This window comes from Pituophis catenifer, unplaced genomic scaffold (genome assembly GCF_029215685.1).
Source record: "Pituophis catenifer annectens isolate HBS135680 unplaced genomic scaffold, rPitCat1.0.hap2 SCAF_3, whole genome shotgun sequence".
NCBI classification, from domain to species: Eukaryota; Metazoa; Chordata; class Lepidosauria; order Squamata; family Colubridae; genus Pituophis; species Pituophis catenifer.
The window spans coordinates 36315036-36387124 of NW_027256883.1; the positions used below are offsets into that span (position 1 = coordinate 36315036).

The 72089-nt window shown below is 36.1% G+C and overlaps 1 protein-coding gene across 1 annotated transcript; it reads left to right on the top strand.

Moving 5' to 3' along the window:
* Window positions 1-19185: 19185 nt before the first annotated feature.
* Window positions 19186-25301, top strand: MSC (musculin). Its single transcript, XM_070942215.1, has 2 exons — window positions 19186-19743; window positions 25215-25301. Exons 1-2 carry the CDS (start codon window positions 19186-19188, stop codon window positions 25299-25301), a joined length of 645 nt encoding a protein of 214 aa, XP_070798316.1.
* Window positions 25302-72089: the final 46788 nt, after the last annotated feature.

Genomic DNA, 72089 nt, shown 5'->3' on the forward strand with positions numbered 1-72089 from the left:
GGATTCTTACAGTCTTCATATTTTCAATCCCCCTGTTTTCATTTCTATGTGAAGCTGTTAAAACACATTAATTGAAATAGTAAGGTTGAATCTGATCACTATGCTGATAAGAACAATTATTTTCTTTTTTAAATACTCTGGAATTGCAGAATTGGATACAATAATAAAGCAGATGTTGGCTAACGAAGTAATGCATATCCAGACCAAAAAAGGTAAAAAGGCTGTTGTTGAACAGACAACTCAGTATAAAATGCAGCTATAGCTTATTGTCGACTACTAGAATTGCAAATTTAGATGTAAAGTATATATTTGTTGGTATAATTTATAGTGGTATCATGAAATAAAGTTTTTGATTATTAAAATTTGAGCCAATTTCAGCATTTCTATAATCATGAAAATAAGTTAATCTAACCAATGAACATAAAACATTAAGAAATCAGGGCCATTTCCAGACCAATAATGCTAAGAGCTATCAATCTATAGGCACTGTGAAGCTATAACATTTCCCCCTTCTTAATGGAAGATAGGGAGGAAGCAAGAAGAAGGCAAAGCAAATAACCTCATTAATTTATTCCTATTGCTGTCAGTAATTATTCATAAAACAGAAGAATGTAAATTATTGTAGCCCTAATGGAAGAATCAGTCATAATCTAAATAGGCTACATTGTTCAATAAAGTTGTTTGGCACTGTGAATTTAAAAGGGAATCCAAGAATATTTCATCTGTGAGATATGGAAACATTTATGATTCAATTCTTCTGAGATTCAGTTAATGTATTTCCATCTATATAAGTGTCTACAAATAACTATTCTGTTGGATCATTTCTCTTTGTAAATAACACACCATATTGGGAAATATTCATCACAGCTGGGTTAACCAAAGTGTGTGCTCTCACCTAATTACTTTTATCAAACGATTCCATAAGAATATCAATGTGGAAAAGTTATATTTTATATGACTATTTGCATCATTCTAGGGAAGGGTCCTTGAATCCAGTGTTCATGTGCTAATCCAGATACTATGATCCAAGCATAAATAGTTATGATCAGAAGATAGAAATGTAAGTAAAACTCAGACTATCAAAAATCCCATTTTGTCTAGCATTCTGTATCAGACAAACAGCCATTTAGGAAACTTGTAAACATGGACACAAAAGCAATGGTCTTCTTTCATGATTGTTCCCTAATAATGCTGCCTGTAATAATAAATGTGTATGCTACATATAATAATAAATAACCATCACTGTTAATAATGCCAGAGAGACTCAAATTCTATACCAGTTGTATAGGGAAATAATTATGATACTTTTTCAATAATGGTTAACATTTTCCTCTCTGTGTTACAACTCAGTATTGCATCTCAGACCAAACTGATGGGTTTGTTTTAACAAATATCCTCTAATGAAGGATTTTCAAACAAGAAGTCCATGTCTTGTATATACTCTTGGGCTGGTAAATAATTTTTGAATCACATCGCAGAGGTTATCAATAATAGGCTTAACTGAGGATCTTTTTATTCTGGAATTCTTTGATCCTACAATCAGTTAGAGATAGAATTACAATTGGAATTCCATTGGAAATGATGTTACATAGTGCCATTATAATTCTCAAAAACAGTCTTGAAGTGTGTCTAGAGAGGGCTATGATTAGTCATCATATGGGCCTGGGGCTTCATGCAGCCCTCAGTCTTTTCAGTCCTTACTTTTCATAAACAATAATTTTAAGTTTTTGGCAACAGCTATACATTGTATTTCTTCTACAGTAATTTGTAGAGGTGTTAGCAAAAAGAAATGTCAGAAATAAAAGGAAGCAGAGAAAGAGAGATATCCGCAAAATAAAATGGAATTTGAAAAGAGAAAAAAGTGTTCCAATATCTAAGTGGCTGACATAAAGAAGAGGGACTCAACTATTTTTCAAAGCACCTGAAGGCAGGACAAGAAGCAATGGATGAAACTAATCAAGGAGAGAACCAACCTAGAACTAAGGAGAAATTTCCTGACAGTGAGGACAATTAATCAGTGGAACGACTTGTCTTCAGAAGTTGTGGGTGCTCCAACACTGGAGGTTCTTAAAAAGAAATGAACAACCATTTCTCTGAAATGGTATAGGGCTGTGATGGCGAACCTATGGCATGCGTTTTCGCCCTCCCCAGGCTCCTTGAAAGGCTCTGGAGCCTGGGGAGAGCAAAAAACTGGCCTTCCGGTCCCACCAGAAGTTGCAAATGGGCCGTTTCCGGCCTCTGGGGATTCTCCAGAGGGGTTGGGAACGCCGCTTTCGCCATCCCCAGGCTCCTAGAAAGCCTCTAGAGCCTGGGGAGAGAAAAAAACAGGCCTACCGAGCCCACTGTGCCATCATATGTCAGGAGTAGGGGAAGCGCAGGGGGTCGTGTGTGCATGTGCGGGAGCAGGGCCCATAGAATTATGGGTGTGGGCGTGCACGTGACCCCCCCGCTCCCTCCACTTTTGGCATGCAATGGCAAAAAGGTTAGCCATCATTGATATAGGGTCTCCTGTTGAGCAGGGGATTAGATAAGAAAACCTCCAAGGTCCCTTCCAACTCTATTATTCTGATTGTGGCTTCACCTACTTAAGGTTTTGTTCAGCTTACTAACTGCCCTATAATTTTCAACAGAACAAATGCAGTCAATAATAGAAAAAAAGATAGTCCATTTTTGATGTTGATTGTTATGTGCAGAATAAGTCCACTTAGAGTATGCACCAGTCTTCAGTTAGTAACAAACTGTCCACTTAGTATAGTTTATGCAATTCCTGAATCTCTGAACCCATAACAATACCAAAATTGATCTTAAAATTAGTCCTGAACTACTTCTTTCCAAGCCATTAACTTTATTAAAGTTAATCCTTTAATTGTTCTCTCTTTATATCCAAAATAGCTATTTATTACTGCTATTGTTGTTGTTTCTTCTTGCAGCATTAACCGTATTTATGCTGATCTAATGAGATTATTTTTCTTTCTAGATATTCTTCGGAAAAGAAGAACTTGACCATTTACTTAACATTAGAGAAGCAAAGACTTTATATTGATAATTTGTTAGGGAACTGGGACCTAAGAGTAAGCTCTTAGATATAATAACTTTCATTCAAATTAAGAAAATATGGCAAAATGCCCCATTCTTAAGATCCTGTAATTGAATCAAATCTTGGAATTCAACAGATGACAAGTTCAAGAATGACCCTGTTTTACTAAAGCTGATTTGGAATGCATAAAGCCATTTGATTTTCAGTTTTCATGTGAACCATTTTAGGGCAGCAGGATTAATGAATGTATGAGAATGTGTCCTTGGATTACAATGCATTCCTACAGAATGAGAGTAAGAAATATGAGATATATTAAGAAAAAAAAACAAATGCAGCATTGTTAATTTCTTGCTATGTGGCTAAAATACTTGTAACCAAGTGTCCATAACATGATTTCAGTACTGGTTTATTTTCTCACATTTCTCCCATGTTTCCAGGTGCATTCATTGGAAATAGTTGTAAACAGTACATGATCTGCTGAGAAGCAAAAAGAAATATGAACTATCATAAAACTGTACTTAGTTTCCTATAAATGCTTCAAAAGCCTCTATTCTGGAACTAACAAGATAATGAATTTAAATTAACTCATATTATTAACATCAACAGAACTGATCTCTTTCTCTGAGGAACAATAGAAGCACTATACTATAATCTGTATTGGCACTACATTAATCTTAATTAATCTTATTAATTTATAGTCTTGTTTTTGTTTTGTTTTGTTTGTTTAAAGACAATCAAATTATGGAATTTTGTGATAAATTTAAGAAACTTCCTACTATTTTATTAGGCAGTTTATATAATACACATCTAATCATGTAATCAGACGATACGTTATGCAATTGTAAAATCTAAACACTAAAAGAAACTTGCACTTCTTCCAAACAGCTACTATCAGTATGTTTATATCTGTACTTTACATACATAAAAATTCCATGCACCCCCCAAAAAGCACCCACCCACAAAGAAAAAGAATCACTGAAGTTTTCTTCAAAGCAGTTGAATGCAAAACAATGCAGTTTGGGGAAGGAAGAACTGAAAATGAAATTCTGTGGGAAATCTGGATTAACTCTCCCTGAATCTACTGAGTAATTGAATTTAATTAACTAATTCAATGAATTCTTGGTAAGACTACCCTGGAGTGAATGATATCTGCTACCTTAAGCAACTCAACCACAAGTTGGTATTGAGTGGTGGGTGCATATGTGTATGTTTTGATTAATTATGTACTATCAAGTCAGTGCAAATTCTTAGCAACCACACATATATTTTTCCTCCAATCTGGTCTTTTAGAATGCACTCATTGTTGCTGTAACTGAGAGTATCCACCTTGCTGCTGGTCGTCCTCTTTCCTTCTGCCTTTTTCAGCATTAGAGCCTTTTCCAGTGCGTTATACCTTCACATAATGTGTCTGAACTAGATTAATTTGAGCCCAGGCCTTTGTGTGTGAACTTGAAATGCAGAACTCTTTGAATAAACAATAATTTGTTTGATGAGTTTGTTTTCTTGGCTGTCCACAATATTCTCAAAAGTCTTCTCCAACATCAAAAACATCAGTACTGTTTCTATTCTATTCATATTTCACAGAGTGTCACAGGGAATATCATTGCTTGCATGATTCTGATCTTCATGGCATCTGACTATATTTCCCAAGGCCTTTTTTGGTTGCTCTACTAACCATTAGCTGATGGCAGTGGTGGGATTCAAGTAATTTAACAACCGGTTCTCTGCCCTAATGATTTCTTCCAACAACCAGTTTTCCAAACTGCTCAGAAAGTTAACAACCGGTTCTCCCGAAGTGGTGCGAACTGGCTGAATCCCACCACTGGCTGGTGGTATATTTTCTGACTGCTCGTTCCTTTACTGTTGATAATTGATCCTAAAACATAGAAGTTATCCGCTACTTCAAAATCTTCACAGTCAGTTTTAAGGGTGATTGTTTTATCTGCTTTTATTAATTTGGTCTTTTTTATATTTAACTTTAGTACCATATTGTCACTGTGCTCCTTAATACTTATTACTAAAGCTTGCAGTTCTTTTACGTTTTCAATGATCAGAGTAGTGTTACCAACAGAACACAGTTTATTAATGTTTCTTCCACCAATTCTAAAACCATGCACACCTTAAGCATGTATGTAAAATAAATAAAGAAGAATATACCTCCTTATCTGACTCCTTTGCCAAATTTGTGCCTGTCTATTTCAACATTTTCTGTCTATACTGTGGCTTCTTCATCTGTACATAGGTTTCACAGGACAATGAGGACAATCTGATGTTCTAGATTTTCCATTTTTCTAAGCACATTCCACAGCTTAATGTGACCAACACAATTAAAGCATATACTGATTTTTTTTTGTTGGTATTCTTGGCTTTCTTGATTATCCAGCATGAATCAGCACTAATATGTACCTGTGTGTCAGTCATATTTGTGTTATGTTTTTAAATGAAATAATGCCCAATTCCCAACCTGCGTAGTGCAATCTTGTGCAAGTTTATTGAGAATCATATATTTATTTAATGTCATGGTCAAATACAAAAACAAAAACAAATGTACTGAAAATAAGAAAACCCATGTAGAAACCAGAATCAAACAACACAGAAGTCCAAAATATTAACTGATAATTATTAAGAATGCATGTTCCCCTGCCCCTTTTTTGGGAAACCCCTTCCTCAATGCTTGCAATATTCATTAGGGAATCATCAATTTTCAGTGCACAATTTTTGTGGTCAATATATATGTTATATCTGCATATAGGTCTTGGTTTGTGAGAAGTCACAGTAAGTTAGTTTATGGACTCAGAATGTTAGAACTTCTTCTGGGTTTTGTTCTCCAAGCAGTCCAAGAATAATGGTAGCAATAATACTCTGCATGTCCAAGACTAGAAAAATTTGCAATATTCCTTACCTATACTTCTAGACAATAGGTCAAGATCCACAGTTTAAGAACATCTGATATAGAGAAAAAAAATATTTCCAAAGAATTTGGTCAAATAGAACAATGAATGGTTACGACAAAAAAAATACAGAGCCATTTTGATGGGAATAAAACATTATATTAGAAGTGGATAAATGACTAACTGAGGAACATCCAACAGAGTGAATGGAAATTCATGTTTTGACTGCTGCTATCAGCTGGTGACATGGATTTTTCCAAATTTAATTGGGTAGCCCTCATGTATGGAGAAATAAAAGACCAAAAAAAGTAGATAGATTTTGCATTAAAAATCCCTTCAAACTTTATCAATCCTTTTCCTCCCCAAAAACAGGCTATAAATTCACACCCAGATCTTTCAATGATGCTATTCTCTAATTCCCAAGCTCTCTGAGAATTCAAACTTTTGAACTTAAAAAGTGTTATTTTAAAAAAATTTCTTTTTATAATTAATTGGATATCATATTGATTACTAATAAACTCATTCTTAATTTGGACTGAGCTATATAATTTTCTGTAACTTTGAAATATAAATTTAATTATACATTATTATAGTTCTAATAAAACACAACAAATAAATTAATACACCTCCCTATGATAAGCTTGCCTTATCTATACATACATTTGCAATTTCACTATATTTCTGGGTTGTCTGGAAATGCTAAATGGAGAAAGTGAATTTAAAATGCCAAGTTGGAATTAAAAAATTGAAAAATAGGGCAAGACATGAAAAAGCTCTCTACAATCCAAACGGGCAACTGCTCATGCTCTGAAATTCAGCTGGGTGGCATCCTTAGTTATCTTTTTAATGGCATGTGGGTGCAACTGACAACATGCCATTTTCAATACATATTTCACAGCACTTTTCACTTGGGTCATAAATCAAGTTTAAATTTTCCTTCTCCAACCACTGGATTTGTGAACAAAGATTTAATAATAAATACATATGTTAAGGGACATGGTGGCTCAGTGGCTAAGACGCTGAGCTTGTCGATCGAAAGGTCAGCAGTTCAGCAGTTCGAATCCCTAGTGCCACGTAATGGGTGAGCTCCCATTACTTGTCCCAGCTTCTGCCAACCTAGCAATTTGAAAGCAAATAGCAATAAAAAATGCAAATAGAAATAATAATAATAATAATAATAATAATAATAATTTTATTTCTATACCGCCCTTCTCCCGAAGGACTCAGGGCGGTGTACAGCCTATTTAAAAACACAAACAGAACAATGATATAAAATTTAAAATAATTAAATAAATGGCTCAAATTTAAAACCCCAATAGATTTAAATACCCCAATTTAAAACTATTGTATTGATAGTCCGGCCTGGCGGAACAACAGAAAAATAGGGATCACCTTTGGTGGGAAGGTAACAGCGTTCCATGCGTCTTTGACATTTAGTCATGCCGGCCACATGACATGGAGACATCTTTAGTCAGCGCTGGCTCTTTGGCTTTGAAACAGAGATGAGCACAGCCCCCTAGAGTTGGGAATGACTAGCACATATGTGCGAGGAGAACCTTTACTGTTACCTTTTTACATATGTTAAAATAATAAAGTAGAATAAAAATTGGATTATGAAGTTTACTGTTGCTTTTACAACATTAGAAACCAAGGGGGAGGGTGTTTGCCATGCCCATTCCTGCTGCTGGCTAGGCTGTCTCTTATCCAATCATTTCCCTGGCTTTGGCTATTTTCCCTGTCTTCCAAGGTCATTCCCACCCGCCATTGCAGCAGGCTTTAGTTGAGATCAAACAAAGTCCAACCTCTTTAAGCAGGAAAAGTGACACAAATGATCCTTCAGAAGCTATGGTTCTATGTTCTCTGCAGCTGTGAAACCCAATATAATTTTCTTTCAAGAAGCAAACACAGGTTATAAGCAAATTGCCCCACCTCCCCAATTTATTGGAGTTCTCTGCAAAAATCAAGATCTAGATAGTTGCAATGACCCTTTTTGCTACCATTTAAGGATATTCTGAGTTTTGCAGATCTGATAGCGTCCGTAGTATAAGGTCACAAACCAATAAGTAACAATGGCATAGAATCAATTGATAGTAGGGCTGCAACAAAGCCAGAGATGACTTACCACTTATTTGTATTTAACAGTTTATTTCATTTGGAATAAGGGAAGGTCATAGCAGAAACTTTTCTGCATAAACTTTTTTCAGAATGCAAAGAAAAGTAAAAAAAAAAATTTCTTCATAATAAACTGTTTCAAATATGAACCTCCCATAAAGCACTCTAAGTGGAAGGCCTAGTAAAGCATTCCCTGCTTGGAACCTAAGAAGAGGCATCAATCATAAAAGTAAACCCACCTCCTCACTTCCCCACCTAACCTCATATATTGCACTTATTGAAAGCTTCACTACAGCAGTTGTATACTGTTTAGGCATAACATTGAACTCTTAAACATAAACCATCAATTGAACTTCATATTCCATTTATTTCTGGTTGAATACCCTTAATTTGAAAATGAACTGAGTCTCACACCAGTACATAATTTTCTCTTTGAGATTTGGGATTCATCCAAAGCAGGCAGATACCCGTAACCCCCAGGGAGAGTCATTCTCTCTGCCTATAAAATACTACAGTCTGAAGGATGACTTTCTGCAACAGATGTACTCTCTTGAGTGGGAAAAATTGCTAGATCCCACAACTTGATGATCAGGGAAAGCCCATTAGCTTCCAGATCCCAGGCAAAACAATATACAGATTCGGTGATGAAATTTTATGCTTAAGCACCTTTTATGCTTAACTTGAAACATTTAGGATTGAAAAGTTAAGCAGGAAATCTGAGAGGGAAAATGGATCTTTTGAGCCTTGTTACCAAGGCACACATCTGGTTGGCAGGTGCATGTTCTCAGTATCAGAACTGCTGCACTCAAATCAATTTTGCACCATATTTAATCCCTGTCAGCTACATCAGGCCATGCGATGAAAATGTTAGAGGAATATCCCAGCATTATGAAATTATTAAGTTCAACATTATTTTGCAAATATTAAAAGATATTTTTAATCTTGAAAAGTTAACCCATTTTATTATGCAGAGCTGAAATCTTAGTAGCTGTCCTATATTTCTGTAAGAATCAGATCAGATCCCACAAGAGAAAAAACAGTTTTGTGCCACAATCCAAAATAACTTTAGTTAGAACCACCCAGGGCAACCTAAGGTTTTAGAATTCCTGAATTCCTGAACCCTTTATATGTTTCCCCTGTTCCCCGTGATTACAGTTACTGAAAATTACTTCCCTCTAGAAACTGAAATACAATTTCTAAAATAGGCTTAATAAAACCAAGAGAACCCCCTCAAAATCCTGTCCTCTCTCATAAAAATATTATTATTGAGTCATTTTGCATCAAGCTTAGCCTCTTCCTATCTTGTGGTTTCTAATGGATGTAGGACACGGGTGTCAAACTCGCATCACGTTGCTGTCACGTGACATGACGTTTTCCCCCTTCGCGGACCTGGGATGTACGTGGCCTGCACGTGACACATCAAGCCCGCAGGCCGCCAGTTTAACACCCCTGGTCTAGGACAACTCATTGCAGCCAACTCAGTGCAGCCAACTTGCCATGGGACAACTCACCATGGCCAGCTTGCTGCGGGACAAGAGTTACACTAATATTGAAGAAATGGTGGAATAGAATCATTAAAAAAAAGATGCCAAAGGAAGGACAAAATGAAATGTGAATGACAAAAATTAAAATAGTGTTTTAATTAATTTCACTATTTTAAATAATGAAATTGAATTGTTGAATTGCCCTGTGGTGAGTTGTTCCACACAAATTGGCTGTGGCAAGATGTCCCATTCTGAGATTATATGGAAGTGCTGTGCTGCAAGGCTGCCCAACACTTAGGGACCAAAAACCACATATAATTTTTGAATGCATGCTGTCCATGACTTGCCAAAAGTGAGACAACTAGAACAAAGATGTAGGCAAAATCAAGAGATGACAATAACATTGTGAAATTGTGTATTCCACATATATTTCATAATTTCCACCTGTTCTACCATATTAAAATTCAGTGGCGAGCTTTGCAGGGGTTCTGAGATGACACCTAAGTCTTTAGGATTGGGATTGCATGTCATCTGGCAATACCAGCTGGTCTCCAGTCTTCCACCCTTGAAGGTTATCAAAAAGATAGTCCTGTGGTTACAGACAACACTGAAAGCAATGGGTTACTTGGATCCTTTTCAGCCTGGTTTCAAGCGTGGATATTTCAACAGAATTTACACTGATTACTTTGAGTGACCACTTATGGTGGAACCTGTGTAAGGGGTATACAAACCTGCTGATTCTGTTTAATTGGTCAGCAGTTTTTGATACCATTGGTTCTGTTGTACATCTGGATTATTGGTGAGCAATACAGTGGAGGCGTACACTGTTTTACAGTGATTTTCTTTTTTCCTAAATGAATAGTTACAGTTAGTGGTAGTAAGGGGGTGCGACCCTGAGATCTAGGTTTCTTTACTGAGAGTTGTTATACATCTCTTATTTAGCACTTACATGAAACTGCTTAGGAACATCATCGGCTTCCTCTGAGTGATGTATCATTAGATATCCAACTGTATCTCAGTTTTGTGCTAAGTAGGAGATGCAGTTAAAGTTCTGTTCCACCACTTGGAGGCTATGAGGTTCTGGATAAAGATAAATAGATTTAGACATAATCTTGGGAAAATGAAAGCCTCTGATTTCAGATATATTCTACAGTTGGTGCTTCCCCTGTTTGTAATTGGGTAGGCCTGCTGGGCTTACAGTTTTCACTTAAAGGGCAAGTAAGGAGGACTTCGTAGAGGAGGACTTCTGTACTATGTGTACAGTTGGGGTCTTTCCTGGATCAGGAGGCTTTTATTCATTGTCATCTATGCCTTAGTCAATTCCAGTCTGAATTATTGCTTTGTCCTCCACAGGAGTAGCACATTTGAAGTCAACCCCAAAACTTTAGAAGGTCCAGACTTCTATTAACCTATTAACCAAGTCCTCAATTGTGCCACTTTCTAATTAATGCCTGACAATTGTTTATATAGGAACACAAAGTGCAATTTGTCAACACATGTACATCAGTTGCCCTAATATTAAGCACATTTGCTGGAGGAAAACTGTAGGGAGATTTAAAATGGCATAGGACCTGGGTATTTGCAGGACCGCCTTCTGCCGCTGATAGCCTCCCACCGGCCAGTATGCTCCCACAGAGAGGGACTCCTCAGGGTGCCGTCAGCCAGGCAGTGTTGGCTGGCGACCCCCAGGGGGAGGGCCTTCTCTGTGGCAGCACCTGCCCTCTGGAACAATTTGCCCCTGGAGATACGCATGATACCAGATCTCTGGGCTTTTTGCCGTGCCCTAAAAACTTTTCTTTTCCACCAAAGCAAGGCTGGTGTAAACCCCCCCCCCTTTTTGAGATGTTAGATGTTGTCTATGGGTCTTGTCCATTGTCCCTGGATTATGGGGCCTTGGACAAGCCCCACCTGTACCAGTGAAAGCAAAGAAAGAGCTGTGTTTACACACTAAGCTATAAATCATGATTAACCAATCACAAGGCTCATTTTCAGATGGTGAACTTGTCTAAAACAAATAAACTGTATTTTGGCTTCACACAATTTGCTAAGGCATAATATGGTTTATTATGGCCCTGTACTATATAAGCCATATGCAAACACAGTCAATGTTGAGAAAGGGATTAAGATCCTCCCTCTCTAGTTTCCCTCTCTCACTCAAACTTCAGGAAGAAAAACCTAATTGTTAAGTGTTAGTTATCACCTTATACAATTTGTTTTTTAAAAAAGGAAGGAAATCTATCAAACCAAACTTTAGCCATCCAACCATCAGTAGGAAGGGCCTTAATGGGAGCATCGGTTCGTAAAGTTCAGGGACTCTCACAGTGGCTTTATAAAGAAATGGCTTTCTTCACCTTCTTTCTTCTCAACCCTGACTGACAATGAAGCCAGAATTCATTTTCTCACCACACAAGATATCCATTACACAAGAGCTTTCTTCTGGCGCCAAGAAGTATTTTAAGAGTTTTCTTGCTTATTCCACAGGGAAGGACTGCTGAACATTAGGGATACCTGAGGAAAACTGGCCATTTGTAATTAGGGTAGACAGAAAATTCTCAGCAATTAATACATCTTAGGCGGACAGCTATGTTCATCTATAGTAGCCAAACATGAGGAGTCTGGTAGCAACTTTTAGACTAATATATTTTATTAAAAGGCACAAAAACACATTTTTGTGAGCTACAGCTCATTTCATCAGATGTCTGGATTGACCTATGAACAATTTAACAACTTCACACAGTTTCAGGGAGCTCAGCTAGTGATGTTGGGCATTGTAATTAGTGGGCTCTGTAGTTGCCCAGCTGTGAAATAATACTTCAGCTTATTGGGTATGCACAAGCTGGTTATTATTGGCAGGACAAAGTTCCAAATAGCGCAGTCTTGGAATGTGCTGGAATTTCTAGCATGTATACACTATTGAAACAGTGACGTCTACGCTGGCTGGGGCATGTCGTGAGAATGGCTGATGGTCAGATTCCGAAAGATCTCCTGTATGGAGAATTAGTGCAGGGAAAGTGCCTCAGAGGGAGACCACAGCTGCGATATAAGGATATCTGCAAGAGGGACCTAAAGGCCCTGGAAATGGACATTAACAACTGGGAAACCTTGACCTCCGATCGTTCAGCTTGGAGGCTAAAGACGCAGCATGGCCTTCTCCAATTCGAAGAGACACTTGTTCGGCAGGCTGAGGCAAAGAGGCAGTCCCGGAACCAGCGAAATCTGGGGGTTGGGCAGAGGACAGAATGTATCTGCCCTCAGTGTGGAAGGGATTGCCATTCTCCAATTGGCCTTTTTAGTCACACCAGATGCTGTTTTAGGACCTCTTTCCAGAGCACGATACCATAGTCTCTTGAGACTGAAGGATGCCAATGATGAAGCTGGTTAATTTTAAATGCTTTACTTTCTGAGTTCACTAATATACGGAACCATAAATTAAACATATGAGGTGAATTCATACACACTGTTGAGTGTATTATGAAAATACAGCCATTGTGAAACCCTTGCCATTCTTCAAGCTATTCTTCCCAAGAGGCCTTGGAACAAAGCGTAATGACCTCTGCCACTGCATTTGGTAGAGGTTGAATGGCAAATTCTTTTCACTCTCCAAATAAAACAGTAACCTGGTACTGTATAGCTATAGCTGAATGATTGGTGCCAGTTTCCCCTCTCCTGCCCCTTCCATATTTTAAAGTTTGCAATTACAGTATCTGATTTTAAGAAAAAATCCTGAAGAACAAAATTGTGTGCATTATATTACTACAGCTAAGGCTAGAGTCATTAGCCCAATTCACAACCTTCTTATGTCAAAGTCAAACTACTAGCATGCTTAGGGACTGTGTGAATAAAGGATGGATTAATGCACTACAGTCAATGCCTATATATGGCCTTCAAGTGTTCTCTCTTCCCCTCCCTTCTCTTTTTTCCTCTTCCCCCACCCCTCTCCCCTTATTTCTTGGGAGATTTAAGGAATTTCCCCTGAGTTGTCTTTACATTGTCGCAGCTGTGATTTTAACAACTAAAATCTTGCCCCTACTGAGAGGACCTACACAAGCCTAAGCTTGTTTGTCATGTGCCCCCAAGATAAGTTTTCTACAGTTTTTTTTTTTTTTGGCTGTACTCAGACTAGAAGCCTCAATGTATACAAATTGAAACAATTTAGGCTGCACTTCCCAACTGGGGAAGTGATGAACCTCAACTCTAATCCTCCACAGCCAGAATGGCCAATCGTCAGTTTGGGATAAGTGAGACAGGTTATACTCAAAGCATATGGAGGACAGCAGTTCGAAAAGGAGGCAGTGTTGTGCTTAAGGACTTCAGGGTAGAATTCTTTCTTCACACACCAAATACTAAAAAAAAAAAGGGTAATGAATTCCATTTTACCCATATGAATGGGAAAATTTAGGTAGAGAGAGACTGCATTAACTGAATCCTGATTAAAGTCCTGGGAGAGTCCCCAAACCAATCTTTGCTTTATGAGGGGAAATATCTATCATCAGTTTCATCCTTGGTTATCTGATCCAAAGTTCATTCCGTTAACCCAAGTTACTGAAGTATATCAAAATAGACTGGATATATTCTCCAATACCTCATTTTTATGGAAGCAGATAAAAAAATTGATAGCAGAATAAGAAAATGAAATGACTGAAATGGGAAAACAATTATGGAAAAGAGAATGGAGCAAAATCCCATGAAATCTTGGCTGGCTGGCATTCTTCCTTGGGACTCTTGCCACTCCATTCCCCTTTTTGCAGGCTATAATTTAGGGAGAAGCAATGGCACAGGAGGAAAGATTTCTACCTGACATCTCAGGTGGCTGGATTGGGTACCTTCATTGGAACTATTATCAAATGTGGAAGCTGGTGTTTGAATTTAGAAAGGCTTATGCCCATCACCATTTGGAAAGGACCACTCTTGTCAGTGACCAGCCGCATTTCCTATCATTTCTAAGGATAGGAGGGGTCATATGCAACCCTATTTTCTCTCTTTTTTCCCTTTCTTTCTTTCTTTCTTTTTCTTTCTTACTTTCTCTCCCTCCCTCCCTCTCTCTCTCTCTCTCTCTCTCTCTCTCTCTCTCCCTCCCTCCCTCCCTCCCTCCCTCCATGCAGAAAGCAAACCTTCCTTTAGATTTTCTCTGCCAGCCAACAAAGTTATTTTAAGAAGACTAGTTGGACTTTACATACTTACTTTGTTTGTCTATTCCCTGCCTTTTTAGGGCATTACAAGTCCTAAAATATTCTCATACTCTCACCCAGTGCATTAGATCCCTCACAGGAGGTAATAGAAAGGGGCAGTGAGGGTATATGTAAATGTGTAGGTAAACGAATAAGTACAAATGCATAAGTATGAGTATTCAAGAACAGGATTTTAAACCATCCTGCTCTTTCCTTCCCATGCATTTTGTGAAGAAGCACTAACTACATCTGTATCAACAAGTCAAAAACAGTGCGTTTGTCTCCTCTCCTCTCCTTTCCTCTCTCCCCTCTCCTTTCCTTTCTCTTTGTAGATTTACCTCTGCCTCCGGGACACTCCCCTCTTGATTCGCTTGCAACCTCTTCTCTTTCCTTCCGCAAAAGTTGCTCTGGCGCTCGCTGCTCTCCCTCCCTCTGCTTCACCGACGCCCCCAAGCCAAAAGGAGCGCCGGGGAGGTGGGGGAGAGGTCGTGAGGAGAAAGCTCCTTAGATACGCTGGGTCGAGAGTGGACTTGAGATGACACGGGGCCGCGGCTTTTCCTGAGCAGCTGCTTGGCTGCGTCTGCCAGCGGTACCCACGGATCGCCCGAGCACCCCCAGCGCTCCAGCCAGTTCGGGAAGAGGCGCCAGGAACCAAAGCTGGCAAGAAGGTGGTGCCAACGCCAAGCTGGTGGGAAGATGAAAGGATGGAAGGAAAGGCTTGCAGAAGCCCATCGCGATCCATCTGCTATGCCCATCAGTCTAAGGGCACCCTCAGCCCCCGACCCCCTTCAATATACATCTGCTCAGCGCTAACCCATCCTGGGAGGGGATCTTCCTGGGAGACACCCCTGGTGGCTTCTCTGCCGCAGTTCTAGCTTGGCTTTATTGTTCGAATCCAAATGTATTCAATAAATAACCCGTGGCTTAATGAAGTCACGTACATCCACGAACCAAATAGCAGTCTTGTTCCCTCAGTCCAGAAAATTGGGTCACTCGGGCATTAGCCACATTTCAGTTAAGCATGCCTAAGTGCGTCCCGCGAAGCCAGCCATTGTGAGTGCCCGTCTTTCTTCGGCAGCACATTCGCTCTACTCCAAGGAAAGGCGCGTGAAGATGGTCCCATCCTTCTCATCCACATTGATAAGGAATGGAGCTCCACATGGATGCCCATGAGCCAAGCTGCCTAGGACCGAAGTCATAGAGCGCCCAGGGCTTTGATGAGAGGACACGGAGCACTTTAGACATTAAAAAAAGGGATCCGTTTTCAGTAGAACTGTTCCCATTGGTTCCACAGCTCAGGACTGCGTTCTAGGAGTCTAACATTTTGCTTCCTAAATTAGAAAGATGTGCTGCTGGATTTCCACGGGGCTGTGATAAATCCGCTGAATTCAATTCCCTTTGCTTCCAGGGGAACGTGAATAAAAGAGAATTGCTAGCAGACGGATCCCTTATAATCCGGGAGGGATCCAGATAGGGCACACTATCTGGAGATGAACTGTGAAGGTCGACAGGACGGTCCCTTATTCCCAAATATTATATTAGTTTCCACCAAAATTTTGAATTTTTCAAAAACTTGTTTTTCGAGTTTCAAAAAAATAAAAACAATTAAATGTAAACTTAGATCTAAGCCTAGCCTCGATCCGTTCTATGTAAGTAGGAAGAGTGAAATCAGCAACCCGATTTTGTTTTTTTGCAAAAGAAAAAGAAACATGCGAAAAAAGTGGAATTTCAGATTAGGCAAGTAAGTATGGGGGATCAAGTTTAGCTTTTTGTATTTTTGTGTTTTATCTGTTCTTGTGAGGCTTGAGAATCATCCATTGCAATTGATTCCAAATATGAGACTCCATGACATTTCAGTCAAGGGCTACATGGAAATAAATCTTCGCTGAAAACTCTGGATTTGAATTCAGGTCCACCTGAAAATAGCCAGGAACAGCCCACATTAAACATTGCGAGATCGCCTGCATTTTTTTCCATTCAGACAAATCCTTTATGAAATATTTTTGGGAGGGCAGTTTTGACAGAGTCAACACTTCAATAACTTTCTCTCTTGAGAGTTCCCTGTCTTCCTTCAGGGGATTCTGAAAACTTTCAGCACCATGGATAATTGGTTCTTATAGTTGGCTGCCCTACCTGCAGCTGGGTCCCCCCCCCCCCAGTTTACTGTTCTAGTAGTTTTACAGTTTTGTTCAGTTGTGGATTACAAGGCACAAATACACTGAAATAAATGAATACATATTTTCATTTATTTGCATACATATTTTATTTACCAGACAATCCAGAAACTGCCATTTATGAATTTCAGAAACTGATGGTTCAGGTTCCAGTCTTCCAAAATTTAATTTCAGAAAATAACCTGGATTTGCAGATGTGTTACATTAAGCAGCTGCTAAGCCCATATTTTTTTAAAATATGATTTAAAATTGAAATTAGGTATAGCATTAAGAAACGTTGGCTGGGTGGAAGAGTAGTGAAGTCAGGCTTAAATAATCTTTGTTAAAAGTACTCTTGGAATGAATGAGTCTTACTTAGAAGTAAAGTGTTTGTTTCTATCTAAGTAAATGAAGATCAATTACAGATCACCAGGGTTGTATGCAAAAGTTAATTATGTCACTAAATTTCTTATTTTAGGCACTATTTCATGTGCCTATTCCCTTGATTTTAAAGACTTTTACAAGAAGCTCACCTTATTTTGATAAAATTTAATATATTTAAGACCAGTTCTCACACTCTTGGAAATCTGCAGTGTCAATAAAAATGATTGAGCTAAATTTCATTTCAAAGGTTTTGCTTGCTTTTTCACCAACTTCTTGATTATTTTATTTATTTCTTGCCTTGCACACAATTTGTTTCCTTTTATTATTATTTTCAGCCTGCCAATATCCATAACATGCAAATCTGACTTTAAAAACTAGCCTCCATGTACTTTAGCTACAGGTTACGTTCAGTTTGCTTTAAAAAAAAAAATCGGACATTGATTTTAAAGAATCTAATTTCAGATTAATTCATGATATCAATGAAATTTAACATTGTTTCTCCCAAGTTGGTCCTGTCCACAGTAGGAAGGCTTTCAAACAATTCATTCCGGTTTTAACAGACTTTATGCTGTCTGGATTTTCCACCAGCCCACCGCCTCCAATTCTCAATATAAGCCCAGATCCAGTCGATTCTAGACGTGGCTAAACTTCTAGAATCACTTTGGAACCTCCGACACTAACTCAATTCAAACACTTGATTTCCCTTGATTTCCAAAGCTTTTAGGAAGGAGATCGAATCCGCCCAAAGGAAAGAAAGGGGCGTCCCGTCCTGAGCGCCTGATCGGACATCGCAGGAAACAGAAAGAAAGGACCAGACGGGTCTTTTGACCAGCTTCTAACAGGATGGAAATCCGTCTACTTCCAGTCATCTCGGGAGCGGCGCCCTCCAGCGTCGTTTCCTCCAATGTAATTGAATTGGCTAATAATGGAATCGTTTCTACTTCGGTTTGATCCACTGGTGAAATCCAAATTTTTTTTTACTACCGGTTCTGTGGGCGTGGCTTGGTGAGCGTGGTATGGTTTGGTGGGCGCGGCAGGGGAAGGATACTGCAAAATCCCCATTCCCTCCCCACTCCTGGGGGAAAGATATTGCAAAATCTCCATTCCCACCCCACTCTGGGGCCAACCAGAGGTGGTATTTGCCGGTTCTCCGAACTGCTCAAAATTTCCGCTACCGATTCTCCAGAACCTGTCAGATCCTGCTGGATTTCACCCCTGCTTTGATCACTCTTGCATCTCCGTCTTCGCTTTGACCCGATCGCCAAGAAGATTGGACCCCCCATCTACATTTCAGAGGCTCAGCCAGTAAGACAAGACGCTCCCGCCTCAACCTCAGCTGTCCACTGTCTTACTGGCTGAGCCTCTGAAGTTTTTAAAGTCAGATTTGTGTGTTACAGATAATTGAACTTGTCGGGTTTCAATTCCCATCATTCTTAACCAAGCCCGACATTGGAAAGGCGGCTCTTGAAAACCCAACATAATCAGAGAGCACCGGATACAAGTAGCGGCTTTTCTCGTCCGAATGGTGCTAAAAATCTCGAACAACTTTTCAGCACCCAGGGAGGCACTAAGCGCATACCCGACGGCACAGGGACAGCAGCTCACCGCGGCTAAGGCGGGGGGTTTTTCAATGAGAGGCGTTAGGGCGCTTTCCAACCTCCTTCTCCTCCTCAGCACGCTCCTCCCCCCTCGGATCCCCGAGGGGCTGAGAAAGATCCAAAGGCAAGGGAAGGGACGCTGACGCGCGCAGAGTCTAGTTTGTCCTCGCCGCGCCCCTACGCGGGCTGCTCAATTTTGCGCGCCCCCCCTCTTGCCCCGCGCAGATGGTTTGCCCCACTCTCCCTGGCACATATATATACCCCCTGGCCAAAGAACCCCCACAAGCCGTCGTGGAGCTCCTCTTAGGAGGGGGCGCCTTCTGGCTGGCGCCCGTCTCTGGCGTCCCAGGGTTGGGCCATGCCTACAGGCTCCCCAAGTAGAGTGCTGGAGCCTCGGATGGATCTGAGGGAGCTGCAGCTGGAGTACCGGGCGGCGCCGCCGCCCCGCTCTAAGCGGCGTCCCCGAGGTGAAACTTGCCCTTCGCTGGATAATTCCTCCGCTGCTGAAGAGGAAGAAGAGGAGGAGGAGGACGAGGACGAAGACGAAGAAGACGCGGAGGACGAGGAAGACGAGGAAGCGGTGGCGAGCAAAAAGAAACGCACGAAGGGAGGCTCCGGAGCCGGAGAAGGCGGCAGGGTTAAAAAGCAACCGCCGGCGGCGAGTCGCAGCGCCTCCGGTTCGACGCCGGAGTGCAAGCAATCGCAGCGCAACGCGGCCAACGCGCGCGAGCGAGCCCGCATGCGCGTCCTGAGCAAAGCCTTCTCGCGCCTGAAAACCAGCCTGCCTTGGGTGCCTCCGGACACCAAGCTCTCCAAGCTGGATACGTTGCGCCTGGCCTCCAGCTACATCGCCCACCTGCGGCAGTTGCTGCAAGAAGACTGCTACGACAAGGGCTACGTGCACCCCGTCAACCTGGTAAGTGGACTCATCGGGACCCTTTCAGAAGGGGGGCTTTGCTGGTCAGAGCTTGACTTCAGTCCCACTTGAAAGGCACGACGGGGTGTGCTTTCCGGACACGGGCAGCGGGTCTCTGCAGTTCTCCTGCAACATACGTTAGGTTGGCCAGTCTTAGAGCATCTGTTTCTATATAAATACGTATTTTTTTTTTTAAAAAAAGTTCAAGTTAATATTACTCTAGATAAGAGATATAGGAGACAGGAGAATACGGCAGGGTAACAGGAGTGTCTCTGTAAGAGTAATGCTTTCCTTAGTCAATAAGGAATCTAAAATTTGGGAGGATACAGTATGTATGTAGAAAAGAGCCTTGGTGGCGCAGCAGACTAAAGTGCTGTTAAATAGCACCAGCTACCTGCAATTACTGCAAGTTGAAATCTCACCAGGTTCAAGGTTGACTCAGCCTTCCATCCTTTTAAGGTAGGTAAAATGAGGACCCGGATTGTGGGGGCAATAAGCTGACTTTGTATAAAAAGAACACCGCTTGGGGGGGGGGCGAAAGCCCTACTAAGCAGGTATATACAAAAGTATGAAGGCTATTGCTTAACGCATTGTAAGCCGTCCTGAGTCTCCGGAGAAGAGCGGCATATAAATCGAACCAATAAATATATAAGTAAGTAAGTACAGTATACCAGGGGTCTCCAACCTTGGCAACTTTAAGTCTGGAGGACTTCAACTCCCAGAATTCCCCAGCCAGCAAAGCAAAATTCCCCAGTCAACAAAGCAAAGCTGGCTGGGGAAATCTGGGAGTTGAAGTCCTCCAGACTTAAAGTTGCCAAGGTTGGAGACCCCTGCAGTATACAATATGAGTATTTTCTATACAGTATGCATACTCTGTAGAGTATTTATCTCATATTCTGTAGAGTATGTATGTGGCTCTCCTCTCCTTAGAAACATTTGTCCTGCTTTGGCCCAAATACAAGCAATGTTTAGTTAACTAATATCTGACTTAAAAGAGACATTCAAGAATTTGCAAGATTAATCAGTGAATGGTTCATTCACTGGCTCTCTTAAGTTCTCAATAAGGTCTGGTTTGTGGTTAGACACACCATTGGTTTTCTCTCTCACATTTTTGGATTGTCTACAAGTATTGTTAACAGATTCTCGTGTTTGACACATGAGAATTGCTCAGGGTGATGAGCAATTGCAGATATCACAAGGCACTTCAACAGTGTATACAAAGATAAGGACATTTTTTAAAAGCCTGCCACTCTTGGAACTGCGAATGATAGGAAGGGTAGTCAAGCATATCTGGAGAGCTCTTAATTTGACGTTATCTGGAGGGAAACTTTCAAAGATCTTTTAAAAATGTGTTATTAAGAATTCCTTTAGATCCCTCTATGCTTGAAAAATTCTCACTCATCTTTTAAGTGGCTGCAGCTTTTGTTAGCAGGGTTTTCTTTCTTTTTCTTCCACATCAAGTGTAGGATGTGCTTTTTTGAATTAACAAAAAGTTGATCTATTTGTTAGCAGAGCAGTTGGCTGGGAGAAACTAAATCAACCCTGCAATTTCAGTAGACTCAAATGCAAGGATCTATGGATCTCAGCTCAGTTTGCATCTAAAAAGACCTACCTAACTGCCCTGTTAGATGAGATGATCAACATTCATCAAGTTTATTTTTCTGTTCTTCGAAATAAAAAAAAAATGATTTTTATTGGTTTCTAAACTACGAAGTCCAGTTCTTTTTAATTATTACTCAGACAGAAATTACATCAAATATTTGGTGATTTTTATGAATGTTATATCTTATTCCACTCTCATCATATTTTGAGATAAGAAGCAATTTGGACTGTACCTAATTGTGGCTAAACTATGATGATACATTTTACCATAACCTTTCTTCATATTTTTGTCACTTCTGTTTTTTCTATTTTCCATTTGCACTCCAGTATCTATTAAAAATTTCAAATGCCAAAAGCACACAACATATTATTCTCTAGGCTAAAAGAATATAAAGCTATCGTAATCATTGATAGCTCAAGTCTAAGAATATTGAAATTGAATTCTTATTTACATGGCAGTGATCTGTTTCTGAAAATTACCAGATTTTCCGTGTCTGAACTGTATGGGATTTGAGTCAACAATATATTGTTACAGGTGGCCTTCTGTAAACATCTCCAATTATACATGACTGCATTTAACATATTCCAAAGAGAAATAGTTAACATCATCATGTCAATTTGATTCCAGAAATATATCTATCCACGTAACAGCAACATTTACATGTACAGTAGTGGCCAAAATTGATTGAATCCTTTTGGGAAAAGTGTAATTTTGAGGTTTGATGGCTAACAACCACTTTTTTTAGAGTTTCAAGATAATCATATTCCACTGCTGGAATGGCCTGGGAATAGCCCAGACCTTAACCCAATTGAAAATCTATGGAACCAACTAAAGAAACTTGTTAGCAGAAGCGATCCAGCAATAAAACTCAGTTAATAGAAGCAATCATTCAATCTTGGTTTCACATTATAATAGCTGCAGAACTAAAAGACTTGGTTCACTCCATGGGAAGACGTTGTAAGGCCATAATTCATGCTAAAGGTTACCCAACTAAGTATTAACTGACATGATAATTTTTGTATATCTTGTTTTTTCTATGGTGATAATTTTTGTATATCTCATTTTTTCTATGTGTTTCACTTTTCTTCTTTATACTGTAACTGGTATTCTAATAGGAAATCCTTCATAAACGTTATTGCATTACATTCTTGATTAAATTATCGTTCTAATGATATATAATTTTATGGTACTACTCCAAAAAAAATGATGTTATTAGCTAGTTCTAGAAAAGACACTTTTCCCAAAAGGTTTCCACAATTTTGGCCACTGTATGCGTACACTGTATACTGTGCACTGTATATGTTTGTATTTAATGATTGAAGCAATTTTTAAACTATGCAGATGTTGATTATGACATATAGCAGAAGATACTACAAAATATTTCTAATAAAGATTTTGTAACTACAGTATTTGTTCAACGTAATAAAGCCAAAAAAAATATTTACTTGGAGAAAGGAGAATATTTTATTTTATTTATTTATTTGTTCAACTTGTATGCCACCTTTCTCCGAAGACTCAAGGCGGCTTACAATACATTTAAAAACCATATATAAAACATTAAAAGTTAAACCATTAAAAACAATTAAAACCCATTCACACCACTCATGGCCAGATATCTCCAGATCGCAACAGTGAGATCAACGGCCCCAGGCCTGCCGGAAGAGCCAGGTCTTCACCGCTTTTCGGAAGGCCAATAGGGTGGGGATGGTCCGGACCTCAGGAGGTAACTGGTTCCAGAGAGCTGGGGCAGCCACAGAGAAGACCCTCCCCCACGGGCCCGCCAGCCGGCATTGTTTAGCTGATGGGACCCTGAAGAGACCAATTCTGTGAGATCTTACTAGTCGCTGGAGCTATGCGGTAGAAGGCGATCTTGAAGATACATTTAATACTAGAATGCCCTCTTAAAATAATATAAGCACTATTGGATAAGCTTCTTGAAATTGCTCTATGCAAATTAAACGAATTTATACAACAAAATTATAGAATAAGAAAGTGCCCTGATACCTTAAGGAATGTTTTAACTTAATAGAGTGGCCCCCTGAACTAAATGATGTTAAATGCATCTGGTAAGACCTAAGAAATAGAATTTCCCATTGCAGTGGTTACCCTACGGAGTAGATACCCCACTCCCAAGATATGGAGGAACCCCCTACCCTCCTTGTTTCCTTGACAGCTGTTAAAACTGAGCTTTTCCCCCATATGTTGGGTCAGGATCAGTAGTGGGATTCAAATCCCGGCACTACCGGTTCTCTATTGGGAGCGTGCGGGTGTGTGCGCTCGCTTTGCCAGCATGTAGCACTTCTGCGCATGCGCAGAGCGTTTTTGATGACATCTGGGTGGGTGAGCAGAGCCTCCCGCCACTGCCGTTACAGGTTCGTCTGAACTGGGGCAAACCGATAGCCACCCACCCCTGGTCAGGATAGGAGATGAACTCAGCATTTGTGTTCTTGAGGTATGGAGAGTTATGGCACCTGGTGGCATGCAAGAATTTTTAATTTCGCTGTATTTTTTGTTACTTGTAGATTTGATTGGTTACCCATATTTTATATAATATGAGGCATATACAGATAATCCTTGACTTACACATTCATTTAGTGACCATTCGAAGTTACCACAGCACTGAAAAAAGTGACTGTTTTTCACACTTATGACCATTGTAACATCTCCATGGTCACGTGATCAAAATTTGGACAATTGATTCATATTTATGATGGTTGCAATGTACCGTGGTCATGTGATCTCGGTACATTTGTGATCTTCTGACAAGCAAAGTCAATGGGGAAGCCAGATTCGCTTAACAACCTTAACAACTAGATTGATTCACTTAACAACTGGGGCAAAAAAAAGTTGTAAAATGGGACAAAACTCACTTAACTGTCTCAGTAAAGAAATTTGGGGCTTAATTAAGGCCGTAAATCGAGGACGATTTCTACATTTAAAATAGATAATTAAACATTAAATAAATAAATAAAATGATAACCATACAATCATTATTTATTTATTTATTTATTTTATTTTATTTGTCAACAAGTACAAGAAAACAAGTAACAGAATAGACATCGACACATGAAAAAAATTGGCACAAAAAAGATATAAATTGGCAAAACATAGCCATAAACACATAGAATGATTACATGTAATTGGGAACAGTGAGACAGGACGGCAGGCACACTGGTATGCTTACTGTTTGTTTAATAATTAAAAACAAGTATTCCTATTATAATTACTGTAATAAAATCATGTTTTGGTCATTTTATTTTCCTGCCTGATTGAACAAATCCATGGCATACACATTTCTCTCACCCATAGGCTAGAAATTAAATTCTCTTACTGCTTTTGTATAAAGGAACTATAGAAGCAGTTTCACTTCCAGTTCCACAAAACTTGCTTACATAAGTAGTTTGTGTGTAGAATAGGGACAAAAAAGTGTCCACATTAAAGGTTTTTGGCAAATGTTACAGCAACAGAAATGTATATATTTGAATTAAAATAATTTTACAGCAAAAGCTTTCGAAGTCTGAATCATTTGATATAAACGAACAAGAATATTAGCTATATAATGGGCTTGAGCAAGGTATTTTCTGAGAGTCTTTGCTTTGTTGTTGCTCTAGTATATACAGTGATAACTCTAATGAATTATATTAGATTAGCATGTTTAATGCTGTTAACATCATATAGGAAGAAAAGGGTAATGAGGGCATCTTTAATAAATTCAAATGTATCGCATCTCGTTTTTGACCAAGCAACCACTTCTGTTTTTGTATGGAAAGTTGTTTTGCCAAATATGGGTGGAAATTATGTTGCAGCAAATTGGTCCTTGTAAAAAGTCATCTTCCTTTCTAACATGGAAACATATTTTAATTCACAGACTTGGCCGTTTGTGGTTTCAGGAAGACCAGAATCCGACACCAAAGATGTCCCAACAGCCAGCAGATTATGTGGAACTACAGCTTAGTTAAAGACTGCTCTTGCTGGATGTGCTTACCAAATTACATTGTCTTCTATCGACCAAAGCAAACTGAAACAATGAAAAACAATTACACTGTGTTTAAATCCTCCATTTCTTCAGTTGGAAAGAAAACTGCACTTAAAATGTAACGTGTAACATGAAGTAGGAAGGAGAGCTCTCCAAATTTCAGATAAAATGGTAGCTTTAAAAAGACATTTTTGCATCATTTTCTAAAGAACAGTTCTAAAACTTTTTGACTAACAAAAGACATGGAGGCGGATAACTATTAAAATTAATAGCATGAACCAAATGATAGGTTATATGAAGTAACCTCAAACAGTGTTATTTGTATACCAAAGGAAAATAGTATTCTAGACTAGTCCCTAACACAAATTTATAATATATTTGATCTTATGTTCTTGGCAGCTACGCAATAGTAAGACTACTTCTATCACCTTAGACAGTTTCTTTTTAAAAATCAAAGACAAAAAGATTGTACCTGGTTGTTCCTTCATGGTCTATTTCACAAAAGTGTTACATCAGATTACTTGTGTTTAAGACAAGTGTATACACAGCCAGGCAATTTGTAGGCCATGGATCAAAGTCATAGGCATATTCTTGTTAAATTGAAAAAATTGATTTTAGTCCTGTACTGTACTACAGAGTTTGAAATGTGAGCTTGCCTTATTCTGAAATAAGAAGCTTTTTATTTATGTCTAGGATAGTTATATGTAAGTTGGCCTTTTATATCACAAGTGTTTTGTCTTGAGCTATTCTGGTCCTATAGAATGTTAACTTTATACTGTTCTATATGCAAACATTACTATAAATGTAAATAATTATATTTTTATACATTATATTAAAACCTTGATTGCAATAATATTTTGAGTGGTTGCTGATAGCTGGATAAAAATCAATACTTTTTAATGTTTATATATGACAATGGATCTGTTTACAACTGAGTCATGGAGTTTTTTCCTCTCTCTCCCTTACTTAATTCTCTTTCTTTTAATGGTAGCTCTCGGATATAAACAGGGAATAGAGAGCATTCTGGAATGGTGTTTCATGGAAAATACAGAATTTTTCTTGATGACAAAATTAACATTTTATGAGAAAGGAAGTTTGACACTACTGTAATTTTGCTGTGAGCCACTTGAATACAAGCAGCATAAAATCAATACACAAACACACAAATGGATATTATATTATATTCCTAAGCAACTTTTTTTTTTTTTTTACAGAAGCCATTCTTTATGATAGATGGTGGGAATTTCAGGCCTTCTAAGTACTCTATAGTGGGATTTCCCCTGCAAGCAGGGGACAGCATGAACAATTGTTAAGAGATGTTGGGTATTGCAGTTCAGCAATAATTGAATGACCACAAGAATCCTATGTCTCAACAGGAATAAATCAGTTGTAATTGTGGTTTAAGTTAAGGGATGAATAATATAGATTCAATTACAGCATAAAATATAATGGGAATGAAGCTGTTTTAAATATATCTTAATACTTTAAATGGTTTTGAAGTTCCAACTTTACTTTATGAAGACTAACTGAACTAATGTTTTCCAGAAGGTACTTTAGGAATATAATGTAGGTTACAGGCAAGCTTACCAAGTTAAGCATTTCATAGATGGAAAGACCACATAAAATATTTTTCTTTTATTCACTAGAGCTTCAAATTGGAAGTACAAAAAGATAGAAAAACACTAGATGAGATAAAAGATAGAGCATATATGCTTTGTAGTAGTTAAGGCACCAGACTAGATACAAGGCAAACAAGAATTTTAGTTATATCTTCAGCACAAAGTCAGCTTGTCGACTAGTCACTCTCTCTCAAGAGAAGCAAAAGAAGAGAGGCGCAAGAAGGCAAAAGGCAAATAACTTCTGAAATCTTGCCAAAGAAACTTCAGGCATTTGTTGAATCCTGGCGAGGCAGATGCCAGGATTCAACAATGAGTTGAAGGTAGATTCCTGCCCCCTCCCCTCCCAAATAACCACTATATAAAACAATTACTTATACACCTTGGCTATTCCCTGGGCCTGAACCCACATGCAACTGGTTAATAAATTTTAGAGATTGAAAAAAGAAGTTAAAGAATGAAATGGTTCTACTTGTAAAACTCAGACAAAAAGTTTTGAATGCCTAATAAGTTCCAGTGAGAAGGAGAAAGAAGTAGGCTGGAAAACAATCAGACTCTTGATTAGGTTAATAAACGTATTTAAAACATTTAATTCATTTAAATAGTTTGTCATTTCAGGGTGGTAGAGGAATAACTGCATTTCATAGAATTACCTGCATAGGAATTACAATACCCTTTCCCCCCTCTTTCTTTAAACACGAGCCTTTTCAATAATTTGCTGTAGATAAATTTAGCTCGGTAGGCTTTCCTGGAGCCTCTGGGAGGACAAAAACGGCCTCCCCCAGCCCTCCGGAGGCCAAACAGCCAGTTTCTGGACTTCCGGTACTTCTGGTAGGCCCGTTTCTCGTCCTCCCAGAGTCTCCGTGCGAGGCCTGTACTTACCTGGCATCCAAAATGGCCTGCGTGGAAACTCCTGGGAGGGGAGGGTGTGGGCTGGGCCAGCTGAAAATCAGCTGGCTGGCAGGAGGCACGTGCACATGTGTGGTGAAGCTGACTTAGGGCAACAAGTCATGTGCTTGCAGAGATGGCTCCGTGTGCCACCTGTGGCACGTGTGCAATAGGTTCGCCATCATGGGTATAGAAGAAGGCCCAAAACAGATACCTATTTATTCCTGGATTCCTACACAGAGCACTGGGCTGGATTTAGCCTCAATAGCGCAGTCTACTAGCATAATTCCAAGCTGCCACCTACTTGTCTGTTGTAAAAAATGAATGTTTGAACGTCTGAACATGTTTTATCTTTAAAACTTTTCCTGTCCAAAAAACTCTAAATATATACATATTATTTCATCTTCAATTACAGAGTTTTAAAAAATTGCAAACATATTGCTTGTACTGTAAGTTAGCAAGACTGATTTTCACAATCAAAATTGAATGTTTGAACCTCTGGCAATGGTTAACATTGTTCGTTATTCATTTTTTTGAAGATCAATTATATTAACATTATTTAAGATTTTAAAAAATCATGAAAAATTAAGTTAAATCCATGCATGCTTGAAAAAATAGAAAGCTGAAATGAAATGTTGGGGACCCCACCCTCCACTGCTCCTACCAAGAATTGCAATCAATCAAGATTCCTCTTCCCAGTTAGGTCTACCGTTGTCTGAGGGTCATTCCTAGTAGCTTCCATTTGATCTAGGGAACGATATACAGCCAAAAATCCATGTACAAACAATTGCTTAATTAAGCCAAACTTAATTAAAGATAACTAAATCAAAAACAAGAACAACCAACATCAAAGAAAAGTTTAAACCCAGACAATATTGAGATGTCTCTTTTATATACTGTATATTAAAAATTCAAAAACAAAAGAAATGGCACCCACAATGCTGCTAAAATCAGTAAGCAAAATGAATAGAGCAGAGCACAGCAGAGCAGAGCAGAGCACCGCGGAATGGAACGGAATGGAACGGAACGGAACAGAACAGAACAACAGAACAGAATAGCTTTATTGGCCAAGTGTGATTGGACACACAAGGAATTTTTTCCAGTGCATAAGCTTTCAGTGTACATACAAACAAGAAAGTAATATAATCATAAGATACTAATAAGATAGTAGAAGGATAATAGTAATAGTCATATTACATGGGTAAATATCCTTAGACATAAGACTGTACTATGGTAATTAGGTGTTCAGCAGAGTGATCAGTTAAAATGAGCATTTATATAATAGTTGTTTATAAATAATAAATGTTACATAATATTCATTATATAATATTTCATGTTCTATATATTACTTTTATCACAGTACTGTTTTAAAAAACGGGAGTAGCCCAGAGAAATGTCACTGGGCTACTCCCAGTGACATATCTAAATGTCACTGGGCTATATCTAAATTGTCACTGTTTTTTTTTTCTTTTTAAAGTTTCCCCTCTCAGTTCATGTTGGTGATTTTGGTTATTGATTTCTTCCTCTAGCATACAGCTTCCCAAAAACTGAGGTGAGCTACTTGGTTTAAAGACAGGTCAGTCTACATGAGCGGTATTCCCCCTTATTTTTCTGTGTCTTGTTTTGCTCCATGAAAGAAAGTTTTTATCATAAAGCAACTCTTAAGAGCTGTCTATTGAAATAGAGTGATACAGAATGACCCAGAGGTGGGTTTCAGCAGGTTCTGACCAGTTCTGGAGAACTGGTAGCGGAAATTTTGAGTAGTTCGGAGAACCGGTAGTAAAAATTCTGACGGGCCCTGCCCCCATCTATTCTCTGCCTCCCAAGTCCCAGCTGATCAGGAGGAAATGGTGATTTTGCAGTAACTTTCCCCTGGATTGGGGAAGGGAATGGAGATTTTACAGTATCCCTCCCCTGCCACGCCCATCAAGCCACGTCTACCAAGCCGTGCCACACCCACCAAGCCACACCCACAGAATTTTTGAAACCCACCACTGGAATGACCATAGACTTGTGGAAAAAACTATAGTGATTCCACAAATCATGATAGCAATCATGTAAATGACATAATTTATGTCAGTCTCACCACATGGCTGATGAAAATTATATCATTTAAATCACTTGTACAATTATGCCATTATTCATGAAGTATCAGTTGTACCCTGCTTTGCCCCCCCATCATCAAATGGTCTACTACTACTACTACTACTACTGGTACTATTATTTTTAATATTCTGTAAGAAACATTAAGAAACAAGAATAGAAGACAACAGTGCAAAATAATGAATGTCAACATTCAATCATATTATATATAACACTCTAGTTTTTAAACATGTAATGCATATTTTGGATATGTGCCAAACTGTTATGAAAAAAACACTGCAATTTTGAAAGGCAACAAGCGTAAAGTAGTAATTAATGTATTGTATTCAAACTCTAGAAACTGAAGTTTAAATTGCTATATATCAAGGAAGTTTCCTGGATAATAATGGTGAGTCCCCATATTTCTATGTAATTCACAGAATTCCAGTTCACAATGATTTGAATAATAAACCACTACCAAACAGAAAAAAGAACCATTTTCAAAATCATGATTTCCTTGAATGTAATGTATGATACTGATAAATATTGTCTTTAGTGAATTCAGTGGTACTTTAGTTCTTGTTACTAAAGTAACTGTCTCAAAACCATTGATGGAGATATTAAAATCACTTATTAAGAGTGAATAGCAATATATATCATGAATCAAGACTGCCCTCTGGTGTATTATTGTATAATGCTTTTTTAACTACATTGTTTTATTACATATTAGTTTTATTTATTTTTTTAAATCAATGTAATTGCTTGCGCCAATTAATAAAAAACTATTAGACAAATGTCACATCTTCAAATGTGAATGGAAATGATTGGGCTTGATAGCTAACTATATTCAAAAATTTTGTTTTTAGCAGATAAACTGGCAAAATGTAACTGTTTATTCAAACTTAAAATTAGAATTTTTTATTGGCCAAGTGTGATTGGATACACAAGGAATTTCTCTTTGGTGCATATGCTCTCAGTGTACATAAAAAGAAAAGATACATTCGTTAAGAATCATAAGGTACAACACTTAATGATAGTCATTGGAAACAAATAAGCAATCAAATCATACTAGGAAACAATCAATATAAATCATAAAGATACAGCAACAAATCATACAGTCGTAAGTGGGAGGAGATGGATCATAGGAACGATGAGAAGATTAATAATAATAGTAATGCAGCCTAAGTGAATAGTTTGACAGTGTTGAAGGAATTAGCACTCTGTTTAGCAGAGTGATTAAGTTTGGGAAAAAACTTTTCTTGTGCCTAGTTGTTCTGATGTGCAGTGCTCTATAGCATCGTTTTGAGGGTAGGAGTTGAAATAATTTCTGTCCAGGACATAATGGGTGACGGGTCTGAATATTTTCACAGCCCTCTTTTTGAGTCGTGCAGTATACAGGTCCTCAAAGAAAGGCAGGTTGGTAGTAATTGTTTTTTCTGCAGTTCTAATTATCTTCTGAAGTCTGTGTCTGTCTTGTTGGGTTGCAGAACCAAACCAGACAGTTATAGAGGTGCAGATGACAGATTCAATAATTCCTCTGTAGAACTATATCAACAGCTCCTTGGGCAGTTTGAGCTTCCTGAGTGTGAAGAACATGTGGCAATGTACAATGACCTTGCACATATAATATTTGCTGTCAAATGTTTGTATCAGACTCATTTTACTAAGTGCCAACATAATCAAGTCTGTCTGAATGACTGCAGATCAGAAATAATGAATGAAAATTATTCTTCTTAACAGCCATGTTTTTCAGAGGTTTAGACTTAGCTCGTTCATAAAAAGAATTATGTCCCCTTAATGAATTGAGAATCCCTTGAATAGATAGGGGTCCAATTCATAAATGATCCATACCATAATTTAGTGGGTGCAGTTACTTGCATTCAACCTGATATATTGAATAAAAATCTTTGGATTAATATAGGAAATATGTGTAAAATGCATTTAAACCTCTGAGAAAGTCATACATGAAATAAAGCAGTAATAAAATAATGAAGTTATCCTTCTTCTCTGATAATCAACTACCAAGGCTTTTTAAATATAAGAAGTAAAAGAAATTAATGTCAAAATTTATTTTAGCATTATGTGATGCCTAAATTATACCCATAAATGGGAAAGAAAAGTGAGCAGCCACAATTCTTGAAGTAGAAAATATTTATAAATTTTGATGAGATTTGCTACTATATCCAAGTGCCCCTTACATTTATACATTTTTTTAAAATGGAAAAATAATCAGGTCAGAGTGAGGAAGACATTTCAATAAACATAAATTTGGGACGACATTTGAAGGGAGGGGTGGAACCTATATTTCTCAAAGTTTGAAATCAAAGTCAAATTGAGATTTTTTAATAAATAATTCCTTCCTATATACTTAGTCAAAATCTATTCCTATTCCTTTATGACTTTTTCAGAAACAACCCTTATTAATTTCCAGTAGATTGACTTGCTAATACCGGTAGTAGCTCAAAACAACCTCATTCTTCCTGTGTGGTTGTAAAAAATTGATTTGAATGGTACTTACTCCACGCATATTTATTAAAATATGTTTGATCATAGCTCCTTTACTATTGATATTTGGAATGAAGTATCTCCAAATTATGAGTTAATTGCAGCTTTTATTTTTTTACAAACACATACATACAGTATACACACACACATACATTCCTCCTCTCACGTACTGAAAACAGATAATCAATGTCCCTTTCTCCGCAAATTCTATGGATAATATATCAAAGAAATGTTTTGATATCTCTGCTATTATATATAACAGTACTCATGTAGATTTTTTCCTAAACATTAGCAAGCAATCTAATGCAGAGTTACATTCATAGAAGAGCCTATTTATTAGATTCCTTAGTACTGGTGTGTAGAAAGATAAACCTGACTTTAAGCTTTTCCTCAGACCCTACAATTGAATGTATGGAGGCTAAGGAGTTTGGGGGACTGGATTTACTATCCACTTTGAAGCTCTCCATATATTGAGATTAATGCCTATAACAAGGTTTTTCTCTACATTTACTTCAGTATAATTTATTTATTTATTTATTTATTTATTTATTTATTTATTTATTTATTTATTTATTTATTAAATTTATATGCCGCCCCTCTCCGGAGACTTTATTGTTTCCTTCCTTTGTAGACCAGTACTTGAACACAGATGAGTATCCTTGCAATATGAAAATTTAAAAGAACTCAAATTCATTAATTAAGCCTAAATTCCAAAAGGCTTTATTAAGGCTTCTTCATTTGTAAGTTAGCAAGACGTTTACATTTTATACATTGCTTCATTTGTACAACAGAGGGCAGTCTTAACCTACTAATGCATAGATGAACACTATTGCTGAGAAAACTATTAATTTACCTTGTAATTCACATAATTGAGAAGTCCTTGGTGCTCTCTGATCTTGGTTGTTTTCTTGCAGACATTTCATTACCCAAATTAGGTAACATCATCAGTGCTAGTGGTGATGTTAGGTCAGACTAACACTGATGATGTTACCTACTTTGGGTAATGAAATGTCTGCAAGAAAACAACCAAATTCAGAGAGCACTCTGGACCCCATAAGGACCCCTCATTTCAACCCTGAGCTAAAAATATTCTCCTTTATTGGTAATTCACACACTTCTAGTCGTAGTTTATATTTTACAAACAACACATCTGAGATCCAGGTAGATGTTTTATTATACAGAACATTTAAAAACTTTTATTTTAGTGGTTCCAGATTTTTTTCTCCACTAGAAACCAGATTGGTGATTGGTGTCTCATTATTGAGGCACTTTCCTGTGAAGTACTTTATGGTTTAATTTTGATATTTAATATTTTTAAAAATCTATACAATGTTATTTGAAGAGATATGGTTTATTCAATCACTAAACTACAAATAATTTTTAATGGCCTGCCCTCTTCCTAGGTTAATTTATATAACATATAAATGGTGGAATATGTATATGTATGTGTGTGTGTGCGCGCGCGCGCACACACACACACACACACACACACACACACACACACACACACACACACACACGTTTGGTATCTGTACATACCAAGCATGTCGTCTTTCTCCCTTTTTAAAAAGAAAGGATATACAACTACCGGTATTTGCCTGTTAATCAGAAAATCTGAAAAAACTAATGGAATTACAGTAGTCAAGGTAGAGTATAAAATTCTACTATACAGAAATCAGAAATATACACTTGGTTCAATAGTATATGAATTTGATCTCCTGTCTGATTATCTATAAATTGGATTAAGTTAATTTACTCAATGTCATAGCAAGAATTAGAGCTAGGATCTTAGACTGTGTTCTTTGTTTGCACTAGTATAATGCAAACAAAGTATGAATGCAAACATAGTATGAATGCATCCCCATTTTGATAAAATCAAAAGAAAGAATATTTAGATAGAAGATCAAAATTTCTTGAAATATCATATTTCTTGAAAAATATGATTAAGATTAATTTAATTAAAGGTTGGTTTACATTGGGAAAGCTTCCTATACTTAATCACTTTATTTTAAATAGATTAGTAAGAGATTCAGTGCATTTCTTTGGCAAGAGCATCCAGAAAGACCATTTATACAGGTTACAATTATATGTTGAGAAAGGTTTAATTTGACAGAATTTCTGCAATCCAGCATATTTGCTTGGGTTTAAAACAAAGCATGTTTAAGACAATGCCAGATCAATTTCCTATGATCTGAAAATGAGATTAATAGAGTCAATCCTCAATGAATATATAATAAAAGCTTGTTGTAGTCATATTACTGTTGGGATTGTCATATTATTGAGACATTTGGGCCTCGAACCAACAGATTGTTAAAATGACTGTGGATCCACCAGTGTGTGTGTATGCTGTTCCTGGCTATATTCCTAGATTGTGAAATCTGTTAAGATTTCTAGAACTATAGATTAGTGGATGACTGAAAGAATGCTTATGCATCTTTTCCACCAACAAATTTGTTAATATATGTTGAGTAACATGGTTATTTTTAGAGCCATTCTAATTATCAAATTAAATCTTTATTATGCTTATGGACTAGCACAGATTCTGCTTCTAATATCACTTCCCAGGCCAGTTTATCTTCCCTCTATCATTAATTTTGAAATTACATCATACTGTTAATATTACAATATACAGTATATTTTTTGTTAACAGAAAGAGCACTTGGATTTATATACCACTTCATGGTGCTTTACAGCCTTCTCTAAGTGGTTTACAGAGTCAGCATTTTGCCCCCAACAATCTGGGTCCTTATTTTACTGACCTCAGAAGGATGGAAGGCTGAGTCAACCTTGAACTGGTGAGAATCGAACAGCCAAACTGCTAGCAGCTGGCAGTCAGTAGAAGTAACCTGCAGTACTGCATTCTAACCACTGAGTGGTGGGTTGCTCCCGGTTCTGTCCGGTTCTATAGAACCGGTAGTAAAATCGGCTAGAGGCCCCACCCACCTGCCACAACGTCATCATGGGTGATCTGTGTATGCGCAGAAGCGCGTGGGCGCAAGCAAAGCAAGCGTGCGTGCGTGCTCCCATTGCAAACTGGTAGTAAAGGTAAGTAGAACCCACCCCTGTGAGCCACCATAAACTTAATCACAATAACAATCACAACAAAGATATCTAAGCAATCATACCATATTAATATATCAACTGAAACAGTGTGTACTTTCCAGAATAAGGGCCTGAGGTGGATAGATAAGCTTTCATCCTTTCTCTCCTGAGGGTTACCTGTTCTAGTATATGAAGCAGCTAATATAGTATGTGCTTATATCAATGAATCAGTCAATCAATAATATTTCTTTGGTCAATGACCAGCAAAGTTTAAAAACAAGAACAAAGCAAATGAATAAAATAATATAAGGGATATACAAAGTCTATACACCACTATTAAAATGCCAGTTTTTTTGAGATGTAAAAAAAGATGTAAAAAAATCAGGCCAAGATAAATAATTTCATTATACATTTTTTACTGTTATTTTTCTTCTAAAATATTTCTGTTTGTTTTTCAATTGAATTTTACAGCTTATATATTATATTAAAGATGAGAAAATTTTTTGAAGTGAGAATCGAAGAATCTTGGTCTAATATTTTTACATCTCAAAAAAGTGGCATTTTAACAGAGCATGTAGATTTTTTTATATCCACTGAATATGAACAACTAGTAAAATAAATCAGAGAATAGAACATTCATTCCTCTATTACTATGGTATGTTAATACAATTGATTGACTGGCTGGTTGATTGATTGATTGCTATGTGCTTATATAGCTGTTCATAATTTGTCCAGACAACCTTACATTATATCCCTTATACAAACACCTACTCAAAAGAATCTTCAGGACAGAAAGTATGAGAGAGATTTGAATTTCAGGATATTCTTTGTTTTGTAAAGAATGCAAAATGCAATTAGTTATCATAGTTAAGGGTGGAAAATGTGTTACTTTCAAACATTCTAACAACATTCTTTCTGTCCAGTAGCTCCTACCATGGCTTACATTTGGGAGGGGAAGGCACATTTATCCATATTTTATATATTCTTTTTCTTGGAAATTAGCCAAATGAAGGAAAAATAAAGACTATGGATCCCTTTTTCTCTTTGCCTATGCAATTTGACTTTAATTGAACACAGCCTAAAATGTGTTTACATTGTTTCCACCATATAATTCTACTTAAGGGACTGAATTCTGGCTATCAGTACTGACATTTACAATTATAAAAATGTTGACTTCCTCATGTTATACAGAAATGTGTGTTGTTTACCTTTTCCTACACAGAATCATGACAGCCTGGACACTTAAGACCCTAACAGATTACAATAACTTCTGGCATCACAGGAACATCTGAAGTACCTTATTCAGCCATAAATTGCTGCTACAGTGAGGAGGAGATGCAAGTGAGGAGGACAAGTCAGAAGTGTGTATGTGTGTGCATGCCTTTGTATTCCTTTCAAACCCCACAAAGTTCACTGAGTTCAAAACCTACCTGCGCACTTTCTTACACTGCTTGTATTTTACCGACAAGTCAGAGGTAATGATCCTAAAAGCGGCTGCTTGCAGCTTCAGTGAAGTGAAAAATGGAGTTGTTTTCTCAAGTCATTTGACTCTGTGCAGCTGGATCAATAGTCAATATTTCCAGGATTTTCCTGCAAGCCCAACACTGCTTTTACTTCATTTTAAATCATTAAACATTTACCAAGGCACTTGAGGGAACTAAATCTCTGGGATAGAGAAACAGGGAAAAGAGCCAAAATTAAGGGGTTCTTCATTGTGAAATTGTGAAGGAAAACATCAACTGTTTATAAGAGAGTCCAAGGGCATTTACTTTGGAAAATAATACTGAGGTACTGAGCATTTTACAAAACCCACATGATCGTCTCACTTCAATGCAATGAACATGCCTTAGTTACATGCTGATTGTAAGGAGCCAAGATAATTGAACTGAGTATGTATGTTCATACATACAAGTTTAGTAGTCAGAAATAATTTGCATATAGGAATGATACTATCATGGGACTAATATCCTTATGGGAAGTCCTATATTATTTCTGAAAACGAATAACAGCCAAGAGCATATAAATTAAACAGTGGGCAAAGACTTCTGTTTTCCTAGATGTACTTCCATACTTTTCTTCCTTATACTTAACTTATATGTAAGACATGGCAAATCATCAGATGGAAATATCTTGATTTGCAAAATCTTTGCGACATGGTTTCTTCAATTATTTTTCAGTATAGATATCTGCTATAAGTTGAGTTTTAGAATATTTGTTATTTGTTCATAACTTTTTGCTTGGTTGCCTGCCTCCCACCCTACTTTTTCAAAAAGATTCTTAAACACTTGGATTAAATCCAGATAGTTTCAATAGGTGATGGCAGGGTCACCATAATCGTGATACTGGTGTCTTGATATATCCTACTTTCAAAACGTATTATTTATTTTGCGGATTAAGTGATATTGAAAAGGTCAGTACAATGGTTGTATTTTGTTTTTAAAATGTACCTCTTGTGAAAGTTAAAAACCAAGCTGAGAAAACTAACTTACTAATGCATATTCAAAAAATCAGCTATTTCAAAATTGCAATATTTAGAATAGTTTTTCTCCATGCTTCCAACAATAAAATGTGGATACAATTTTTTAAATAATTGAGCAGTGAATTTGCTTTCGGGTTATCTTTCTGAATTGCAATCAGTCTGGCTTTCTGCCTGCCTGGATTTGTCATAGCTACAGCTGCTGTGGTTTTAGCTGATGACATCTGGTTAGAGATCAAATGGGGGGGGGAAGCAACATATTAGTTCAAGAATAGGAACCTATGCTCACCCAGATGTTGCTGAAGTATAATTTCCACAACCCCAATCAGTATAGTCTACTTTGGCAACATCTGGAGGGCCATTAGGCATGAAGTGGGCAACAAAATTGCAGGCTTTTGTCAATGTTTATGGAACCTCTCTTGAACAATTGTGCTGATTTGTTTTGTTAAGTAGAAAACTCTGGAGAGTAGTAAAGAGTAATTGCATATCATCTGGGATAACCTCTGTAGGAGGAGAGAGAGAGAGAGAGAGAGAGAGAGAGGGAGAGGGAGAGAGAGAGGGAGAGAGAGAGGGAGAGACAGGAAGCGCAGATGGGAAGGGAAATAGGTGATAGCTCTAATAAGTAGATCTGATCAGAAAATCAGTTTAACAGGAAGACTAAACTATAATTTATATATACTAAATAATATATATGTATGTGTGTATGTGTGTGTGTGTGTGTGTGTGTATATATATACATCTACACACATATTATATTTTATTGGTAATAACCATACTTTGTCAATATAATTGTGCTTTACCTTCGTTCCTTTTTATAATCCACTAATCAAGGAAGCATTGCCTGATCTGCTTCCTAATATTATCTTGCTTTTCAGGACTTAAATAATGTTTCTCCGCTCTGTCTTTAATTTTGATAATTCTCGTTCTTTGATAATGATTCTTGCATATTACACACACGCCTATCTACCTGGTTCTTAACAATGGGGAAGAATTTTTCAGAGTTATTCCAGGAGACATGAGAGGAAATGATATTATAAATTAGAAGGAAGTATACTTTGGCTGGGCATAATGGGGAAAAATGTAGTGATAAGAGTTGTTCAATATTAGAATATGTTGTTTCAGAAGGTGGTAGAGTTAGCTTCATTAAAAGTATTGAAGGAACAACTGACCAAAGACCATTGAATGGGAGTCATGTCCCATCCACCCTGGGACACCATATTTGTTCTCACTTCATGTGAATCTTCAGATGTATTTTGGCACTCATCTTTATTTTCTAGGTGCAATTTTAAGGCTGATTGTCTTCTACTTATCATGAAATATATTATAATTAAATCATCAGAAACTCAGACAACTACTTGATAAAACCAGAGATACGAAAATTATCTTGAATGTTTCAGCCTACGTACAGTATAATAATTAAAATATCTGGTTTGTTTTGTTTGGTGCTGTTGGCTTGGCAAATTTAGGACTTCACTATTTTAACTGTGGTTTACTCTGTTTTAAGTTTTGTATACCATCTCTAGGAGGGTTAGGCAGAAAGTCAGTGATAATTTTTGTTAAATTAGAAAAACTACAGCCTTTCTCCAGGACAATGTATAACAAAGCAGATATAGATATTCTGGAAACTGACCCTGCAAAGTGTATTTGTCTTGTATTAGAGAAACTGTATCACGAGCTCTGACTCTGTAAAGATGGAGGGGGCGGGGGGAGGGGAACCCTGTTAAAAAATTAAGCATGGACATGGAAGTAATTATCACCAAGAAGGCTGTTGTTTTAATCATAGAGTGAGCTTGGGAAAGGAGGGGAAAAGAAATGGTTAGGCCAATCACATCATTCTGCAAAGCCTATTTAAATTAATCCTGTAATTGAAATATATCTTTTTTCATCACAAATGTAGCATAAATTTAATGTTACTGAATGTAATTGTTTCTATAGGTACATTTAAGTTTCTTTTCAGGAGATTTTGCATTAAAAAAACAAAACTAGGATATAGCAAAAGTAGATTAGCTGTGGTACATTTCGTTGTCCCAAATGGACTTTGCTTGGAGTTATTGCAGGTGAAACCCATTAGTTCGCTCAGCCTAGGAGTCAATTCAATTCATTTAATTCATTTCAACTGTGGGATAACTTGTAATGTCTACCAAAAGATACAATCTTAGGCACCAATATTACTAGGTGCATGTGTTGCAGAAATTAGGGGAAAAAATTAAAAAGTTGGCTAATGAAACAATTAATAGGCCCTATTAATTGCAACATTAGTGCCTAGAAGTATTTAAATATATGTGCCAAAAAAAGTTAAAATATTATGGGTTATTCTCAATGCTTTGACTAACTATGATAGTGGCATTGATTCCCTGAAAAGGAAACCTATGGAACCAAATTGTGTTTTGAAATTATTTTGTAAAATGAGCTTTTCTAGTGGTAGAGCCAAGAATGCTAATCAGTCTGCTCTATATGAGTTGACCTTGTTCTGTAACCTATTGTCTTCTGGAAACTAGTTAATAACTTTTATTAGTCAAGTATTTGGTGGCCTGCCATGTTTATTTTAGTTTCCTTGGGTAGTTCATTTTGTGAATTTTCTTTCATTGTTTCCTATTTTGAATATCATAATTTGTCATTTATCCTATTTCCCTCTTTTTTTCCCCTTATTATTTTAAAACTACTAAGTCTACTCTTCTGTTCATGTAGCAGTAACTATGCATTAGCTGTCACTATGCACTCATGGTCTTTGAAAGACCACAGATCATCTTTGGGAAGCAGGGCATCCCCAAGATGTGGTCAATAAATCCCAAGATGATCATGACAGTGCAATCAAAGCTCTGCCCATTTGTCCTTTGCATATATTCACACCCAAAATAAATAAACACGGCAGACCTTTGACCATGCTAACATCATGGCTTTTTTTAATCACACCTTGAAGATAGTCCTTTTGGGAAGGTAGGACAATAAATAAGAACCTTTCTTTTCTGCATTTCAGGTATGCTTCAAAATCCTTTATGAAAGTACAATATAAACCATTATCACTATTAAACTGTATAATGCTCCATGTTAAACATTTCCTAATAAAATATAACAACCAAAGCTGCCTAGAGTGAATTATAGGGTATGTTTAACCTAGGAGTTCCTAAGCCAAGAGTAGGTAATATGGTTTACTCTAAAGATTTTTCGTAACAGCTCCTATAATCCCCAATCACAGGGTCAATAGCCAGACATTATTACAATTGTAGGCCAAGAGAACATTTGGAGAACACTGATTACCTAATCCTTCCTTTGGTTGTATATTGGAGAAAGAAATCTGTAACTTTTTAGATTAGAGTTCCCAGCTATTCTCCCCATTGACCCTATTGTTCACTACTATTAGGAAATGTAATTTAACAATATTTAGAGGTCTGTGGGTTGGTCCTTCCATTATATCATGCAAATAGAATATAAGGACCTATGATTTTAGCACACCATCCATCTCTCTGTATTAGAACATTGTCATGGAAACACATACAGATTGCTTTTTTCCAACTCATTTTCAGTTCAGTAGGGAAAAAAAATTGGCTGAACCGATTAGAAATCTTTGCTTACTTGGCTTTATTTTTGTTTTCTCTGGCAAGAAGGGATAAACTTTCATGTGTGAAGTATTACTGTTTCATGTCTCTGCATACAATTAATTTTTTCCCAAGCACTGGCAACTAACCAAACCTTTAAAATAGATTCTTTATGCGTTGCTCTCCAATTTTTTTTGCTAAATTTCAGATCTGAAAGATCTCTGGGAGAGTTCTAGGAATTATTTATGATAATATCCAGATCCTGAAACATGTCAGTAATGTCGTTAGATGGGTGTTTGTTTTGTTCCTCAAATTTATTTCTCTTCACTAAATTGATTCATAAACCAATCAATTCATATTCAAGACATTTACTTTTAGATTACATTTTTATGTTTGGCGTAGAGCCACCTTTACATATTTTATGAGATTTAAATTGTGCTGATCATTACAGCAATACCCTAGGTTTTAGTAAAGTGGATCAAAGTATGGAACTATGTGACAACTGCTTCCTGATTTACCTACAATTTCATTTTATCTGCATTGTCCAGCATCTGGCTTTGCTTTGGAAAGCCATGGAAGCTTCAGTGCTTACTCGATATATAGTGCCACAGTAAATGACAGAATGCAAAATCAAAGAAACTATTTTTCCTAAGTATAGATAGTAAAAAAAGTGATTGGGTAATTGAGGACTCAAGAAATGAATGAGAATGCTTATGATTTGGTGAGTAGCTATTTAGAAAAAGTTATATACTGTCAGGCACAAAGAATCAGGACCATGCATTAAGTTCCAGTAAAGCTGATTTATTGTTCGTGATTCATGCCTATACACAAGAATCTAGTCAACTAATGGTCAACATTAAATTAGTGATAGATAAGAGTGGAATTCAAGAAGGGCTGGACTTGGATCGTTATGGATAGATAGATAGATAGATAGATAGATAGATAGATAGATAGATGATAGATAGATAGATAGATAGATGATAGATAGATAGATAGATAGATAGATAGATAGATAGATAGATAGATAGAAAGGGAGAGGGAGAGGGAGAGGGAGAGAGAGATATTGATATATATGATAGAATACATTAAAGAAATTATGGTTTCACATGATTTGATGAAGCTATTTGAAGTTAACATACACTATGATTTGCAAACCACAAGATTACCTACCAAGCAAGGTGTAAAGAAATTTAGAATTGACTTTATGCAAGGTATGAAATAGATGTTAAGAAATAACTTGGGGGAAAAAATCATATGGTTCAAGAAAGAAACTCAGAATAAACCTTGATTTTGTTTAATATAAAATGGATTAAAAGAAACTTGAACAGGCCTTCAAGATTCTATTATTAGTCCCTAAAATAAGAAAATCACCTTCATTTATTCTCTGCAGTGTCTGTTTCTTGACCTGGTCTACCATAAAGGGCTCACTCCTCCTGATATACATATGCCACTTTCATAGATTTTAAAGCAATATTTTATTCGATTTTATGAGTTACATTGTTGGAAAAATTGGATTGACTGGTGTCTAATATGGATGTTTCATGAAGGGGCCTAATTCAAAATTAGGTGTAACTACCAGGGCCATTTCACCAATGACACTGAAACAATGTGCTTTAGCCATCAAAAAAGGCAATGCAATCCTATGCTGCATTAACAGAGGGATAGAATCAAGATCACGTGAAGATCATTGCTTTATAATGCCTTGGTAAAACCACTTGGAATACTGAATCCAATTTTGGTCACTACAATATAAAAAAAGATGTTAAAACTCTGAAAAGAGTGCAGAGAACAACAAAGATGATTACGGGGCTGGAGGCTAAAACATATGAAGAACAGTTGCAAGAATTAGGTATGTCTACTTTAGTGAAAAGAAGGACTAGGGGTGACATTATGGCAGTGTTCCAATATCCAATATGTTCCAATATCCAATATTGGTGTCAATCTATTTTCCAAAGCACCAGAAGGCAGGACAAAAAGCAATGGGTGGAAACTAATAAAGGAGAGAACCAACCTACAACTAAGGAGAAATTTCCTAACAGCGAGAACAATTGACCAGTGGAACAACTTGTCTTCAGAAGTTGTGGATGTTCCATCACTGGAGATTTTAAAGAAATGACTGGATAATCATTTAGGGTCTCCTGCTTGAGCAGGGGGTTGGACTAGAAGACTTTCAAGGTCCCTTCCAACTTTATGTTATTCTGTTACTTATCTTAAATTTTGTTAAACTTCTCGTTTTTCTTTTGTAAGCACTCAATATTATCCAACAACTTCCTCAGCTTTTCCCCCAAATCCATTCTGATCCATACTTTTTGACCCATCATATAATCTGTTTAATAATTCATGGCAAATAATTGGAGGTTTGCTCCAACAAAACAGCATCATTGGCATGTAAAAGTATAGGCACGGTCATATGACCACTCAAAACAGTTCTGTCACTTCATGTATTCCTTACACACTTAACTACAAATATATTAATAATCAAGAGGACATCACACATTCAGTTTTGTACAGTGGTGATATCCAAATTTTTTTACTACCCTTTCTGTGGGCATAGCTTGGTGGGCGTGGTGTGGCTTGGTGGGTGTGGTTTGGCGGGCTTGGCAGGGGAAGGATATTGCAAAGTCTCCATTCCCATCCCACTCTGGGGCCAGCCAGAGGTGGTCCATCATATGCCATTCTAATTATATTCAGCAACCAATCTTTAATTTCATATTTGTGCAAGCAGTAATGATTTAAGACAATCAATTTTATTTTATGCTTTCTCTTAATCAACATTCTGCTTGTATCTCTATGTTTGTGGAGTGCAAGCAGCAGTTTGTTTGTTTCCAAACTATTAATGTTATCTGCATTAATAGTTTTGCTTTACACAAAATAGTTTTAAATTTTTTAATAGAATTGTCTCATGCTTGAGCAGGTGGTTGGACTAGAACACTTCAAAAGTCCCTTCCAACTCTGTTATTCAGTTATTCTCTGACATGAGATGATGACGTGTGCCGCAAACTAGTCTTAATGAGTTAAGCCAAAAGTGTTTTGTATTGTGATATTGCATTGCGTTAGGGACCAACTTTTATTAGTTTTTGTATTTATTTCATGTTTTTACCCTCATAGATGTTTTAAAATTTATTTGTGTGTGTGTGTGTGTTGCATTCATATGTGTGTGTGTGTGTGTGTATTTATGTTTAGTTTTGTGTAATTTTTGTTTTGCTTAATTTTTAATATTTTAAATAGTAACTTTAGCTTTTAGCTTTTTAATATGAATTGCTTATATCCCATCTTCCTTAGGTTGGCCTATCATCAGAATAAGGATTTGATTGATTGATTATAAAGGACTGATACTAACTCAGAACCAACCAACACGAATGACATTTATTATAGTACAGTAAATGCTGCCATTGTATCAGTGGTGGGTTGTCCCTGATTCGGACCAGTTCTATAGACTGGTAGTAAAACCAGTGGGAGGCTCCGCCCACTGACCCTGATGTCATCAAGAAGCTTCTGCACACGCGCGGCCCCATTATAAACCAGTAGTAAAGGAAAGTAGAACCCATCCTTGCATTGTATGTATATATATTTACAATTATTTTAGATATAATCTACGGGAGTGTGTTCTGAAGGAACTAAATGAAGTAACCATTTTAACTAAATATAGTAAATTTGGATACAACCATGCTTGAACTGCAGAGTGTATGGTAATTTAATGTATGGCACTTTTACTTTAAAGTAGGAAAGGACATACATGCACAAAATACATAAAGTATAACAGATTGTTCACTATTAATTTTTTTATTTTTCAACTGCTTTTTGAAAACATTAAATATTTAGAAAATATTAAAATATCAGGTTTCAATTTAACATAATTAGCATCTTCTTTATAAAAGCTGCTTTCTAGATTCTATTCTGTTCTAAACCAGTTATTCATGGAATGGAAACCAAAGTCCAATAATAAATATGAAGAAATAGAACAACCCAGAAAGAGTTGGCTGATTTACATGTGGCGTTTTCTGAGGAAAAAGTCCATAGACTGTAATTTGAGGCAACAAATTTAGGCAAGAACTGCATTCTCTTCCATTTGCTGCTGCCAAGAATTCTTGCAGCATGATGACAAATATTTCATTTCATTTCATTAATCTATGACAGATAATAATGTAAGAGTCATAGACAATATTTCTGTTCTGGATGGTATTTGCTTCTGATTAAAGTATTTCTGTAATTTAGGAACACTATGTCAGGATTATGGGAAAACAGAAATCATGCTTTTCCTGCTCCTACTATCAGAACTACAAATCAACCACCAACGTTCAAAAGCCATTCAGTCTGTCAAGAGCAGCAAATCCTTAATTTCAAAACTGGCCTTGACAAGTCTTAAAGAAGGAAATAATCTGTAGTTCCTAAGTGACAATATTTGATCTGCTCTTCAAGGTCAATACGAAAATGCTGCTGTTTTGATCAGGTGAGTTTTAAAGACTTCCTGACATGCCATGAATGTGACTGAGATATCATTCATGAAGATGATACAGTTACCTGCCCAAAGGTGCAGCAGCAAAGCTGACAACCTAGCCTTTGTTACAGCTGACATTAAAAGAAGGTCAGGTTGAGGGGGTGCAGACAGACATGTCAGTCTGTAGCCTGAGATGGTGCCGAAGGTACATCCTTTCATTTATTCTAGAATCCAGCAGCTTATAAATGTTCTGATATTTTGTCTCTTGCCAGTGACTCTGCTATGATTGATATTTAACAGTTTGTTCTGGCTAAAAGACTGGAGTTAATTTGAATGGTGTGGAAGAGGAAGAATAAACACTACAGGAAATGTTTAGAGGCATCCGAAGGAGGTATATAAACTGGCTGTCACTTTGCATATTGATTTTCATTATTTAATAGGGAACTCTGAGTAAAGAAAGGACAATTTTGTAGCATAAATATTTTGCAGCTATACTCATCAGTAACTGCACAACTTCTGTAATCTGTTATGAATGAATTCTGAATTTGTAGGATTTGAAAAAAGTGATGCTGAACCAGGTCAGCTACATCAAATCTATTCCTTTGTCAATGAGAAAAAAAAAATAGATCACATATCCTTTTTGTTTGGGGATGAATTCCCTGAATAAAATACTTTCTGGCAACAATGAAAGAAAAGAAATATCCATCAACAGTGAAACTCATCACACAATAATGATAGCTATTCTGTGTAAGGGAAGTAAATGCATAATATTAAATCCAAACATCAGAAATGAGCCACATTTAGATTTACAAAGAATAAAGCTTCATGTGCAAAATCTTATAATAGGTAGATTTTTGCATTTCATCCTTATATGTTCAGTCTTGATCGGACTATTTAAGCATTTTTGGCATATAAGTAATATTTACTACAAACAGTAATAGATTCTTGGAGGAATTTCTTAGTGGTTGGTAGCCTACAACAGTCTTTGGAATACATGAGGGTGATGATACACTTTTATTTTTAGACATGTTTTATTGAAAAAGTTTCCCTTTCATCATACATATTTTATGGACAGAGTGTTAACCTGATCACATCTTATACATCTTACATACAGTATAATCAAAGTCATCATTATAATATACCTTAATCTTTCCAATTTTTCCCATATTTATCTCTTTTATGTATCATTTATCACAAATTTATCATTTTTCTCCATCTCTTCTTATTTCAACTTCTACCATATTGTTTTCTTTCCAAAATTTTTTAACATTTTCAATTTTATATTTAAATAACATCACTTTATGCCTTATGGTTCTTCTCAATTACAATTCCTCCAGTTGTTTACATTCTTCCTTCATTTCCGGAAGTGTCTCTCTAATTCCCTATCCAATCATTAACAGTAAAATATTCACTTTGATTTACATTGTTATCAAAATTAATTATATTCTTTTATTACTTATTTTCACCTTTCCGTCTGCTGTGGTTTATCACAAACATGTTCTATTCCTTATTTTTTGCATAAGTATTCACTTTCATAATTTCAACCTTATTATTCTCTTTACAATTAACATTTTTTACATTGATATCAAAATTAATATTATCAAATTGCTTATTTTCACATTTCTATCTATTAAAATTTAGTGTAGACAAACAATATTCATTCATCTTTATCATATATTCACTTATAACCATTTTCTGCCATATCTTATTTTTTTCACTTCTACCATATTATTCTTACATATTTCTTTATCATTTCATTTTCAATGCTTTCATCTAGCTAATATCACAGTATATCCTAAAATTCTTCTCTCTTACCACTACTATAACAGTTAAAATTCCATTCTAATTTTAAAAAACTAACAAAAATATTATTATTATATTGTCTCCTTTCCCATTCCCATTTTTTAATCTACCTCATTTATATTTGCCAATTTTTACCCCATCATTCTTCATCTTTAACATCATCTCTAAATCTTTTTATCATCCTCTTTTCTAATATTTTTTTGCATGACCCTTTATCTCGTTCTAACTTTTCAATTCTCTTTTTTATTTTTTTATATATGTTACATTTCATCTTCTGGCTTCCATTTATCTTTTTTTGTTGTGTTATTTGAACATCCCTCACCAAAGCTTTACCTTGTCTCTTCCAGATTTCCCCCTTCTTTCCTTTTGCCTGTTTCTTTTTTAGGGGATGTTTTCCCCTTTCCTCTCTACTCTTTTTACATTCCCAACCATTTCTATTATGTTTTTATGTTTTTTAATATTTTCTCTTCAACATAGTTAATTTCTTGTTTCTCATTCAAATTTCCCTCTTCCAAATTCTCTTCATTTTCTTTTTCTATATATTTAACTGAATTTTCCATTTCTTTTTTGCTTATTAAAGATTCACACATACTTTTAAACATCAAAAGTACCTCTTCATACATTTGCAACTCCATTTTATGACAATTTAAAAGATTACTAATATTTCCCCCATTATATCTCTATATACTTAGTCAAAATTTTAAATCTATATAATTTTCTTATATCTTCTCTTCTTTTCTGCTTCAATTATTCCTTTATTCTTTAAGGTTAAAATGTTCTTCTCAATTATTAATTATTGTCTCAATTCAGCAACAGTCAAATCCAAATATAAAATTATATTTCAGAAGAGAGAGAAAATAAAACAACCACCCAGATGTAAAGCACAGTCACTCCTTAATTTTTCTCGCAGCATCCAATTTATCTTCTTCTATACAGCCAAGGTCGAAATTTCCAACTACTATTTCTTCTGTTTTGTCTATTTGAATAGAACGTTACAATGCTTTTTCTTTCCTCCAGCAGATAGCATTCTCTGTTTCTACTCCGTTACAAAGCAGGCTATTTTATCCATTTGTTTGTCAAAATGTCGAATGATTTTTCAAAGTTCTCTTATGAATTATTATTTTCTTCCGAAAATCATTTTCTTTCCTTTTTACAATCTTTGCTTTTCTCAATTTTTCAAATCCAAAATTTTCTCTTAGATTCTTTATATCACAATCCATGCCTTCTCTTTGTTCCGCTCGTGTATGTATGTGTTTCCCCCCAAAAGCCCGATAGCCGCTAGTCCAAGCTCAGGAATTCTTTTAAAACTTCAATTTCCACTTTTCTTAGTTAGTTGGTATTTATCTCACCCAGTTCTGGCACTCCGTCCAATTACCACTCCTGCTCAATTCTTCGGTTCAGTTGCCCCAGCTTCAAGATGGTCACCATAAGATGGCCGCTGCCCCCACTGCCACTTTGGGAGAGCTGTTTTTGTTCCAGTGAGGAAATGTATTTATTTATTTATTTATTTATTTATTGGTTCGATTTATATGCCAATTTCTCATAGTCCACGAAATGCCCCTCCTTTCTTCACCGTCCCTACAAGACAGCTATGGCTCAAAAGTCTCCTGGCAGCTATTTGTCCGGCTGGATTTCACGCGACTCATCGGAGCCCGCTATTTTCCAGTCCATTCCCACTGCGACGTCAACCAGAAGTTTCATTCTGACACTAATGTGAAGTTTCTCTAGCTGGAACCAGTGATTAATTAGGATCTGACAGTTTGTCTCGGCTAGAAAGTAGAAGGGCACTCTAGGCCAATCAATTTTATTATCTAATTTATATTTTCAAATTGAAAAGAAATAACACATTTATAATGTTCTATGATTAACCTCCTTTTCCCATTGAATATTGAGAGACTGTTAGACATATTTCAAGGAATCTGACTGAAGAGGCACAGTGTTTCATTTATATACTGTATTTAAGAGGTTGTATATTATGCATTTTATTTTCAGTCATTCTAAACAAATTTTCATAGTTTAATAAATGCAATAAAAACTGAAGAAATTTTTAGAACGTAGAAATAGAGTTAAAATAATAGAAATCAACAAGAAAGCTTTTTCTCTACTGCAATAAAGTCAAATAATTTGCTTGGATGAATGAGAAAATCTTGGTTCAATTCATGCATTTTACGAACAAAGTACAAGGTAAAGTTGCTTGGGAAGAACATATGTAACTGGAGTTATATCACTTTTTTTAAAAAAACAAAACTTTTTTCTATCTTTTATATCTAAGGAAGTGGGTATTCAAAAATCAAAGAAAAATCTTGCGTTCTGTTTTAATTAATCTGAAATATATTTTGTACTCTGGGCCTAAACGCTAAATGTGAAAAGCAGCACATTCCACTGGCTCCAGAAATTGAGTATGTGGAGCTGTTTGTCAAGAGTATATTTTGGTTATTGTTTTCAGATCATGGGCATGTTTTTTAGATACTATCTATTTATCCTTTAGTCCTACCTTTTTAAAAATATATCTAGCCCACTTTTTAAATACCCAATATAACCATAGTAGATGAGACTTATGCAATTACAAATCATTTGAAAGAACAAAAACAAGATTAAAATATAATATCTAATTAAATCAGGCAGAGACAGTAAATAACAAATTCAAGTGAGATGTACATTGCCTATAGAGAAAGATCTTAAATTGCAAGTAAAAGACCACCTGGCACCCCAAAGTAGAGAATTACATAGTTTTGATAATTGGAAAAGAAAGTGCATAGGGTGTAGCAGTTAAGTTGATGGACCAGACCTGGGCAGACTTTGGTTCATGGCCACCCTCAGCAAGAGATAAAATATTCAGCAATCTAATGCAATCTTAAAACTCAGCCTGATCAATCATTGTGATAGTATGTGGGAATGACCTTGGGAAACAGGAAGGAAAGCGGCACACTTGAAAACTGGTATGTAAAAGATGTCTCAACCCACAGAACGGAAAATGGCATTGGAAATATTTTGGAACAGATCATCCCTAGTTTTCCATAGAGTAAAGGGAAAGGAGAGAACAATGCATTTATCGTTACAAAAGGTTTTTAATGTAGCCTTACAATTACTTCTGGTTGTGCCACTCATCTGGACTACCTGATAGGGCTAACATCAATAACATGAAATATTTAAGGGATTAAATATATTTCATCACAAATTTTTAGAGGTCTGTTCTACATGAAATCCCAGGATTAACTAGATTTTTAATCATAAAGTGAACATTTCTCATTTACCATGTATTATTATTAGACTACTCCAAGGAGTCAAAGTATGAGTTTGAAATGTTTGGTAGTCTTTCTTAAAACAACACTTCATTTGAGGCTAATCAAAGACACATGCCTCTTAGTTAGTCAAAAGTTGTGATAATGACATACTCAAGTATCTGCTTCAGGTGCTGGCTGTCAAACATGTCAAGGATTTCTTTGAAGGTAATAGCAGAAATTTTGTTTCCATTGGTCCTCATAAATCAGACAGTAGCTCTCAGTTCTGGACTCATGTGAAACCTCATGATATAAAACATCTGCAAACACCAGGCATTGAAGGAAAGGAACTTCTGTAGCTTTCAGATTGTACTAACAGCTGCCAATACATTACTTAGCTTTCTGGGGCTGAGCACTCATTGTTCCCTCGACAGCAATCATTTCTTTCTGAATTCAGAGAGAAGATGCTACTACCTTGTTATATGTCAAATATAATAAAAATTTATTATCTGAATTTAAAATATATAACACCTCTAAGTTGGAGTGTACAGAAATGGAAAAGGCATTAAAATGCTATATTATTTTATATCACAAGACATAAGCAGAAAAAGTACAAAGTGAAAGTTGCATAAAAATTAACATGAGCAACAGGTATTTTTGTCTGTCAAAGAATATTAGAATATGGAATTAGAGAACCAGTTCCTATGATAGCATTGAATTCTGACTCTCTAATCTTGGCTCTACCATCTTTAAGTGTTAAGCACTCTTACTGCTGCTGAATGAAAAATCAGAGGGCAGAGAGTCTGAAAAGTACCCAGATCAGGGTCAGCTTCCTTGAAAGAATTTATACAAATCATGATAAACAGCAGTTAACATGTGAGGGAATGGTTGCTCTGAAAAGTATCAGAGATGGAAACATTTGTTCCTATGCCTTACAGGGAAGTGTTGTTCCTCGGGGAAAAAAACTTGTTTCTAGCATTACTTCCTTAATACACTACAAACCTGCTATTTTGGATAAAATATTGTGGAAGTGTGCACCTAGTTGGTCTTTACTATTGATCTGCTGACAGATATAAATAATATTTGAAAGGATATTTGAACCCCATGCGCACACATTGAGACCTGGAACTGTGATCAATTTTCCTGAATATATTGACCTTCCCTAGGATGTGTCTTTAGAGATGAGACTTTCTAGCTTGACTCTTTTAACTGGTATAACAGTTATTATTTAGATCCACCAATTGATTTAAATATTTCCATGACTCTAGTGTTTTGCTGGCTTTTGACTTGACTAACTGGCTTTTCTTCATTACGTTGTGCACTTCATGGAATAGAATACATTGTTCCTAGCCTTTAATGGTAGTGTTGTTGCAGGAAATCATAAAAAAATGTTTTGATTTGTTTCTAGAATTTCTTCCTCAAGAAACCTGCCATTTTAGGTAGAAGATTCTGTGAAAAAGTGCATCTGGGTGATCTTTACGATTAATCTGAGGACAGGCAATCTCCTAAATTGGCCATCCTATCCTATCATTAGTACAACATTGTATATTTGTTGGCAATGAAGAACTGCAAAATTTACAGGAACTTTAGCTAAAATCAAAATGTTTGAGGATGTCCCCAAAATGATGTCAACCAATTAGAACAGTTGCTAACTCAGTAGAAATTGCATAGAGTATAAGAGGAAGAAAGGCAAAACTCAATCATGCTTTCAATATTCCATTACGATAACTATATCAATAAAATATCATTCCAATACAATTTGTGGAGTCTATTTCTTCACCTGGCATACTATGAAATAAGTAGTAAGAAAAAATAGACAGCAGAAACCTTCTTCAAGGATATGAACAAAATAGCTACATGGTGTTAGCTAACCTGTTCAGCCTAGTTGGTGAGAACCAGTTGTTAAATTATTGCATATACTGCATTACAGCTAATTTCTGCCACAATTACACATGCATTTTTGGAAACATATGCAGATCTCACTCTTTGCTTTCACATAAACTTCACCTTATGCTTCAACTATCCTTGGGCTTCATAAAGGATAAGCAGGTGCTCCAATATCATTTCATTGTTATTTTTAAACACTGGTTTAAAAGAATCTCTTGCAATCTGCGGTTGTCATCATGTTAAAAAGATATTGGCTGTAAAGAAGCATCTGCTACATTCTCCTATAAGGTCCATAAGTTGCACTAGTAAAGTATATCAAGTGATTCCCCCTACCTCCCATCTGATAGATAATCAGTACATCTGAGAGCTAGCCTTTTCGGACAAGGTTATTTCATCTGATAGAGTATCAAATGGCTTGCTGATTATTCTGACTTCAAAGGCTGCTGGTGCTGATATCTTCAAGGTGGTCTGCATAGCTAAGAGTGATGAGGCCACCTGTCAGTGTGGCTGCAAAATTAAAGAGAATCTGTTGGGAATTGAAGGGTGAATTTCCTCTCTTTTGGATTAGCTTGATTAGTCTTGAACAATTTAACTTCAACAATTCAGGTTTGCTACTATGGGAAGAAGTCGTCCTAACATTTTCCTTCCTTTAATAGTTTTTAAAGGAGCACAGATCTGTACCATTCATACTGAAAAGAAAGAAGCTTTTTTCGTCCATCCTATTCATAATGTTAAATGGAAGTACTATTATGCACTTGGGTTTAAATGATGCATGAAATTATCACATTAATTATAAAAATGTTAAAATTTTCATATCATCAATAGAGAGAGCTGCTTCTTTGGTTTGAGAAAATGTCTAGTGCAAAACCCATGGTAAAAGATTACATTAAAGAAGCTTCTCCACAAAATCAGCCTTGTTGAATTAAATGGAGGCAATATATGCTCCAATATATTTCTAGCAGATTAGAAAAATAAAATGGTAGTAAAGAAAGTAATTTTATAACTTGGTCTCTTCTACTTGCAAAAGAAACCATGTACTTCACAAAAACCGACCCCAGTTTTTTTTTTTTTTTTGTCTGAAAATTCATACATTATTATTATTTTGAAAGCAGGTATCACTCCATTTATCTGGCAGATTTTAGGAACCTGAAGAAACTAAGATATGACAGACTTCCTGAACACATTGCCTTCTGAGACTTATGTAGAAATGTTGCCATTCCAGAAAAAGAAATATATTTCTTTTGTGAGCCAAAGGAAGGACTTCAGTGTCATTCCTATTTCTATAAACTGTTTTGTTTTGGGGTCTTAGGGGGGAACTGTTATTCCAGATAAATCGCACTCCAGTGAGAATTGTTCATAGTTCCAGTTAATTTCCTGAAGAAATTTTATGAAAAAGAAAAGATGAATGATCATGTCTCCACAATTTGTAATACAGATGTAACGCTAGATATACCCTATTGTGATTTTAAGAAATAAAATATATTTCTATTATTTGAAAGTTTTTCTTCCACATTTCTGAAAGACTAAAGAACTGCCCACACTCAGTTTATCTTTCCTGCTGGCAGAAATCTCTGTATCATCATTATCCATAAATAGAGCTGAAGCAAAACATGTACAAAATGTAGTATTAATAATTAAGAATGAGCCGTAAGTAATTCTAAAAAAAATTGTTAATAGCCAACCAAAGAGTTGATTTCATAAATCCTTGTAAAAGGATCCTTTTTACAGGAAAAGGTTAGTTGGTGGAGATTTCCAACAAAGATCACTGATATCTCTTTATTGAAATATGCCCATAAGTACTTTTTTGATAGATAATTCTTTTTGTTCAATATTCAAGGTACACAAAATAACAAAAAAACATATAGATTATAAATAACAGGTTTTTTTTGTGTAAATGTATTTTGTAAATGTATTTTCATTTACAATCTGTACTTAGAAAGAGATATGACAATTTTTCTGAGTTTAAAAATGAATAAATAGAAGAAATGGATTGAGATTCCTTTTATTTTAAAATTTTGTAAAGTAGGATAGGTGGTTCCTTTAAATATTTTTAAATGTTTTAAAAAGTCTTAATACAGAGCCAAGCAACTTTAACAGTAGAGAGTCCCAACCATCCTCATTGTCACCATGACCTCCGGTGCATCCTAGTGCATCCATGGACCATGCAATGTATTTAGTGGAATCAAAATAATCCATTTTCATTCTCACTACTATTCTCAACATAATTAATTGTGATCTATCCTTCTTCAGACACATTATGCAAAGTCCAGCTCTTTGGAAAAGGCTCTAAAGCTGGGAAAGGTGGAAGGAAGAAGATGAAGACGAAGAAAAATAAGCAGCAGCAAGGTGGATGGACTCAGTACAGTGGAGGTGACTGCGTCATTGGGAGACTTGAAAGAACAGATTAGGTATAGATCGTCATGGAGAAAATCTATCTATGTGGTCATTAGGAGCCAAAAACAACTTGACAGCACATAAGCAAATCAGTGTATATAAAATTTCTTCAGTTTAAGAAATGGAATCAGTTATCAAACATTATAATGAATTGCGGAAATGAGCTTAATTTTGGTTTCCAACTGAATAGCTACCCTAAAAAAAAAAAAAAAGTCAACTCTATCTTCATATTGACCTGCCTATTAGAAAGAAATTCCACTATTTTCCAATAAATCCTTTGGGGAGGAGCAATAACTACAGGTAGCTAATTCAGAAGCAATGCCAATAAAAACTGTGTACCTAAAAGCATACACATACGTCCCTTAATATTGTTGTACGCTGACAGTCCTAACAATGACAACAACCACGTTACAATTTTCACTGGATTAAGAAATAGGAAGAAATGATCTCCATCTATCAGGTTGCTCTGGGGAAAAATGTGTTTTGGTTCTAATACTGAAATTACTGTAAATACAAAATAAGTTCATGAACAGGACATTTATGCAAGCGCTTATGTTTGAATATCTGTAAAATGGTATTCTTAAAATTATTGCAAAATAGCAGTTAATTGGCATTTCCAAACAGAACAAAAACTGGATTTAATGAGTGTTATTTGATCAGAATTTCAACCACACCCTGAGGCATGGCACTTCTGAATTGGTTTTGAACTGAGTATAATTCCAGTAGTTAAGAGAGTTCATAGAAAATTGGGTGCTCTAATTTGAATACAAAGTGTTTATGTTGGATGTATTATAACTGGTTGTATGCAGTCACTCCTCGCACACTGCTTTTTTGCAGGTAACCAAGGAAAAGAAATGGGTATGCCTGTTCAAAGCACACTTATCTTTGAAAAATATGTAATGCTGTTCTACAGAGCTGAATGAAATGTGAAATGCTGCTCTATAGGGCTGTCTAGGCAAGTTTTTATATTAAAATAGCAGAGGAAAAACAGAGAACAAAAAGAGCCATTTCCTGTTTCATGCACCGGAGGGCAGTCTTTTCAAAATACAAAAAGATGTAGATATTCTGAATTGAAAGCCGTAGAAGCAAAATAAAATAAAATAACGTCTCAGAACAATGTTAATAAACTAAAAGAAAAGTAAACCTTCCTGTCTTAAATTAATGTGGGTTTTATCTTTTGTTTACAACCAATTATATTTGGCAAAACCTACTGATTTGTTTTCTGCAATTCTCACAGTCTCAGATATGACTGTCCGGTACATACAAATTTCTGTAGAAATACCATTATTACAGTATTTGGGGAATCAATATATAATGTGTACCTTTGTGGAAATCACAAAAGAGAAAAACATATCATCTATCATCCATATCAATTTTTCTTTTTTGTTTTTGTCTCTAAAACATTTGGTCTCATAGTAAATGAAAAGACCCATTTGAATTGAGCGGATCTGTTGGGGGTGGGAAACAGGCCTTTGACCCTGAAATGGACAATAAAGATCAAAGTCCATCTCCCTATGTGTTAGAGCTATCTTTTTGAAGCAAGCGGTCAGGACGTTTTGTGATGCAGCAGTGTGGAAATGCAGAAATATCTAAGATAGCAACTGTTGAGAGAAGCATAATTGACAGCATACTTGGAAGGAGTCTGAAGTTGGGCAGAAGAAAATATATGGTCTTAGTTTACATGAGAGCTATCTACTCTCTGGAGTGAGCAGGCGAATTAACAGGATTTGGTAAATCGCAAAAACACTAATTAGCAACATTAAGTAAATATTATGACTGCAATCTAGAGAAAGTCAGGCACACCCTTTGCAGAAAGTAATTTCTCATGGCAACACACCGCATTTGCCCAAGGGCAGGTTAACTCCATATTCTAAATTGCAATATGCAAAATACAGGCCACATACTGAATTTTACTCCTTGGGCATACTTTGAGAATATGTTGATCATCTTATGATTTTAGATATTTATGTCTATTGAGTATAAGATGCCCTTTCTAATTATCTTGATGCTCTCCTTCTCTGAAAGCCAAGTGTGAAGATTAAATATAAGTAGCTTAGAGAGATTGGTTTTTTTACCTTTATATGCAAATTTGATGTGCAATTGCTACTTTTTCCTCTTTATTTTTCACCTCTCTGGCAATTTGCAATATGTTTCTAGAGGTATCAGTTTGGGCGAATTTTGCTGGCTTACCATTTGGCCAGTGGTAATATTGTATTAATATTATTTTCTGAAGAATTTACCAAAAATCTATTCTTTTGGAAGAAAAAGTCTCAGCCAATTCCTCAAAACTCACCAGTTTCTAAAAGCTCTCCTTCATATAAAAGACATGCTTATTAATGGGATTTTTGCTATATTTCTTAAAGTTGTTTTTTTAACCATTTTATTTTTTTAAAAAAACCTTGAGCATTATTTTTAAAATAGTGAATTTATCTGAAAGGAAAACTTGATTTTTTTCCCCCCAAAGTAGTTTATCTTAAACATGGGAGCATTACCCTGGATTTCCTGAAAATATGCTAACAAACATAGTGTTTGTTCTGTCATGTTTTCTTTTTGTAGGATGGTTGTTTAAAATTAGGATAGTTTTCCTTGGGAGTAAATATGGAAATTGGTAATGCATGCTTTAAGTAGACTTACTTTTCCCCATCCCGTATATATTTATGTATGTGCAGAGCCATCTGAATATATCTCTGTGTTGGCATATACAAATATCAATCTGGATAGTTGATAGATAAGATGTGTAATATACAGTAGAATTTATTACTATTTCACAGAGAAATTCTGCCTGAGATTATAAATTTTGATGATCTTAATTTTTAAATTTAAGAATGTCCACAGTTGTCTAAATTACAGTACTATCATCTATTATTTTTCAGACTGAAGTATATATCAGGATTAAGAAATATATTTTGGGGGGCAATGGAGTCAGTGTTGACTTTTGACTATTCCCTGCAGTTTTCTAGGCAAGATTTCAGAAATAGTTGTGATTAGTTGCTTCCTAAGACTGAAAGAGAGCGATTGGCCCAAGGGAACTCAGCTGGATTTTTTTTTCCTAAGGTGGGATAAAACACATGACGTCCTGGTTTTTAACCTGCTGCCTTAACCACTACCTCAAACTGGTTATCTAGAAACACATTGCCATAATCCAAACAATTTTTAAAAGCTTCAATGCATCTCTGTGTACTATGTCAGCCATCAGCCTTAAATTTCCCAGGAAGGCAGTTTTTATTTCTGCGAATAAGTCATCTTCAGATTTTCTTGACCATTCTCCCCTTGAGAAAGTTGAAAATCAAGCTATTGTAAGGCTGAAATACACATTTTCATAATGGTTTTCTACTTAACCTTGTCTAGACAGTAACTATTTTCTTGCTACATTCTTAGCATGTCTTAGAAACATTGCTTTATAATGCTGTATACAACTGGTGTGGCCTGTAAGCAAGAAAAGCAATTTATGTAGAGTATGTTAAAATATTATAAGTACATATTACATGTATATTTAAAAATACACTAAAAGCAATCCTATATCAGATTTAAAACCTACTCATTCAGCTTCTGTTCTTAAAATGGACAATAAGATGTCACAGAACAGTTCATAAAGTTAGTAGCACCTCATGCTCATGTGCTCCGCTTCTGATAAAGGAAGTCTGACTGCTGCTAGGTTAAAGAAAATCATCAGATAAGCTGAATCAAAGTAAGAGAAATAATAAGAGGAATAATTATTTTTAGTAAGGCAGGAATAAATTTAGTAGGAGAGGAGAGCAACTTCAATGTCATCCTCAAGTATTTAGTCCTTCTCTACACCGCAGCAGAGCCTCTATCCACTTATATAAGGTTTGTTTATTCCATGAAGTCATTCTAGGATTTAATTTCCATCTACAACATTTCATAAGGAAGAACTTTGTCAATAAATTGGCAGCAAATTCTTGTTTGAATGAGAATGAAAATGAACTGAATTGAATGAGATAAAAACTGTGGTTTTCATTTCACTGTTGAAGCTAAATTTTCTCTCAAAGGAATCTAAAAGAAATAAGGGGAAAAAAAGAATGGGGCTATATTCTCAATTATTGAAGGAACTATAGGAAAAAAGTTTGCTTTACACCATTCTTCTCTATTTCATTGTACTTTTTCCAGGAATTAGAGATTTGGGATGAATATCAAGATACCTGGCAATCTATCCAATGAGCTTTGGCTTAGTCTCTAAGCTGAATTCCCGTGAACTCTGACATTGATTACTGTGCATCAGCTTCCATTACCCTCTTTTCAGTAAAGCATTCCATAATTTTCCTATATAGCAAAGTAAGGAAATACCAGCCTACATTTTAGCGCTTTTCTGCTTATGCAGCATGTCTTGGCTTTCCTGTTTAATACTTAATGCTGATGTCCTGAAAGAAGTGAGAATTGGCCGTTTCCCTTCTCTTTTTGGCTACCAATGTATTTGCTTTAGAATAATAAAGTTCATGAACAACTTCCTGTGTTAAAGACATTCCCATGAGTACTTATGAGTGATACTGAGTACAGAAATGTTGGCATGAGATTACTTGCTAAAGCAGTGAAGTGTTTGTATCACATAGTGCTGGTAGCATCATAATTATGCATTCATTCATCTACAGTGAGTATGAAGTTCAAACCAGGAGTGAAATGCTCCCAGTTCGGACCGGATTGCCCGATCCGGTAGCAATGGCAGTGGGTAGTTCGGAGAACCGTAGCAAAAATCCCTGTGCCTCCCCCCACCATGCACAGCTGAGCCGCACGATCATCAGAGGCTTTTTCTTTTAACTTTTAAAAGCATTTTTTCTACAACCTCTTCCTACAAAAAAATGCTTTTAAAAGGAAAAAAAAAGCGTCTGATGATCGCGCGGCTCAGCTGGGATCGTCAGAGGCTTTTCAAAGCATTTTTTTCTGCAACCTCTTGGCTGAAGAGGTGGTAAAAAAAATGCTTTGAAAAGTCTCTGATGATTCCAGCTGAGTTGCCTGATCGGCAGAGGCTTTTAAAAGCATTAGAAAAAATGCTTTGAAAAGTTAAAAAAAAAAAGTTGGCTATGCCCACGCAGTCACATTACCCACCCACCACCAAGCCATGCCCAGTTAACTACCATGTTAATTGGTAGTAACAAATTTTATATTTCACCCCTGGTTCAAACAATGGGAAAATTGGAGTTCTTCAACTTAAGTTGCAACTAAGACTTTGCTTCAGATTAGTGCCTGGTGAACTCAGTTGCAGCATTTTCTCTGCAAGCTATGGACAGTTAATAGTACAGAGAAAATAGGCAAGAAGTTAGCACCAAAGACTTCCTAGTCTGCCAGTTTCCCCCTGTATCACTTCTCTTACAAACACTCTAATCAAGAACTTTCTAATTGCATTTCAGTGACATACAGATAGTCTTCAACTTATAAACTTTTGTTTAGTGATTGTTTTGTTTAGTTACAACAGCACTTTAAAGAGTGACTTATGACCATTTTTCACATTTATGACTGCTGCAGCATCCCCATGATCACATGATCAAAATTTGGACACTTGGCAACTGATGTCCCAAAGGTGCTTTATTCAGCTGGCAACTGGACTTCCTTGTTTTTCTTCTCATCTAAGAAGCTTCTTCAGCTCTCACAGGATAGTGGGAAATGGGAGGATTTATACTCTTGGATAGCCTCTTGGATGAGAAGCGAAACGACTTCAAAGAAAAAACAAGAAAATCCAGTTGCCTCCTGAAAAAAAGCACCTTTGGGACAACCATGACCTGGATGGCTGAGAATCACTACATACTTTTAGCTTGGCAACTGGTGTGTATTTCTGATAGTTGCAATGTCCCAGGATTATGTGAACATCTTTTGCGGTCTTCTGACAAGCAAAGTCAACAGGGAAGCCAGATTACTTAACAACCATATTACTAACTTAACAACTGCAGTGATTTACTTAATAATTCTGGCATGAAAAGTTGTAAAATGGGGCAAAACTCACTTAACAACTGTCTTGCTAAACAACAGAAATTTTTGGCTCAACTGTAAATTTAGGACTTACCTGTATAAGATGGTGACTGAAATTCTCACAGAGGACAGGGAATAAGTGGAATTGTCCTCTTCCTAACAATGTTAGTTGTAACTAAGAATTTCTTTTTCATCTATATACTACTTAAACTCTTGTTATTATGACCTGAATAGTGCATCATAGGACAACAATTTTTGAGTTCTTAAATGAGCCAACTTATATAATATGTTCAACATTTCCTATACAATAATTTACATGTTTCTTTAAACCATGGCTATCATTCACAATATTGTTTCCACAAAAATGTTTTCCTAATCTGAATGATTTGGTAATTTTCTCTTTTCCTTTTCTTAGAATTAGATGTTATCTATGACAATCTATCCATAGCCTGCTCTTTCAGGTCTTCCAGTGGTGCACATTGCTACTATAATAATACATCCACGTTGCTGCTAGTTACCCTCTTTTCTTTCCACCTTTTTCAACATTAGAGCTTTCTCCAGAGAGCCAGGACTTCTCATAATATGCCTGAAGTAGACAAATTGAGCCTGGTTATTTCTGCCTTGAGTGAGAACACTGGGTAGATTTGTTTGATGGTTATTTGTTTCTTTTCTTGGCTATCCAGAATTTTCTCCAACGTTAAAGTTTAAAAGCATCAATATTCTTCCTATTCTGCTTCTTCAAAGTCCAACTTTCACTTCCATATAGTATCACAGGGTTGCATGATTCTGATCTTTAAAAGTAGCATTACTTATAAAGTAATAGCATGGCAAAACTAGCAATCTTTTAAGAGCAGCATCTCCCACATTAGAAATTAGGAAGTATGCTAGATAGAGATACTGTGATATTATTATAAACAAACAGGATTTCATTCAATCTTTAGTTCAATAAATAAGAATAAGAAAATTGAATTTGCTCCTCTAGCTAGTAGGACAAGGAGAAAGTTTGTTTTAGGATTTTTCTGATTTGAAATAGATGGACAATTTTCCATCTTTTCTTGTTAGAGGACAAGAAAATGTTAGAGTTAATTTACCATTTTTATCATTTCAAATTCTCTCTGTAAAGAATTTAGAGGCAAGGAGCCAAACTATACAAACAAAAAGCTCTGAATTATAAAATGCTTACATATGTGGGATACTATGGTACATCAGGACTACTTGTGTAAAACTGTTCTAGCATAACTAAATAATTTATAATCATTCATTTATAATCATTCATTTATTTAGAGCTATTCCTGAACAATAAGGGATTGTCCCAGAAATTGGAAAAATATAGTCTTTAGAATTTTAATTTTAGACGGTTGTTAGTTTAGTTCAAATGTTGTACATTTCCTTTCATTAGCTATCTATAGTTCATGTATCAGAAGGAAATGTCTAACTTGCCCAATGAACAATACCTGGATTATTCATCTCATCCACTATAGTTTAAGAAAACATGATTTTGCATAGCTTGGGATAATAGGAACCTCAATTTAGTAACTGACTACCTTAATGTAATGATCCTTTTCCTCCAAGAGCTGTTTTGAATCCAACCCAAACTAAGGCAAAGGAAACTAATTTTGACTGTAATGGCTACAGGCATAATCAGATTATGCTGACAAAATCTTGTCATTTTTTAAAAAAATGTTATGTATTCACATTAAAAACTCATCTGCTGTTTGGACAGGAAAAGAATGACATCTTCATGAACCTTATATATTTAGTATTGTTTCCTCCCCCACACCCCAAATCTGGCTATTACAACAAAAGATATTATATAGTTTCTGGATAACAATCTAGAATATAAACATTCAGGCCAAGTTTTTTCCCATTTAGTAATACTAAATAAGCACATTAGGAAACCACATAGTAAAATAAATTTGTGTAGCAGTAGCTTATATAGGAAACCAGAGAAGAGGACAGTTCAAGGGTGTTTAGGCTGATCAGTTCAACAAGGATCCACAATTAAATATGATTGTCATATTAGCATTTCATATTCAATTACTTTAGGCATGTTGTCATTTCCTTTTTAAAAAAATATATGTGAACACCAGAATATAACTGAGTTTATTGTTGAGAAAGATAGAGCATTCGTGTATTGCTCTACATGAATATTTATTATATGATAACTATGAGCAGAGAAAATGCCTTGCATATGTAAACGTGAGCCATAATGGATCTAATACCCAGAGAGGGAATGTTTCTACTCTACTCTAATTACTGCTACTCTAATTTTGAGCCCAAAATTTTACAGTGGAATTGTTTTACAAGTTCAATTGCGAGACCTTGAGGTTTTGCTGCCTGATAAGTGTTGTCTCATAAGGTAAGTCCCATTTTTTTTTCTCTCCTATCATCTAAAGAAACCACCAGGCAGCTCTAGGAGCCCTAGCTATCTATTGTGGCAAAGATAAACTATCTGGAGCTTAATTCCACTGTGAATCTGTTCTTAAATAGTGGGAGAAAAAGGCAATGAAGAAAAGGCAAGATGTTTCAATGATTGCTGCTGAATAGACATGTATAATATAGAGTATATGATATTTTGGGATTCCAGATTTATCTGTCCTATGGCTCATCTTAGTGATCTCATTGTCAACTAATACTCAAATATTAGTGCTATTTGTTTGAATTTCTGCATTTGTGTCAAAAAAAAAGTTCTGCTGAATGACAATTTTATCATGAACTCAATAGTTAGCCTTATGTGGTATTTAAGAATTAGCTTTCAATGAGCAGGTTTGGAAAATTATATAAGCAAAACAGAATCTACAGAATATATTATATATGTTTAACCTACCCCCCAATCTACACTACCCCCCCCAATCCTAATGTAGAAGTATTAAGACAGTCACTTTACTACGGTACATGATTACTCTTATCATGCTTTTTCTCAACAAAACTGTCCATTAAACTTGTCCATGAAGCAGAATTGCTCCTCCTTCAGTCTGTCTCTTTCTTGAGTCAACCACTGTCATCAACTGCCCTCCCTTGGATTCTTTCCCTACTCCCTTCCTGCCAACAAGAAGTAAATTATCTCTTTTGTAGCCATTCCCCACTGTAGGCTACATGCTTGTTTTCTAAAGAACAAATTAACCTATTCATTGATCGGTGAAAAAAACAATTGTAAGAATTTCCTCTTCCTTCTAACTTTTGGCCATGAAATTACAGAAGCAAAAAGCGAAATGTTTTTTCATTCAGTTTTATCCATTGATTAAAAGGATCACTATGGTATTACCCTGCCTAGAGAAGAATAAATATTTGCTTGTGTTTTTCTTCCCTCGTGTGTCTTTTGTCTTTTTGTTTATTAGCTTTATAGTATAACTCTCCTTTAATTAATGTGAGGTGTTTTGAAGCACATTAACTATATGCAGTATAGAATATACATACCAAAAATAGACAGAAATACATGTTTCTTATTCAACTTGACTGATTCAATCAAGATCTGCAAGAATGTTGTGCTTACTTTCTCTGCCCAGATTCTCCCATCGGAATATACATCAAGCTACTGGGCAACTGGGAAATCATGGTATGCGACATAAATGTGTGGTGTTAATACAACACCTCTGGGAAAGATCCCTCCTAACAAAATACAACCTACTTATGAATAAAGACTGTTTGCTTCTTAATCCCCAAATCCCTAAATCGTCAATTCAATCTTTTCGTCTTTCAACAAAAAATCCATATAAGGCTTCCAGTTCTTTCTTTCTTTCTTTTTAAGTCTCTATCTAAACTGGGAAAGCAGTGTGCTAACTCCCTAGGCTCTGAATCCCACAGGGCTTTAAGAATAGCAAACAGCACCTTAAACTGTAGTTGGAATGCATTAATAATAAATACAGCTCCTACAGCACTGGTACAATAGGCAGCATCAAGACTGTCTAGTAAGCATATGGCTGGTTTGGGACCAGCTGAAGTTTCCTGGTTGACTTTCTAAACCAGATATGACAAAGGCATGACTATGTGTTCTCAGCACATGCTCAGTGCATCTATTCCATAGTGTTGCTTAAATTCCTTTGATATGGTATAAAAGCCTTCAAGACCAGGTAATTTGCATGCCATAAGTATCATGCTTATCTTCTTTTGGTCTCGGTACATCACTTTACTTTTGATTTATATCTTCTCTCTACTTTCTATATTTCTACAGTTTCCCAATGGGATTTCAGAGGTTTCTATTCTTCTCCATATTCTGAAGATAATTATACACACATTTGATATGTTTTATATTTGAATTTTGGTTATATTTCTCAACATACCTTTTTGGTATCTTGCTGACATTAATAAACTCTATTACCATGCAAACATGCTATATATAAATATAAAATTTAATACAATTAACAGAAATACTTTTCTTGGGTTTGAAATATCTGGCTCAATCATGAAACTCAAAACAATCATCCTTTTTTTAAAAAAATAGCTTTATTAAGATTTTAAACATGGTAGACAAAAATTAAGAAACTAATTAGTAGAATAAAGAAAAAATAAGAAAAAAGATAAGACAAAGACAAAAGTACAGGGAAAAAAGAATGAATGAAAATATATGTAATTTTTGATTTTCTTTTACAGAAATTACACTGTACATTAACCTCTTAGTCTATAGTTAGACTATAGATTATATATAGACTATATATTCTTTCATAATGGACAAAACCTTATATAAGTTCACGTCTCTCTCCCCCCCCTCTCCTCCCCACCTCCCTCCCTCTCTCCCTCTTATTCTGTTTGTTGATCATTGGTGCTGCTCTCCGCGGAATGGAATGGAACAATGAAGCTCCAGATCCATGTTATAATGCAGAAGATTCTAAAAAGTAACATACAATTGAAACCTGAAGTTTTTCCTCTTAGGATTACTAAATAAGGAATTGCAAAAAATATTTGGAATTTTGTTATTGTAGATGTTGAGTCTACTTGGAAACTCGAGGCAGAAAAAAATGAACTCTTGATGTTGGATTTTACTCACTAATATAGTTTGTTTTTACAGAAATGGCTAATATTTGTTACTTTGTTAAAGTAAAAAGTTGAGGATGTAATTCTTTCTGTACTTTATTGCATTGACAGAAGTTGGGTGTCAATGCTTTTTTTCTTTTCTCCTATATCTATAAATTTCTTTTTCCTTTTTTTCCTTTCACCATTTTCCTGTCGTCTTTATTTTAATCTGTATATTAGGATAATTTTAATAAAATTCTTGAAAAAAAGGAATAGCAATGAAGTCTATGTATTTCAGAGTATTCTCTAAGAATCCATTGCTGCCTGAAACATATTAGAAATAAAACACAATTTTGAAATAAATAAATATCTGTTGTGTTTTCTTTATAGTGTGTTTTGCTATTGTCTTAGTTCTAAAATTTTCACAATCAAGTCAGTAGTATTTTTTGTCTTGTTTTTGTAATATAAATACAGTAACTACTGCAGAATCGTCTCTAAAGTTTTGATGTCTTGCCCAGCCATTTATGTAATTAATTTTCTTATGCCAAAAGAACTTTCTTTCAGATATAATAAGTTTAGAATAGTAAATCCTAAAAAGAACCCATATGGCTTAGGACCTGTTTACTTACGGGACCGCCTACTACCATCAATAGCCTCCCACTGACCAGTACGCTCCCACAGAGAGGGGCTCCTCCAGGTCCCGTCGGCCAAACAATGTCGGCTGTCGGCCCCTAGGGGCCTTCTCTGTGGGGGCACCGACGATCTGGAACGAGCTCCCCCCAGAGATACGGAGGATTCCGGATCTGCGCACCTTCCGCCATGAGCTGAAGACTCTTTTATTTCATCAATTTGGCCTCGCCTAAATCTTCTCCCTTTTAAGTGCAAATTTTAAATTTTAACGTGTTTCAAAATATGGGTATTTTAAATCATGGGTATTAATTCAGCCAAATTTATTTAATTCATTTTATTCGATTTTAAATTTTTATATGTATGTGTTTTATTTCGTGGCTGTTCACCGCCCTGAGTCCTTCGGGAGTAGGGCGGTATAGAAATTCAATAAAATAAATAAATAAATAAATAAATAAATAAATAAATAAATAAATAAATAAATAAATATTGAACCCAAACAGAGGAACTTCATTCCGTAAATAGTATATTCAGTGGTGGGATTCAAGTAATTTAACAACCAGTCTCTGCCCTAAAGACTTCTTCCAACAACAGTTTGCCAAAGTTAAGAAAAATTAACAACCGGTTAACAACTGGTTCTCCTGAAGTGGTGCAAACTGGCTGAATCCCACCTCTGAGTATATTGGAGTAAAAGTTACCAAATTTAGCTTTGGGATTTTTGCAACATCTCTCATTTCCTGTGTGAATTCAAAAAAGCCAATTTCATTCATATATATGTGAAAAACTCCAGATTAATTTCTCTGAAAAAACACATGTGTAAGAACAAAATGTCCTAATTATGATCCATGACACAAATCGAAGCGACTGCTCTGTCTAGCAGCAATGTTTCAGAGAAGATATAAAGCTTATTATGAACGTGTCATGAATCTTTGAAACATCCTTACTTTCTCTTTTCTCGACTGCCTCTCTTCAGAGCAGCATATATTAACATGCTCTATCGTGGTCTGTAGACCACCTTAACAATGCTGTTAAATCATTCACTGGGTGGCACCCAAGAGCTTACTGACAGAATGGATTGAATTGCAGACACTCTCTAATACACACATTTAAACAATTTCCTCTGTCTTCAGTGAAATTATGCTAATATTTTAGTTAGGTTTCCTTAAGTCTGGAACTCAAATTAAGCTGTCTGTTTCATTTTTATGATAGCACTTGAAATCACTTGCAGACAAGGGGCTGTTGGATCCTGGGATTTATGGTAGCAATGCCACAAAAGGTGAAACACATCTTGGGGAAGAGGAAAGCAATATGTCAGGCCAGTGTTTTTAGTGCAATAAACTTTATGGCAGCATTAAGGGAATAGTTACAAATCAGGTTGATGGTGTTGATTTCATTGAGAATGAGTGTATTTACACTTTCAAGCTTTCCTTTAATAATAGCAAGTGTTTTTTATTTAATGGGTTTAGTGAAAGTAGATTTGGTCATATTTCAAGGGTGGCAAAATCTGGTTTCCCCCCCCCTCTCCTTGCCCATCTTCCTAATTTTTTTCCACAGGATGATTCCACAGCTGAGTCAAGATTTTATTATTTTACTGAGGTTTTATGAAGATGTTACAAAAATGTTGTGTTAAAGAAATAAGAACACAGACATATATAACATGCAACCCTATTTCCTAGAAAATTCTTAAATTAAGTTTGGGGTGGGGAGATTTTTTTTTATCTCAATGTTAGATTTGGGATTATCTGGCGAAATTGATTGGCAGCAGATTGAGGACAACAAAAAGGAAATATTTCTTTATATGATGCATCATTATCCTGTGGAAATGAATTCCACAAGATGTAGTGATATGTAATGATTTGGAATAGGTTTAATTAGGATCATTAGACTATCAATATGTGATCAGGCTGTCAATAGATTCTTACCACCATGACCCAATTATTTAATCTGCTGTTTCTTCCATATGGGAAAAAAATGGCAATACACAAAGAGTACAGCTTTTCCTCAAATAATGTTATAATTTAATGAAATATTTACACCAACAGGATGAAGTAAGAAACCAAAATGTGATTAATGGATGATAAGGTTAAGAAGGATTTAACCAAACAATCTGCTTTAGAATTAGTTTCTACAGAAACAAAGTGGGTAATTTTATTTGCTTAGTATTCTACAATATTTTTGTACCATAATACTTGATTGATCCCTTCAAGGTACTTATTTATTCATTTATTAAATGTATCTAATCACCCATCTTATGTGACATAGCCCAGGATGGTTCACAAACAATAAAAAGCATAAAAAGCATAAAAACCAACATAGAAACTCCTGACATCCCCCTGCTCAACAAATTACTGCATATCCATGAACAACTTTATCAGGCTCCAAACTCCCAATATTTCAATTCTTGTGGGAAAAGTCAGGTCTTCAAAGTTTGTTTGTAAGGCTAGGAGGGTAGGAGCCCGCCAGGTCTCAGGGGTAGGTTTTAATAACATTCTTACTTAACAGACTTAAAACAGAGTATATGTCATTCTTGCTTAACAACCATTGGTTCAGCTGCCATTTGAAGATATGACAGCAAATGGTACTTACACCTGATTCCTGAAGTTATGACTGTTATGGTACCCCTGCAGTCATGTGATCAAAATATTGTGGCTTGACTCACACTTAAGACCACAGGGGTGTTTCAACTTCCCCCATCCACCTATCTACTCGCCATAATTGCCCTTTTGGTGCAATTATGTACATTTTCTCATCAGTGTTGGAAGTGGTGGCACCAGAGTTAAAGTAGAAGGCTAGGAATTTCAACAGACTCAACCGACCACTATTCTTCAGCTTCTACTTTACCACATAGCAACAGAAATTTTGCTCCCAACTACTACTGTAACCTAAGGGCTACCTATAAAAAACAGTGATATACAGATACCCTTACATCATACAGTAATTTCCTTTAGATAAATTAAAGTTTCATTAATTCATAGGGCTGTTACATGGAATGGGACAGCATTCAAAGAGATGAATGTAAATCATAATATAACTATAAAAAGTTACAGAATTGCCTTTGTAAATTGTTTCTCCCATTTTTCCTATATATTTAAACTGTTTTTATTGATAATTTTAATATTTTAGCATTGCTGGCTTTTTAGTGTTTTACTTCTTGTGAGTTTAAGCCTTGAGCAATATTTAGAAAACAAAGCAGTGAGATTATATCAAGCCTTGGTCATAATTATTTTAAGAAAGCATGAAGAATGTTTTCCAGCATTTCTTCCAAGCATTTCTTCCAAATGTTTACTGGAAATGTCAACCTGCAAAGCAACTTCAAAATGGATGCTACAGGTAGGAGTATGTAAGAATTGTCACAAAGCTGTTTCTTCATCATGTAGAGTAGCCCCTTCCCAAAATTGTAACATCTCAAATTGTATATAAAATGAAAGTTTCCTCAAGTATCATTCATGTCAAAAATGTACATGTTATGTTATTAGTTAATATGTGGATTAAAAATGTCTCCCCAGAGTTTGTCCAAATCTGCTTGGACAAGTAGAAAATATTTCAGAGCTGATTTCTGGATATGTACGATGAATGATAGAGGAGACAACAAAATGAGTGAAAATTGCCTCATTTCCCATTCCTCTTGTGAATGTTTTCAATCAAAAGAGGGTCTGTTGGAGGAAAAGTCAAAGCAAATCTAACTATACCATATTAGGGATTACTTCGTAGCAATAAAGGTGACAAAACGACAATATTTTCCCATCCTTATTTCATCTGCTGACATCGATTCAGGAATGTTGTTCAGGGTGACCTGGTCCCTATTGGGTAGGGAAAGCCTCTCTTCTATGAGAGATGACCCCAAGAAAAGTTATTTGAGCTCTTTAATTGGTAGTTTGGGGTAGAAATATAATACATTTTTAAAATGGAGTTGATATCTTTTGTTGGCTTCCACAAAGTAAAGGGGATCAACCTATTTTCCAAAGCACCTGAAGGCAGGACAAGAAGGAATGGATGGAAACTAATCATGGAGAGAACCACCCTAGAACTAAGGAGAAATTTTCTGACAGTTAGAACGGAATGACTTGCCTCCAGAGGTTGTGGGTGCTCCAACACTGGAGGTTTTTAAGAAGAGATTTGGACAACCATTTCTCTGAAATGGTATAGGGTTTTCTGATTGAATGGTGTTGGACTAAAAGATGTCCAAAGTCCCTTCCAACTCTGTTATTCTGTTATGAAATCACACAATACAGCATTTATAATGTTTCTATGAAGAACTAATGATCAGAAACTTTCTAATATACAGAGTTCATACTGAGATGGACAGATGTGTAAAAACATTATTTTTTGCAAGATAATAAAAATTGCACATGTATAAATGAAACAGCTTACTAAATATCACAGAACATGAGCAGGCCTGAAATAGAGCACTGAATATTAACAACACAGAGGAAGCAAGGTACATCAATGAATGTTAATCAGTTTCCTGATTATGCACCTACATAAATGGTGCATAGAAACATAACTATTTGTTTCCGTTACTAGGAGAGGAGGCAAGGAATGCCCAAAATTACACTGGAGACACTTCTGAAGAAAACTAATATTCTTCATTAAAATCCAAAATCTGTAGACAGTGAGGAGAAAAATCTGTATGTATTTAGCCTCTATTTTTTTTTCTGTTCATTAAGTTACACTTACTTACACTTACTTACACTGCTCACTGCTCATTATAAAATATATGTACTTCGTATATAGTCTACATTAGTTTTAAAATTGAGAGATTTATTTTCAATTTGAATAAGAACACTTCTTTGATTATTGTGGTAAAGAACTTCAAAAAGAGTTGCAAACATGAAAACAGACGTTATCAGTTTCAAAGGCAAGTAAGCTAAGTATCTGATTCTGTAAATATGAGTTCTGAAGCATTTTGGCAAATGTTTAGATAGCCTTTACAGTTTTGGGGCAAGAGAGCCCTTGATTAAATGTGGCATTCTCTGAGGTTCTGGGATCTGTAGAATACAGTCCTCATTTGCTCCCAGAATAATGGCTATAACAATAAACCACAGTATGATACTGTTCCGTACCAAATTTTGCCTGTTGAAAACTGTTGCCTTTTCCATTTGATGCTAATCAATCAATCAACCAACCAACCAACCAACCAACCAACCAACCAACCAACCATAATACAGCTGGAAGGGACCTTTGAGGTCTTCTGGTCCAATCCCCAGCACAAGCAGGAGACCCTAAATCATTTCATACAAGTGACTATCCAGTGTCTTCTTAAAAACCTCCAGTAATGAAACACCCACAATTTATGACTGCAAGCTGTTCCTTTGGTTAATTGTACTCACTGTTATGAAGTTTCGCCTTAATTCCCGGTTGCTTCTCTCCTTGATTAGTTTCC

Bases quoted from the DNA above. Each gene is read 5' to 3' on its own strand.
- MSC (XM_070942215.1), top strand. From the start codon at position 19,186: ATGCCTACAGGCTCCCCAAGTAGAGTGCTGGAGCCTCGGATGGATCTG. The intron at 19,744-25,214 runs GTAAGTGGACTC...TTTAATTCACAG, and splicing joins ACGTGCACCCCGTCAACCTG to ACTTGGCCGTTTGTGGTTTC.